This window comes from Phascolarctos cinereus, unplaced genomic scaffold, assembly GCF_003287225.1.
Source record: "Phascolarctos cinereus isolate Bilbo 61053 unplaced genomic scaffold, phaCin_HiC Scaffold_9;HRSCAF=440, whole genome shotgun sequence".
In the NCBI taxonomy this organism is placed as follows: Eukaryota; Metazoa; Chordata; class Mammalia; order Diprotodontia; family Phascolarctidae; genus Phascolarctos; species Phascolarctos cinereus.
Window position 1 is genome coordinate 264,144,684 of NW_027556402.1, and position 68,002 is coordinate 264,212,685.

A 68,002-nucleotide genomic window follows, 5' to 3' on the forward strand; every position below is an offset into this window, starting at 1 on the left:
AATACTCTTAAATGGGAAAAAAAGAAAATAGATCTATTTAGATATTTTATTTCTCTTCTGCTAATCGAGGCAATATATTTTTTGTAAATATTCTTCCATTTCACTTAAATTGTTGAATTTATTGGCATATAATTGGTCAAAATAATGCCTTATAGTTATTTTAATTTCATCTTCATCAGTGGTATATTCACCCTTTTCACTTTTCATACTAGTGATTTGGATGGCAGAGTAAAGCAGGGACTTGTCTGAGCTCTCCCCCAAACCCCTCCAAATACCTTTTAAAATGACTCTAAACAAATTCCAGAGCAGCAGAACCCACAAAAAGATGGAATGAAACAAATTTCCAGTCCGAGACAACTTGGGAGGTCAGTGGGAAAGGTCTGTTGCACCAGGATGATACAGGAGCACAGTCTAGTACATGCTGCGCCAGGGCAGACCCAGCCCCAGCAAACCCAGAGAAGGCCTTGGGAGTTACTGAATCAGCAGCAGTAGCCGAGAGATTCCTAAGCTCTCAGCCCAGAGATGGTAAGGGGATTGAACAACTGGTCAGCAGGAGATGACAGGGGTCTTTCTGCTAGCACTGAGGCAGGACTCTGTTGCTTGTTCATACTTGGTTCTGTGTCCTGGGTGGCGGTCCCAGGGGGAGGAGGAGCAGTAGCATAACAAAGCTTGCAGCCACAGTGGATGGGGGCCCTCCTCACAGTTCTAGGGCCGACAAGAATGCTCACAGACCAGAGCACAGGCCAGGAGAGGAGTAAGCATCTCCCCTTAGATCACGCCACCTTAGAAGAACGGAAAACTCACAAGTCCCTGGAAGAATCTCTGAAAACAGCAGCCCAAAAACCTGAAGCTTGGGACAGTGCACCTTCCACCCTGAAAGCAGAGCCCTACTTTAACAAAGACTTAAAAGTCAACTAATAGGCTGGGAAACAACAAAAAAACTCTGACTATTGAAAGTTACTGTGGTGACAAAAAAGCAAAACATACTCAGAAGAAGGCAAAAAAGTCAAAGCTCCTACGTCCAAAGTCTCTAAGAAAAATGTGAATTGGTTTCAGGTCATGGAAGAGCTCAAAATGGATTTTGAAAATCAAGTAAGAGAGGTAGAGAAAAAATTGGGAAGAGAAATGAGAATGATGCAAAAAAAAAAAAGAAAAATGACTCAACAGCTTGGTAAAGGAGACACACACACAAAAAAAATGAAGAAAATAGCACTTTAAAAAATAGACTAGGCCAAATGATGAAAAAAACAGATTTTTTTTTCCAGTGAGGCAATTGGAGTTAAGTGACTTGCCCAGAGCCACACAGCTAGGAAGTATTATGTGTCTGAGGCCAGATTTGAACACAGGTCCTCCTGACTCCAGAGCCAGTGCTCTATCCACTGTGCTATCTAGCTGCCCTCAAATGGTAAAAGAGGTCCAAAAAGCTAATGAGGAGAACAATGCCTTACAAAGCAGAATTGGCCAAATGGAAAAGGAGATTCAAAAGCTCTCTGAAGAAAATAATTCCTTAAAAATTAGAATGAAGCAAATGGAAGCTAATGACTTCATGAGAAATTTTTTTAAAAATGATAAAATATAACCAAAAGAATGAAAAAATAGAAGACATTATGAAATATCACAAAGGAAAAACAACTGACCTGGAAAATAGATTCAGGGAGGTAGTTTAAAAATTATTGGGCTACCTGAAAGCCATAATCAAAAAAAGAATGTGGACATAATTTTTCAAGAAATTATGAAGGAAAACTGCCCTGATATTCTAGAACCAGAGGGTAAAATAGAAATGGAAAGAATCCACCAAAAACCTCCTGAAAGACATCCCAAAAAGAAAATTCCTAGGAATATTATAGCCAAATTCCAGAGTTCCCAGGTCAAGGAGAAAAATATTGCAAGTAGCCAAAAAGAAACAATTCAAGTGTGGTGGAGCCACAGCCAGGATAACACAAGATTTAGCAGCTTCTATATTAAAGGATCAGAGGGCTTGGAATACTATATTCCAGAGGGCAAAGGAGCTAGAATTACAACCAAGAATCACCTGCCCAGCAAAACTGAGTATAATTGCTCAGGGCAAAAAATGGATATTCAATGAGATAGAGGACTTTCAAGTATTCTTGATGAAAAGACAGGAGCTGAATAGAAAATTTGACTTTCAAATACAAGACACAAGAGAAACATAAAAAGGTAAACAAGAAAGGGAAATCATAAGTGACTTAATAAATTTAAACTGTTTACATACCTACATGAGAAGATGATAATTGTAACTCTTAAGACCTTACTCATTAGTAGGGTAGTTAGAAGGAACATATATAGACAGAGGACACAAGTGTGAATTGAATATGAAGGGATGCTATCTAAAAAACAAAATTAAGGAGTGAGAAAGGAATGTACTGAGAAAAAGGGAGAGGTAGAATGGGATAAATTATCTCACATAAAGGAGGCAAGAAAAAAGCTTTTATAGTGGAGGGGAAGAGGGGGGAGGTAAAGGGGAGTGACTGAACCTTACCCTCATCGGAATTAGCTCAAAGAGGGAATAACATACACACCCAATTGGGTATATAGATCTGTCTTACCCTACAGGAAAGTAGGAGAGGAAGGGGATAAGAGAAAGTAGGGTGATAAAAGAAAGGGTAGATTTGGGGAGGGGGTAGTCAGAACCAAAATATTTTTGAGGAAGGACAGGGTGAAAGGAGAGAGAGAATAGAATAAATGAGGAGGGGGCAATAGGATGGCAGGAAATATAGTTAGCAATAGTAACTGAAAAAAAATTTTGAAGCCAGTTCTCTGATAAAGGCCTCATTTCTCAAACATATAGAGAACTGAGTCAAATTTATAAAAGTAAGAGCCATTTCCCAATCAATAAGTGATTAAAAGGTATTATCAGTTTTCAGATGAAGTAATCAAAGCTATCTACAGCCATATTAAAAAAAATACTCTAACTCATTTATTTATTTATTTATGTGGTGAGGCAATCATGGTTAAGTGACTTGCCCAAGGTCACACAGCTAGTATGTGTTAAATGTCTGAGGCTAAATTTGAACTCAGATCCTCCTCTCTCCAAGGCCAGAGCTCTATTCATTGTGCCACCTAGCTGCCCCTCTAACTCACTATTGATTGAAGAAATGCAAATTAAAACAATTTTGAGGTACTACCTCATACCTATTAGATTGGCTAATAGGACAGAAAAGATAAATGACAAATGTTGGAGGGAAAAATTAGACTTTAATGCACTGTTGGTAGAACTGGGAAGTGATTCAACCATTCTGTGGAGCAATTTGGGGTATAAAACCATGTATACCCTTTGATCTAGTAATACCACTACTAGATCTGTATCCCAAAAGAGATAAAAATCAAAAAGGAAAAGGACCTAAATGTACAAAAATATTTATAGCAGCTCTTTCCTGGGGGCAGAGAATTAGAAGTTGAGGGGATGCCCATCATTTGGGGAATGGCTGAACAAGTTGTGGTATGTGATTGTGATGGAATACTATTGTACTATAAGAAATGATGAGCAGGATGTTCTCAAAAACACCTGGAAAGACCTGCATGGGTTGATGAAAAGTGAAATGTACTACGTACAAAGTAACAGCAACGTTGTGAGATGATCAGCCATGAATGACTTAGCTGTTCTCAGCAATACAACGACCCAAGAAAACTCTGAAGGACTTATGATGAAAAATGCTATTCATCTCCAGAGAAAGAAATGATAGTATCTGAATACAGATTGAAGCATATTTTTTCTTTCTTTACTTTTCTTGAGTTTTTTTCTTGTCTATGTTTTCTTTCATGTTACTATTATGAATGTTTTGCATAACTACATATGCATAACCTGTATTGAATCACTTGCCTTCTCAGTGGGGGTTGGGGGTGGGGAGGGAGGAAGAGAGAGAATTTGGAACTCGAAATTTTAAAAATGAATGTTTAAAATTATTTTTATATGTAACTGGGGAAAAATAAAATACTAAATAAAAGCTTAAAATTAAAAAAAACACTAGTGATACGGTTTTCTTCTCTGTCTTTTTAAAACCAAATTAATGTTTTGCCTATTTTATTGTTTTTTTCGTAAAACCAACTCCCTCCATTTATTAATTCAATCTTTTTTACACTCAATTTTATTAATCTCACCTTTAATTTTTAGGATTTCCAATGTGGTGTTTAGTTGGGGATTTTAGTTTGTTCTTTTTCTAGTTTTTTTTTAATTGCATACTCAATTCATCGGTCTGTTCTTTCTCTGTTTTATTGATGTAAGCCTTTAAGAGGTATAACTTTTCCTGATTACTGTTCTTGCTGTATCCCATGGGTTTGATATGTTGTCTCATTATCATCATTCTCTTTAATGAAATTATTGATTGTTTCTATGATTTTTTTCTTTAACCCACTTATTCTTTAAGATTAGGTTGTTTAATGTGCAATTAGTTTTTAATCTATGTTTCCATGATCCTTCATTAAATATAATTTTTATTGCATTGTGATCTGAAAAGAATACTTTTAACATTTCTGCTTTTCTGCTTTAAACTATAAAATTATGTTCTAATATATGGTCAATCTCTTAAAGGTACCATGAACCGCTGAGAAAAAGTTGCATTCTTTTCTTTTCCCATTCCATTTTCTCCAGTTATCTATCATAACTAGCTTATCTAAAATTCTATTCATTTCCTTGACTTCTTTCTTATTTATTTTTTGGTTAGATTTATTTAGTTCTGAGAGGGGAAGATTATGGTACAACTATCTATCTGCACCTATAACTTTTGTTTTAAAATTTTAGATGCTATAGTATTTGGTGCATATAGGTTCAGTATTGACATTACTTCATTGTCTGTGGTACCGTTTATCAAAATGTAGTTACTCTGTTTAGCTCCTTTAATTAAATCTATTTTAGCCATGAAATCATAATTGCTACTCCTGCCTTTTTTTTGCATCTGCTGAAGCATAATAAATTTTACTCCAACCCTCCATTTTAACTGTTTGTATCTCTCATTCTTCAATGTGTTTCTTGTAAACAAGATGTTGCTGGATTCTGATTTTTAATCCATTCTGCTAACCATTGTGCTGTATCTGCTATTTCTGGTTTATCATCGCATTCATATTCAAAGTTATAATTACTATTTGTGAATTTCCCTCCATTTAATTTTAATAGGTGTTGTCCTTCTCAGCTTCTCTTTTTAATCTATCCCTATTACCTGACCCTCTCCTTTTACCCTCCTATTTCTTATTTTACCCACCCCTCTGAGTCCCTCCCTCATCTTCTCTCCCCCATCTTAATCTACATACCCTTCTAAAAATCCATCCCTAGGGGCAGCTAGGATGCACAGTGAATAGAGCACCAGCCCTGGATTCAGGAGGACCTGAGTTCAAATCTAGCTTCAGACACATAACATTTACTAGCTGTGTGACCCTGGGCAAGTCACTTAACCCCATTGCCTAACCAAAAAAAAAAAAAATTAAAATAAAATAAAAATCTCTCCCTTGTCCTCTTACTTCTTTATAAGTTTAAAAGACTTTTATGCCCTTTTAGACGTATATATTGTTCCCTCTTTAACCCAGATCTGATAAGAATAAGGTTCCACCACCACCAGCTCTTCACCTCAGCCTGCTTCCTCTTTATCGGTTCTTCCTTTCACATCCCATTTGTAGGAGATAATTGTGCCTTTTTACTTTTTCCTACCCATTTTGTTTTTTAGAATCACCCTATATATTCAACTCAGCACAAACCTTTCTTTCGAACTACCCTAGTAATGACTTGACTGTATACTGCTAAGAAATATCTTAATAATAACATTTTCTTAATAACAACATAGAAGTAAATAGTTTGACTTTAATAAGTTCCTTATAATTTATCTTTCATGTTTTCCTTGTATTTCTTTCTTTTGGATCTTACATATTGAATTTTCCATTGAGTTCTGGTCTTTTCCCCCCAAATACCTGAAAGCCTTTCAGTTCATTAAATATCCATTTTTCTTTCATTTAATATTATACTCAACTTGCTGGGCATGTTATTCTTGGTCACAACCCCAGCTCTTTCACTCTTCAAAATATAATGTTCCAAGATCTACAGGCTTTTAGTGTAGAAGCTGCTAGGTATTGTGAAATCCTGATTATATTTCTACAGTATTAAAATTTTTTTTTCTTGTTGCTTGCAACATTTTCTCCTTAACCTGGGAGTTTGAAATTGGCTACGACATTCCTGTAAGTTTTCCTTCTGGGATTTCTTTCAGGTGGTGAACAGTAGATTTTTTGTTCTATTTCTACTTTGCCCTTTTGTTCTAGAACTTCAGGGCAATTTTCCTTAATAATTTTTTGTAATATTATATATCAAGTTTCTTTTTTTTTGGTCATAACGTTCAGGTAGTTTAACTATTCTTATATTTTCTCTCCTAGATCTGTTCTCCATATCAGTTTTTTTTATGAGATATTTCAGATTCTATTCTATTTTTTCATTCTTTTGATTTTGTCTTATTATTTCTTGGTATCTCATAATGTCATCCAATTCCCTTTGCCCAATTCTAGTTTTCAAGGATTTATTTTCTTTCTTCAGAATTTAGACCTCTTTTTTTCCAGCTGGTTGACTTTCTTTTCATAATTTTCTTGGATTGTTTTTATTTTTTCCTAATTTTTCCTCTCACATTTGATTTTTGAAGTCCTTTTTTTTAAAGTTCTTCCAAGAACTCTTTTGGATCTTGTGACTGACTATTCGATGTTACTCATTGGGGTAAGAGTGGCTTTTTTTTTTAACCTCACTATCTTCCTCTAAATATGGATCCAGATCTCCTTTTATACCATAATAGCTATCTATGGTCAGGTTCTTTTTCCTTTGCTCACTCATTTTTACTTTTATTTTATTTTATTTTATTTTATTTTATTTTATTTTATTTTATTTTATTTTTAGCAGCGTATTATTGTAGTCAGGTTTTAATTCAAGTTGTGGGTAATAGTGCACCAGGTCTCAGGTCCTCCCAACTGCTATTTTCTGAATTCTGTCCGGGTGCTCAATCTCAGGCCCTCTTCTCCTTCCTAAAGCCACAGTTGGGGCCCTGGCCATGCTGTCCCAAAAATGGTCTTGCTCCCTGCCTTCCCACACTCGGCTGTGAGGTGAAAGTTACGAGGCTCTTAGTCTAACACCAAGTGGAGGTATGGGACTGTACCTCTCCAGCGGGCTAAGCAGGAATTCTAGTCTGGGTAGTTAGGCCTGGGTGAACATGGACACTCAGAGACAGGGACGCTTCCTGGGGATAGAGACTGCCATTGTTGCAGCCTGCCTTTCCTATCTTGCTCTGCTCTCAAGGAAGGAATGACAGACATTCTCTGTAGCCAGGATGGGTCATCTCTGACAGACAACTAGGGGCTGCCAGTGGCTTGGATAAAGCCCCTATGTGTGCTTCCCCATCAGGCAGGGGACCGTGCTGGCTCACCTCATAGTTCTAACAACCTGCACAATGCAAGGAGCCAGGCTCCAAGGAAGTCATGTGTGCAGATGGAATGTTTCCTCTCAACAAACCTGGGAGGCTTTGTGAAGGCAGCCTGATTATTTTCCTACTCTCTAAATGTTCTCTGTAATAGGGTTGCTGTGGCGGGCCTCCAGCACATCCAGACCTACGTAAGAGTATGCCCATGGTAGAATGGAGAAGGCTCCATCCATGCTAGGAAGGATGTGCCTGGAGCAGCAGGATGTGAAGGCCTGGTTGGCCTGACCCTCTGTGGGAGGAGTCGTACTGATGAGACTCTCCGTAAGTGAAGAAGAAGAGTACTCAGACAAGTCCCTTCCAGAAAGGGCACTCCCCCCAATACCTGTTCATAGATCAAGCACTGAGCTGCTGGAGGAGGGGGGCAGGAATTCCTCGGCCCTCCAAGATGGCAGAGGGGAACCTGAATGAGGGGGAAGGTGGCCACAGGCTTATTTATTCTATCTCCCACCGTAAAGATGAGGGGCCCCTGGTGAAACTGGAATCAGGCACATTTAGCTTAGTGTGCCTAAGAGAAGGTGCAACTTCACATGTTAGGGAGCAAACTGTTAGAACTGGGGAAACATCTTAGCAGGAGAGCAAACAAACAATTATGTGGGGTCTTGCAGGGTGTGGTTGCACTTAAGAGAGGGGCCACTAAAGAACCGCTCAGGCTGGCATCAGAAAGGACAACCAGTCCCTATCTCTCCCTGCCCCCCACCTCTACCCCACAGCATGTTCCTTGGGAGTCTGTTGGCCACAGAAACCTGGGCTGGGCAGGCGATGGTGGTGACTCGTGAGAGCCCCAACCCTACATCTCTGTCAGGAGGACAGGTAAGAGCCTTGAGGCCACAGCACAAGGGAGCATCCCCACTAACACCCATCCCTCTGGGGCTCACCACTGGCCTACTTCTCCCTCTTTGGACTGGGCCCACAAGAGCCATGCTAAAACAAGGGTAGAACCACAAGTCTTGGCAGGACTCTACATGACCTGATGAGAGAGAGATTTCATGGGGGTGTCTGAGCATCTCCCCACTTGTAGTCCCAGTTCAGTTCCCTTCCAAGAGAATGTATTTTCTGTATCTTATGGGATGCTGTGAGCCCTTTGCACGTTCTGCATTCTTTCTGTGGGGTGAAATAAAGGCTTTCCTCAATCTGTTATGCATTTGTTACCCTGAGTGCTTATACAGGAGGTTGGGATGCTGTTATCCATATTTGTGGAAACCTAGATGCAAGCATATTTGGAGAGTGCCCTGAGCAAACAAGCAGAATGATTCAAAGAATTAATGACTTTTGGGGGTCAGCCCCCCAAGACTTGGCCTAATCCATGTGAGTCCTCAGCTTGGGTAGGGGACTTGAGCCAGTGGAGATCATTAGAATATTGGTTATGCTGACAGCTCAAGTTTAGAGACTTTTTAAAGGACTTTCACATAGTATTTTTGTCACCATAATTCTTTTTTTTAATATAAATTTATTTACTTTTAGTTTTCAACATTTACTTCCACAAGTTTTTGAGTTCCAAATTTTCACCCCATCTCACCCTTTCCCCCACCCCAAGATGGCATGCATTCTGAATATCCCTTCCCCTAGTCTGTCCTCTCTTCTATCTCTTCCCCCCCCTTCTCTTATTCCCTTCCCCTTCTATTTTCCTGTAGGGCAGGATAGATTTCTGCACCCCATTTCCTGTATTTCTTAATTCCCAGTAGCATATGAAAACTTTTTTTAAACATATGTTTTTAAAACTTTAGGTTTCAAATTTTCTCTCTTCCTCCCTCCCCACCCACCCTCATTGAAAAGGCAAGCAACTCAATATAGGTTGTACATGTGCAGTTATGCAAAACACTTCCATAGTAGACATGTTGTGAAAAACTAACTCTATTTCCCTTAATCCTATCCTGCCCTCCCATTTATTCTATTCTTTCTTTTGACCCTGTCCCTCCTCAGAAGTATTTACTTCTGATTACCCCCTTTCCCAATCTGCCCTCCTCTCTATCATCCCCCTGCTCTCTTGTCCCCTTCTTCCCCTATTTTCCTCCAGGGTAAGACAGATTTCCATACCCAATTGAATGTGTATGTTATTCCCTCCTTAAGCCAAATCCCATGAGAATAAGATTCACTCATTCCCTCTCACCTTCCCCCGTTTCCCCTCCACTGTAAGAGACTTTTCTTTTCTGTTTTTTTTGTGAGATAATTTACCCCATTCTACCTCTCCCTTTCTTCTTCTCCGAGTATAATCCTCTCTCATCCCTTAATTTTATTCTCCAGATATGACCCCTTAATCTTCAACTCACCCTGTGCCCTCTATCTATCTATCTATATACATACATAATTTCCTCCAACTACCCTAATACTGACAAAGTCTCATGAGTTATAAATATCATCTTTCCATGCAGGAATGTAAACAGTTCAATCTTAATAAGTCTCTTATGATTTCTCTTTCCTGTTTACCTCTTCATGTTCCACTTGAGTCCTGTATTTGAAAGTCAAATTTTCTATTCAGCTCTGGTCTTTTCATCAAGAATGCTTGAAAGTCCTCTATTTCACTGAATGACCATTTTTTCCCCTGAAGGATTATACTCAGTTTTGCTGGGTAGGTGATTCTTGGTTGTAATCCTATCTCCTTTGCCCTCCAGAATATTATATTCCATGCCCTGCGGTCCTTTAATGTAGAAGCTGCTAAATCTTGTGTTATCCTGATTGTGTTTCCACAGTACTTGAATTGTTTCCTTCTGGCAGCTTGTAATATTTTCTCCTTGACCTGGGAACTCTGGAATTTGGCTATAATATTCCTAGGAGTTTTCCTTTGGGGATCTCTTTCAGGAGGAGATCTGTGGATTCTTTCAATTTCTATTTTGCCCTCTGGTTCTACTATATCAGGGCAGTTTTCCTTGATAATTTCTTGAAAGATGATGTCTAGGCTTTTTTTTGATCATGGCTTTCAGATAGTCCAATAATTTTTAAATTCTCTCTCCTGGATCTATTTTCCAGGTCAGTTGTTTTTCCAATGAGATATTTCACATTGTTTTCTAATTTTTCATTCTTTTGGATTTGTTCTACTGTGTCATGATTTCTCATAAAGTCACTATCTTCCAATTGCTCTATTCTAATTTTTAAGGAAGTATTTTCTTCAGTAAGCTTTTGGACTTCCTTTTCCATTTGGCCAATTTTTCTTTTTAGGGCATTTTTCTCCTCATTGGCTTTTTGGACCTCTTTTGCCATTTGGGTTAGGCTATTTTTTAAGGTGTTATTTTCTTCAGTATTTTTTTGGGTCTCCTTTAGCAAGCTGTTGACTTGTTTTTTGTGATTTTCTGCATCACTCTCAGTTTTTCCTCTACTTCCCTTACTTGCTTCTCAAAATCCCTTTTGAGCTCTTCCAAGGCCTGGGACTGATTCATATTTTTCTTGGAGGCTTTGGATGTAGGAGCTTTGACTTTGTTGTCTTCTTCTGGTTGTATATTTTGATCTTTTTCACCAAAGTAAGATAATATAGTCTGACTCTTTTTGTGCTGCTTGCTCATAATCCTGGCCAATTACTTGAGTTTTAAACTCTTTGTTAAGGTAAGAGTCTGCTTCCAATGTGGAGAATGTACTGTCCCAAGCTTCAGGGGTTTGGACATCTGTTTTCAGAGACACTTGTAGGGACCTGTAAATTTTCAGTTCTTCGAAGGTGGTATGATAAGGGGCAAGGTGTTTACTCCTTTCCTGGCCTGTGACTACAAGTACTCCTTTCTGTCCTGTAACTGTGAGGAGGGGCTCCTCTCCACAGCCACTCCAAGCTCCACCAAGCCAGCATTCCTCCTCACCCCAGCACTGCCACCCAGAACTGTGGCCCAGATCCAAACACGGGCAAAGCAAGAGATTCCTGCCTCAGCACTGGCAAAGAGATCCCTGCAATCCCTCTCTGATCAGCCACTGGATTCCCCCTCAGTCTGTGGGCCAGAAGCTGGGGAAGCAGCTGCCCCCCCCCCCCGGACTACGCTCTTGGGGAATGGAGCTGAGACCCCACCTTCCTCTCTGAGCACCAATAGAAACAGACTTTTCCCACTGACCTTCTAAGTTGTCTTTGGCATTGGTGGATTGAGGAGTCTGGAAACCTCCACAGCTGCCAAGATTCGGTCCTCTGAGGCCTGCTCCAGGTTCCCTGCCCTGCACTCCCAGCCCTGAGTGATACACCTTTCTGATCAATCATCCAGGTTGTCTTGGGCTGGAAATTTGTTTCACTCTGTCTTTTTGTGGGTTCTGCTGCTTCAGAATTTGTTTAGAGCCATTTTTTATGAGTATTTGGAGGGGTTTGGGGGAGAGCTCAAGCAAGTCACTGCTTTCACTCCTCTGTCTTGGCTCCACCCCTCTCACATCCTTTCTTGTCCTAAAATTCTGTCTTTTTCATTGCTTTTAGCCTTGAAGACTTGGGGTTTTTCATTGCCTTGGTCTTGGGAACAGATCTCCAACTTCATCTGCTCTAAGTCATGCTAATGTGTTTTCTCTCAGACATGGAAACAAATGGATATTTTTCAGGCTGGTTTAGTGTAGTAGTAGTAGCAGTGCTACTTCTATGACTAGCAGTAGTAGTAATATCTATGGTAGTCATGATAGTTAGCATTTATATAGCACACTAAGGTTTGCGAAGCATTTTACTCATATTACCTCATTTGATCCTCACCGCCGTCCCTGAGAGATAGATGCTATTATTACCATCATTTTACAGATGAGGAAGCTCAGGCAGAAATCGAGTGATTTTGTTCAACGTGACAAAGGTAGTGAATGTCAGAGGCAGGATTCAAAGTCAGGTTGCTGAGTCTCAGATCACCTCTATCCATTGAGCCATGATTCCTCTGGGCAGCATGTAAAATACAGTGTAAAAGGCAATGTAAAACTAGAAGATATCCACAAAACCCCATTTGCAATGAAATAAATGATATGGAGATGGGTTCTCCTCCATTCTCTTCCTGAATGAAGGACTCATGGGGGCTCCATATCTCATAGGCTCATAGAGCTGGGAGAAATATTAGAGACCATCTACACTCTCACTTTACAAATGAGGAAACAGAGTTGGAGAGAAGGGACTTGCTTAGGGTCACACAGCTAGGAAGGAAGGAAAGAAGAAAGGAAGATAGGAAGGAGGATATGAGCCTGGCTCATCTTGATCCCCAGTCCAGGCTTCTTGTCACTATATCATGGGGGTAGCAACCCTGTGAGATTGCCCCAGATTCAGTCAGTGCCAGACCTCATTCTTGGTTCTTCTATGGCTCTTTGCTTCTACTATTCTCTTTCATAGAACGCCCTCCATTCTCCAGATGCTGCCCACCCATCAAAGCCTGCCTTCAGTGCTACCTTCTCCATGAAGCTTTCTCTGCTTACTCCAGCGTACATTAAACCCTTACCAACTTCAAAAGCCCAGAGATATGCAGACTGAGTTTTCCTTTGCTCTTATGTACCACATCACTGTCCTCCCTTACCTCTCTCTCTCTCCCTCAAGGCAGACAAAGAGCAGGTGACTGTATACCTTCAGGCGGCCAAAGTCACAGGATGGGGATGGTGGCTTTATAAGGCACAGTGATGGCAGGATGCCTCTATTAGGAGGGCCACCATTCTCCTTGTCCAATCAATAAAAACACTGTTAAGTGTCTTCTATGTGCAAGGCCTGGCTGATAAATCATATTAAGTCCTTCCCTTCAAGGAGTTAAAAATCTAATGAAGAGGAGGATTCAGATAAATAGAATATGACACAAAGCAAAATATACTCAGGGCATCACAGGAGACATGAAACACATGGGCATTTTGGCAGGGGAGGGATTCCTTTCAGCAGGGTGTCTCAGGGGAAGGCTTTGCGGAATGGCTGGTTATTTCAGCTAGTCCTTAAAGGTAGGCAAGTGACAGGCAGTGGAAGCAGATCAAGGGATCCCAAGCCAGCTAGGCTGGTCACAGCTGGAACACACAACAGGCTACAGTAGCTATGGAGTCTTGAGAGGAGACTGGGAAAGACTCTGACCATGGTCCTGAACCCCAGAAAGGGAAGCTACACAGTTGTATTAAGATCTCTGCCTGTCTGTCTGTATCTCTCTCTTTCTCTCTCTCTCTGTCTTTCTGTCTCTGTCTCTGTCTCTCCCTCTCATCCCCTCTCTTTCTCCTTCAGCTCTTTTACTTCCTTTATCTTTCCCTGCTCTGATTCCAAGACTTTTCTCTCCTTCTGCAAGCATTTCCTGATTTATTAAGCCCATATTTTGACCTCACAACAAACAAATCCAGAAGACAAAGAAGTCACAATGAATGGAAAGGAGGATCCCAGATTTCTGGGGGTGGGTGGGAGACAAAAGAGTTAGTGGAGTGGGCTTCATTACACACCCATGGGTGATGAGAAAAGTGATTTTGTGGAGCACTTGGCATTCTCTCACCATGTTCATGGTAAGCAGAGGCAAGGGACCACCATGGTGCCAGTACTTGGAGATAGTTGCTGTCCGTGGGCCAACAGATTCTGCTAGAAAGTTAAAGAACGGTATTCTAAAGAATTTAACAAGTTCTCCAAATGAAATCCTTGCCTGTCCTGCTATTTGGTGACTCAAATACAAAAATGGACACAAGAGAAAGTAGTGGAAAACTTTGGGAAAATATGGTTTGGGATCTGAAAGGAAAGAGATCATATACTGCCACCCATAGTCAGAAGCCTCACACCTGTGTATTTTGATACTTAGCTGCTTCATGAAGAGATGAGAGGCACTGAACATGATGGGCATTATGTAAAAAAGTGCAAGAAAGAAACTTGACTAGCTTCCTCAGGAGATGGAATGCTGAGTGTGTGAGTCACTCCCGACTCAGGGACCTGGGGGGGCCTCTTGTCCGACCCTTCCTAGTGCAGCCTTCCCCTCTGTATCAGGCCAGACATGCATCCATTCAATCTGAGCCTGAAGAACTGCATGGAGGGAAGCCACTGCTTCCACAGAGAGCCATTTCTGTTGGGGGGCAAGTGCCTCCTTCCATCAAGCCTGGCACCCTTCATCCCTTGCTCCACCCTTTACCTTTAATCTCCTGCCTCCCAGCCCTTCAGCCCTAGGGAATCTTTTCTTTTCCAGGCCAAATATTCCCATTTCTTTCACCTGCTCATGATAGGCATGGACTGGGGGCCTTTCACTATCCTGATGGCCTCCTCTGGACACTCACTCCCTTCTCAATGTCTTTCCTAAATTGTGCTGCCCAGACTTAAGCACACATTGTCATGTGACCGGGACTGAGGACGGTGAGGTGGTCATCTTCTTCCACCTGGCATTACCTCTCTCCTTGTGTCATCTAGAGCGACATCTTGTGTTTGTGGAGCTAAGTGTTCAGAATTGGGAGAGAAGAGCATTGTGTAGTGGGGAGGGTACTGGGCTTGGAGTCAGGAACACCTGGATTTAAAGATGATCTCTGATGCTGTGTAGGGAAGCAGGGAAGGGATTATTGGGACTGTTTTCAAATAAGGAAAATAGAGCTCAGGAAAGGAGAGTGCCTAGTCTGAGGTCAACCAAGGAGGAAGGGGTCTTTCTTACTCCAAACCTAGAGGTCTTTCAATCTCCCAAGGCTGACTCATTAAGCTAACACAGGTCAGTGTTACCATGGGCCAGCTGGGATAAAGACTGTTTCTAATTTGTTTCCAAGTATAGAGAGAAGCACATGAGATGGAAGGAATAGGGAATCAGTAAGGTAGATGGACAGCATGGTGTGGCATGATGGAAACCAGGAACAGGAGTCAGGGCTTTGAATCAATTCGAGAGATATTTGTGCAATGCCTGCTCCATGCCAAACCCTGTCAGGCCCCTGGGGCTGCCTCAAAACTGAGGACTCTTTGAGAGGTTTTTGTTTCCTGAGTTACTATGGCCAAACAATCAATCCCTTGGGGCCTGACCCGCTGGTGGTGAGTGGCTCCAAGTTGGTCCTAGGACAGAAGGCACAGTCTGTTACCAGGAGTAACCACTCAAAGCTTTTTCAGTTTGACTGAAGAAAGCTGCTTGAGCTTGTGGTCAAGAGCTGGAGATCACCTGCCCACCACAGTGAGGGCCTCAGATAGCACCATCATGGAGAAGGCCCAGAAATGGAACTCATGAGATAGCGTGGTGACACAACATGGACTCAAAGGCAAGACAGGCGAAGCACAACACAAGAGTGGTAGATGAGAGATGGTGTGCTGAAAGAGAATCAGAGGAGGAGAAAGAGGAGGGAGAGGAGAAGGAAGAAAAGAAGGAGGGGGAGGGGGAGGAGGAGAAGAGTTACAGTTTGGGTGAGATGTGCGCAGGAAGCCAGTGTGTAATATGGCTGGAAAGGGGAGCTGGGGCAGGGTCGGGAAAGCCTTTAGGTTCCAGAGCTGTTGGGATTGAATTCTCCAGACAATAAGGAGCAGGTGGAGATTATGAGCGAGGCAGGAACATGTGGAGATGGCCAGCTGGGACAGCTGGGAGGAGGATGGGCAGAGGGAGGGAAAGTCTGGAGGCAGGGAGGCCAGTTAGGCGGCTGTGGCCTAGTCCAGGAGAGGATCCTAATAAGGTTACAAGGTACTTTGCAAAGTATGTGTCAGACTTAAGGCTGGGAGGGATCCTTGGCAATCTTCTACACTAATTCTCTCTGTTTTGATGTGAGGAAACAGAGGTGGAAGGGGGAAACAAATCTGCAGAGACCTCACCAGCACTTCCAGTGTGAAGCTGAACTGAGACTCCATCCCAAACCCACCACCTCACTGGATGTTCTAGCAGCCCCTCCAGGTGGAGCCCTGGATTGGTGACCCCAAACCTGTGTGGGCTCAAAGGCCCTCTGCCCCACAGATCACCAGCAATCGGCTTCCAAAGCTGCTGCCGTATCCCCTGGGGGCCAATTCTGGGCGCACCCTCAAGAACTATCCTCAATGCCTTTCCAGTTTGGGCCCTGCTGGCACGGCTTTTGAGGACCCAGGCTCAACACCCCAAGCAAGGCCACAGAAAAGGACATGAACACCAGGATCTCCAGGCCAACGAGCCAGAAGTCTATGTGTGGTAATGATGGGCCAAGGAAACGTCCCCCATCCTGGGGCGCTGATGTACCTGGGCAGCCCTGATGAGGACTGAGAGCCCAGAACTCCAGATTAGCTGGCCCCTCTGACCAGGGTCAGGATAACTGAGGAGATGCATGTCCTCACTTCCCATTGTCCCCCTCCCACTTGAAATTCTAATTTCCTCCAGCTCATCGAAGCTCGCCCCTCCCAAACCCTGCCTGTCGCTGGTGAGGTGGAGGGGGGGGGGCAGGAGCAGCCAGGAGAACAAAAGAAACAAAGCAGCCAGCTGGTGCTCCCAGCCCATCTTCCCTGGGCCTCTTGCACTGGCCCTGTCATTAAAAGCCCATCAGAGCCCTTCAGCTGGGCCCCAGACTTAATTCCCTCTCAGGGAGGGGGCAGGTTAAGCCCCTGGGCATGCCGGGATGGGGAGGGGGCGCTTTGCGTTCTCCACAATGACCCATTAATAAAGAAGGGAAGTTTCCATTATGACAATAAATCATGCATCCAATGGACTGTTTCTGATTTAAATTCTAATAGGATAGACCTACAGATTAAAATGCTGGATCCTGGGCCTCAGGAAGGCCAGCTCCTGGGCTTTAAGCTCTTTTAGGTCCTTCTTCCCTTTCACTTGGACCTCTAAATAAGGATATTATAACCGGGGCATTGTCATAAGCAGAGAGAAAGTATCAATGTTTTACAGATAGGGAAACTGAGGCTTGGCAAGGCTAGGTGCCTCAGTCAGGGGTGTGCCTACACCCTTGCTGCCCTTATATCCCCCAGGGCTCTCCACTTCCCCCACTACCACCCATCAAACCCCATCCAAACCCTTCCTGTCATAGAATTACAGAAGCACAGATCTGGGAAAGAATTAGAAGCCACTGCATCTGCCCCTAGTCAGAACAGTAAGCCCCTCTCCAAAACCCTGAGAAATGAGTATCCAGCCCCTGCTTGAAGACTTGGCACAAGCCTGGCATACAGCAAACACTTAACCAGTGTTTTCTCTACCTACAGGAAGGGGGGTCTCACTGCCTCTGGGAGCCTGCTTCCCGCTCAGCCTTTGGACAGGGCTAGTTGTTCTGAAATTTTGTCTCATCTTAAGCCTACATCAATTTCTCTGCCCCTTCCTCTTCTGGCTCTGCCTCTGGAGCCACACAGAACAAGGCACATCCCCCTTTCTCATGAAAGCCCTTGACAGCTAGAAGGTAACCCTCAGGTCGCCGTGCATTGTCTCTTCCCTGAGCTACCATCCCCCTCTCCCTTGTACTGATGCTCATTTGGCATGGACCCAATGCCCTTCCCATCCTGGCAGCCTGCCTCTCAACACTCCATTTTGAAAATGTCCTTCACATTGGTATCTTAACATCATTAAACATAAACAAATCAGCAAGTGCTTATGATAATAATATGAATGATGGCCCCCTCAGATGCCCATCCACTGGGGAATGGCTAAACAAGCTATGGTGTATGATTGTGTTGGAGTACTATTGTGTTATAAGAAATGATGAGCAGAATGATTTCATAAAAACCTGGGAAGACTTAGATGAGCTGATGTTGAGTGAAATGAACAGAGCCAGGAGAATGTGTACACAGTAACAGCAACATTGTAACAATGTAACTGTGAAAGACTCAGCTCTTCCCAGTGATATACTTATCCAAGACAATCCCAAGACCAATGAGGAAGTCAACTTCCACCTCCAGAGAAAGAACTGATATTGACTGAATACACACTGAAGCTGGCTATTTTCACTTTCTTTAAATCTTTTCCTTTTATTCAAGTCTTCTTGTACAAAATGACTAATATGGAAATGTTTTACATAATTGCACATGTATAATCCATATCTGATTGCTTACCATCTCAGGGAGGGGAAAGTGGAGGGAGGGACAAAACTTGGAACTCAACATTTTAAATAAAAATGTTTAAAAATTGGAAAAAAAAACAATGGGCACCTCAAAGCTCAGTCCATTGTACATACCACAGTGACATGCAGGGAGGACTACAGCAAAGCAGGGTATGCCAACCAGGGTGATGTATGGCTGAGCCTCCATGGACCTGAGACCATCACAGTAGCAGTGATACCAGAAGGACAACAGTGGAAACAACATGGAGCATAATGGAGCACATGGGCTCTGTCAGTTAGAAGGAGAATGCAGCCCTAATGGCCTTCTCCCCTATCCCTAGTGCCTTCCTTCAGAGATTTCCACCCACTTGTCTTGTCGGCTTGCATGGAGTCTTCCCCAGTAGGTGGAGCTCTTCAAGAGTGAAGACTGTCTTCCGCCTTTCGCCATATCCCCAGAACTAAGCACAGTGCCTGGCGCAGAGGAGACACTGAATCCGTGTCTATTAACTGACTGGCTCTCAGAACACATGATAAACAGGCCAAATTTTGGAACAAGCAGACCAAATAAGGATAAAGGCTGATAACCCCATGGGATTCCTACAAGTAACCAAAATAGTTTGCATGGGATGGGAATGTCTAGGAAGGAGCTAAGATTCTGGAGAAGAATCAAAAGCCCTCCATGGGTGACACCCCCCAGAACTCAAACAAACAGATGGCAGAGGTATGCAAGTATGTTTCTAGAAACAGTGGTCCATGATGGCAATTGAAGGCCTGATCATCACCAGAAATTAGAGAGTGTTTATCCTTAAGTGCCCCAGACTTACTGATCAACGTAGATTACACAAGAAAAGGCAGAAATGGTGCAACTTATTTCAAAAACTTAGCATGCACTGAATACCTAGCAAGATATAACCTAGTGGATACAATTGTGCACCAAAGTCTTGCTATCTTATATAAACTAACAGGCAGCAGCCAGGTAGCTCAGTGACTAAGAGTGTTAGACTTGGAGTCAGGAAGATCTGAGTTCAAATTCAGCCTGACATTTACTATCAGTGTGAGCTGGGAAAGTCATTTAACCTTTCTCAGCCTCAGTTTCCTTATCTGTAAGATGGAGATAACAAAGCACCTACCTCCTCAGGTTGTTGTGAGGGCCAAATATTGTTGTTGTTGTTTGTCCTTTCTTTTTGAAGAGGAGCATGACATCAGGGAGGTGCTGCCATGACATGCAAGTGAATTGGGTTACAGTGAGGGAGGGCTGTGCAAAGTCACCAGCCTAACCTTCTCCTGTGGAGCCGTCTGGGGCCAGTGGCCTGATACAGATCAGGACAACTGGAGATGACCCTGGATGCAGTGGGAGGGAGATCTTGGCCTTTTTAAGCTAAGATCTTCAACAGGTCTCAGTTGGAGGCAATGCCCATTGAGTGATTAAGGCTACTTAAGAAACGAGGCAAAGAATGGCCTCTATCACCTAGTCAAAAAAAAAAAAATCAGTCTGGGAGAAGAAGACCCGCCAAGTTTCTGGCCTAAACAGAAACAATTGCTATTTATTGAAATTCACTCCTATCAGTCAGGACCCAAACAATAACCCCATGGACTTGGGCTGGACCCTATTGTTGGCCAATCAATGAGAACCAGAGTGATTTGGATTTGAGTCATGGTCCATAAGAAAGAAATCTAACCTATAAACCCCAAGATAACTTGGGGTACATTCCTTTGGGCAGAGCACCCATGGGTAAGGGTATGATTCCCTATGTGGACAGAGGGCCAAATGATATAACATATATAAATACTAATTATTATCATTCTATCACTACTATTAGATGACTACTAGATTAATACAAGACTTCCAGATATCCTTGAGAATTCAAGTGAGTCTGAGAGTGAAAGTTTGTCCTGGCTTAGCCCTAGTCAGAAACACTTAAGAACATCGTTAAAGGCCATTGCGATCCTAAGCCTCAGAATGCCCAGCCTATTTGGAGTGAAATGCCTTCAGAATGGTCCCTCTCACTCCTGTCTGAACTGAGCCTAAGGAGGAAGACATAACACCCCAGTAAATGAGATCAATACCATCACAAAGACGAAAGGCAGGGACTTTTTTCACCTGTGCAATTGTCCAAAGGAGAATAAATATAAAAGAATAACGTCAAGATGGTGACTTGTCCCAGCACTGTTCCCACTGAAATTCCACTGAAAAAGCCGACTACCATTGTCCCGGCACATGGAGGGATGCAAAACCCTTTGGACATCTTGAATCTTTGGGTCCTGCCCCGATCCTGGACCAACAGACCAGATTGTGGGGCTCCATAAATAATGGGAGACTGCAAATGACAAGTCAGCTGTCTGGCTGTTTGGGCCTCAGATGGAAATGGTGAGATGAAGATGCTGGGGCTCCACGGATGTACTCGCAATGCACGCATCCGAGTGGGGGAGTAGGCTGGACGGGAAGCCTCCCTGCGGGTGTTCTCCAGGCTAGATCGATGGGGTCTCAGTTAACTGCCCTCCTTGAGCTGCTGAAGTCTTGGTGGCCACAGGTCTCTCTGTCTGCAGAGGCTGCTCTGGGAGCGCCTTCACAACTGGCCAACTGCAGTATACACAGGTTCTTGTTTGATCTGCTTTGGTGGAGGACAGAAACCCCCAGTCCTTACTAGAATGCTTACAACATAGTAGGTGCCTAATAAGGTGTTGACTTAGACTAGATTGAACTGATTTGGGGAAAGATTGGGAAAGTTTGGAGCACAGGGTATTCCAAGGAGAAGACAGGACCTGTGAGCATAGGTTGGTCCTTCTAGGGCCAAGGCCATGACCTAGGTGCAGGTGGCAGATGAGAGCACTGGGCCTGGAGTCAGGAAGATCAGGGTTCAAATCCTACCTCAGACGCTTACTAGCTGTGTGACCCTGGGCAAGTCACATAATCTCTACCTTTTTTTTCTCTACAGTAAAATGGGGATAATAACAGCTCCTATCTCCCAGGGTTGTTGTGAGGATCAGATGAGATAATGTTTGTAAAGCACTTAGCCCAGTGCCTGGCCCTTAATAGATGCTCTATAGACTTATTCCCTTCTCTTATTCCTGTCCCCACCTAGAGAGGAGGAAAGCAACGGGACTGAGGCACTTGGGGGAGGGGAGGCAGGAGAGTCTGGGTGAAGAGGACAGAGAAACAGAAATCAGTCAATAAACATTTGTCATTTGGTCGATTAGCTATGTCCGACTCCATGACCCCATTTGGAATTTTCATGGCAAACGAACTGGAGGGGCTTCTCATTTTCTTCTCCAGTAGAATAAAGCAAACAGAGGTTAAGTGACTTGCCCAGGGTCACACCTCTAATGTTTGTCTGAGGTGAGTTTTGAACTCAGGTCTTCCTGACTCCAGGCCCAGAATTCTATCCTCTGAGCCACCTAGCTGCCTCAAAACATTTAGTAAGTACCTATTATTTGCCAGACATGAGAGCAGTGCTGGAGCTACAAAGAAAGTTGAAAGATAGTCCTGCCCTCCAGGAATTCCCAACATAATGGTGGAGGAGGGGGAGAATGGAAAACAACATATGAAAAAAAGCTGAAAAACCAGAGAGAAGGAAGACATGTCGACATCCTGCATCTAGGAGGCGCCCTGCGCCCCTCCTTAAATGGTGAAGGTTCTGTCCACCTGCTACCCTTTCCAATCAGAGGTAGGAGAGTGTCCCCAGGGCAGAGGATACTGAGGAGTGTTTAGAGACAGTGAGGAAGTCCAGGAGCACAGCCAGGCGGGAAATGATGGTGGGAACACCTGAAGCCCAATTTGGCCTGGGATGGCCCTTCTTCCTCCACCAAGAAGGTCAAGTCCAAAGTATGAGAGCATCAGCTGCCCTGCCAAGCTCCCTCTCCCAGCAGAGCCTTGCCCTCTTCTGCTTTGCTGTTGGGTAGTCATGGCAAAGCCAAGGATACTTCCTCCATCCATCTGACAGCTCTGTTGGCTCCACCAGCTTACTGTCCCTGATTGCAGTAGATCTGAAAGGCTTCATTCTAACAACAGAAAGGTGGGTGGAGAGGGGAGGGGAGCACATAATCTTCAGGCAGGCCACCCTGGGCATTGAAGGAGAAGGGACCAATCTTCAGTCAGATTTCAAAATTTTCACTACAGATCTCAACACTTAATGAGGAGCAGTTGGAAAGTGAGAGATAAGTCTTTCTTTTAGAGAGGGGGCAGGGAGAGGGAGAAGAAGAGAGAAAGACGGCGAGTATTACTCAGGTCACGAGGTTTGGCTAATTCCTTTGGAATCCTGCTGGTCATGTTTACTGAGGGGGTCTTGAGGAATGAGAGCTGGGACCCTTCTTTATGTATTGAAGAATGAAAAAGGTGATTCAGTGGGTGTAGCAAACAATTCCAGCAAGTGTGCCGCTGTGTGATGATCTCCCCTAGGAGGACACCCCTTCTCACAGCCCTTGCATGCCTCCTTCTGCTGTCATATTCTTGAACATATTCTTCCATGAGCTCCATGGGGAGCTCACAGGGTTGTCCCAACACATTCTCTTGTCTGGATGGAGAAGATGGGTTTTTTTTCCTTCTCATCCTTTTTCTTTCCAGTGGTTTCAAGATACACTAGAGTGAAGAAGATCTACAGGAAGATGGTCTTGGGCCCAGACAGGAGAATGGGTGGGTTTCCCATGTCAACTACAGTCCAGGCTTCTGTCCATGAAACCAGGAGAGGGAGCCACTTAAACTGGCCAGGGCATCAGTACTGGTCCTTGGTGAATGCTTGGTGGCATGTGCTAGCCCACAATCCTCAACCATGCTCTAACAAATCTTAGCTATTCCTTTTAGGAAGAGGATTTCCAGCTACTGTACCCCAGGAGATGGTGTCAGGGAAAGCAGCAGAAGCTCAGTGCTTGGCATCAGAAAGCAGTCCAAGAGACCACACTCGGTGAGGACACCCAGCCAAGAGGCCACACAATGGTTGGTACCTTACAGAAAGCAGCCCAATACAGTATGCTATCAGAGGAGATTGGCAGTGTGAGTGGCCCTGACTGTGGACATGCTCTGGCTAGACAAATCCCTATGTGTATGTGTATCTTTTGCATGTTACCTGATGTATGCCCTCTAAATAGGATCCCATGTCATGTGTGTTTGTTCACCTTGGTCACATACTTTCTTTTTCTACATGCTTTTCCCCAGTGGTGGTGTGGTTGGGAGGTTGCACCCCCTTATGTGGACAGGGTGTGTGTGTGTCTGTGTCTGTGTGCGTGTGTGTGTGTGTGTGAGAGAGAGAGAGAGAGAGAGAGAGAGAGAGAGAGAGAGAGAGAGAGAGAGAGAGAGAAAGACAGACAGAGAGAGAGAGAGACAGAGAGAGAGAGAGAGAGAGAGAGAGAGAGAGAGAGAGAGAGAGAGAGAGAGAGAGAGAGAGAGAGAGAGAGAGAGAGAGAGAGGTTTTTTTTTTTAATTAAATGTCTCTACTTTTGAACTAACATACTCTCCGGCTGCTTGCTAAAAGGAAATGCACCAGCAGGGGCTTGGGAGCTATGGTTTTGAGTGGGTACTTCTCTACAGAGTGCCTCCAATCTGAGATCTCGGGGCACCCGTGTGAGGGGGCCCTAGGGACTACACTCCCCCCTTTATAAATGGATTCATCAAGGGATTGTTTTCACTAGTCACCTCTCTTTCTGCATTTTAAAATGACTGTTTGCAAAAATCCAATGAATACGATTTTTCCTGGCAACAATAGTCTCCTATTAGGGAAGGGGTCAAGGAAGGGAGACACTGAGAGCAGGACAACAACTTGGCCACTGGGAGGTGAATGGCGACCCCTGAGAGATCACATTTCGGAAAATCTGTTTTGAGTTAAGGCAGATTACAGAAGAAAGGGCTAGCAGCAGGGACCCCAGGTAGGCAATGAGGGAAAGCATCCCAAGCCTGAGCTGGGGAGGGAGCAAACTAAGCCGGTCGTCAGGGGGATGGCAAAGGAACGACAGAAAACCTCAAGAGCCGGTCACGAGTGACTAGGTTTTGTTAACCTGTGACGTTAGGAAGACACACCAGGAGAAAGGCAGCTCTCCAGACACACACCTGGATTTCCTATCGGGCTTCTTTTAGATAGAAAGGGACACAATCTTAGGAAATGCTTCTGCCTTGCCACTAACAAGGCACAGGAATACACTGGGATTCCAGAGAAACAAATTCTCAGGTCAGAAAAGTCCACTCTGACAAGATAGAGGCAGTAAATGGAACAGACAATTAAAGCAGAAAATAGATGATATGTCGTTTGGGCAATTAACCGGTGTTCAGACCTTCTGATCCAACAGGATGCCTGGCTGAGGGAGGTTTTCCCAGGTAAGCTTTGTTAGACTGTGCTTTTCCAGCAAACATCAGCGGTCCTGTGGTCTCTGTCACGGCTTCAAACCAAGATGCAGGGACTTCAGTTTGGAGTGAGTTTAAACTCCATTTCAAGATGTTATATGCAGAAAGTACATTGTGCATTACACTTCCTGGCACACAGTAAGCATTTATTATTTTCATTCATTCGTTCGTTCGTTCGTTCATTTGTTCATTCATTCACTCATGGGATTCTTTTCTGACTAGCCCACTCTAGCTTCTCCCTGGCAAACCAAACCAAACCACCAGAAGGAGGGGAGCTGACTAATTCTCCACTCCCCCCTCCCCCTTTACTCCTTGCCCTGGCACATTTCTTTACTCAACAGGCCCAGAGACCTGTGCTAGCAAAGGCATCTTCCTATCAAGCAAGCTGCGGTGGTGCCACCCCCAAAGCCGGGTGATAGATGAATCTGTGCGGAAGAGATCCCCAAGAAAGAGCAGACAGTGGCGAGACAAAGAGCAGCAGGGGGCTGGATCCCGGGGAATACCCGCATCAGGGCGCAGGAGGAAGAAGAGAAACAAAGACGAGAGAGGAGGAGCCTCCATGGAGAACCGGAGACCCGGGGCATTGTGATGTCGCGGAAGCCAAGGAAACGGAGCTTCCAGAACGACGCGGGTCAGAAGGTTTGGTCCGAACACCGGGCTTCCACCGATGGAGAGGATTCGCGGCTGATTTTAGCGGGCCATTTGGGGGTGCTGTTGCAAGGGAAGGCTCTCTGCGATGTGTGGCGGCTGAAAGGGTCCACATCCGCTACGTCTGCGCGGTTTTGAATAAGTGTAGCGATGAAACGCTTTTTGTTGTCGTTGTTAAAGAAGCTCAGTATAAAAGGAGAGGAAACCAGACAGAGACTAGAGAGGACCCCAGGTTCAAGCACAGGCTTGTTCAAGCTGGGAAGGGCCGGCAGGACTGGAAGGCAGATGGGAAGGAGCCTAGAGAGAGAACATTCTGGTGCTAGAGATTGGGATGGTCAAGGGCCCGAGAAGACAGGCGGTGAGGTCAGAGCATGGGTGGACACTTGAGCCTTAGAGAGGAGGAGGGAGCGCTCTCTCTGGGGAAAGGAGAGAAATAAGAAGGAAGACAGGAGAGAAAGCGCTTCTAGCTCCGGAGAATGAAAATGAAAAATAAAATGAACTAGAATTCAAGGTTTGAAAGCATTGCACGTGCGTTATCTCACTTGATGCTTACAACGACCCTAAGAGGGAGATGCTTTTTGAAATCCCTGTTTTACAGATGAAGGAGACTGAGGCAGAGAGAGGTTGGGAGATTTGCCCAGGGTCATCCACCAGAGGACCTGGGTTCAAATCTTGCTTCCCAAGCTTATTGCTTGTCAGGTTCCTGGTCTATAAAATGAGAGGGTTGGGCTGTACGGGCTCTGAGGCTCCTGCGAGCCCTTTCTGATCTGGACGGCCTGGGACTGTGCCAAAGAAGGCACGTGCCTGCCTCGACCAGCCTCTGCGGGGCTGTCGGTGAGCCTGCGTCTGCGATCCAACGGGACGTAATGGAGACTGAGAACACTGCCTAGGACGATTCCATTTTGTGGCCATGCCCTGGTGCTACACACGCGTACACACACACACACACACACTCACGTACACACACACTCACATACACACTCACACTTACACACACACACTCACACTCACACACAGACACCCGTCATAGAGAAATGTTCTAAGAGCTCTGTTCCCAAATGGCGCTCCCCCACTCTCACCCCCTCCTAGAACACAGAGCATCTTTCCCCCCAGTTCCGGGACGGCCGAGGAAGCCTCCATCCAGCGGGTCGTTCAGTCAACAAGCATTTATTATGTATCAGGCGCTGTGTTAAGCTCTGGGAATACAACTACGAAGACAAAGAAAGTCCCTGCCCGCAGGGAGCTTACGTTCTCATGGGAGAAGACAGTACATTAGCGAGGCGGCGGGAGAGAAGGTGCCCAGTGAGAGGGGCATGATGATGGAGCCCTGCGGGAAACGAAGAAAAGGCTGGCCCCGGGCGCCCTCCTTAAACCGAGGGAGTGGCCACTGGGGTGGAGGAAGTCCCTTCCTCCATCTCTGTCTCCGGCTCTGAGCAGTTTCCTAGACAGAAAAAGAGATATGGGAGCTTGGGGGGTGAGGAGGGAAGAGCCTGGGGTGGGGGGAGGGGCTGATTCCCCAGCTCCTTCCAGGGCCGTGTACTGCGGAGTGAGCATCTGGGCAAAGCGCAGATGTCCCGGATGGCCACTGCTGGGCTCCCGTCAGTCAGCAAGCGAGCTCTGAGGGCCTGAGGAGGGACCAGCTGGGCGGATGGACACTGGCCTTGCACAGAATCCTGATAAGGAGGAGGCCAGGAGGGCTGAGGCGAGGCAGCGGCGGGGCATGGCGGTGAGGGTGTGCTGCAGCAGAGAGATGAGGGGGCGGGGGCAGATAATGTGTTCTGGGGAAGTCTCCTTGTCCCCAACCAGCTGACTGACGGATGGCCCCGTCCCCTGGTGAATGAGCAGAAGACGGAGGAGGGAAGGGGCCCGTCTACATCCAGGGAAGAAAAAGACAAAGCACCTCCAAGTGCCCACCCTGAACAGGGCTGGGGAAAGCCGGTGGGAGTCAAGAAAGAGTAAAGCACGGGGAGGGGAGAGGGAGGCCGATCAGAGCAGAGCCCCAGTGGTGCCCGGAGGAAAGGGCAGAGACAAGAAAGGGGGCGCCTGCCTAGAGAGGGAGACGAGCTAAGGGAGGAAGACAGATAAAGGTGCGGCTGCTGGAAACAGCCAGGAGAGAGAGAGAGAGAGAGAGAGAGAGAGAGAGAGAGAGAGAGAGAGAGAGAGAGAGAGACAGAGACAGAGAGACAGAGACAGACAGAGAGACAGAGAGAGAAGAGAGAGACAGAGAGGGACAGAGAGAGAAGAGAGACAGAGAAAGGGAAGGAGGGAGAGAGAGAGACAGAGAGAGAGGAAGAGAGAGAGAGAGAGAGACAGAGGGAGAGACAGAGACAGAGAGAGAGAGACAGAGGGAGAGACAGAGACAGAGAGACAGAGACAGAGAGGGACAGAGAGAGAAGACAGAGAGAGAAAGGGAAGGAGGGAGAGACAGAGACAGAGAGAGGGAGAGAGAGACAGCGAGAACAGAGAGAGAGAGAGAGAGAGAGAGAGAGAGAGAGAGAGAGAGAGAGAGAGAGAGAGAGAGAGAGCGCGCGAGCTAGGACTGGCTGCCATACGGATGAGGGGCCTCTGCTTGGCTAGAACTAGAAACATGACTGGGGTGGGGTTGTGAGAGGCAAGCGCCCCCTCTGGCTAGTGCCTGAAGCTCCTGCCAGGGCTGCGTGCTCTGCCCATGTCTCTTAGACCAGCCAGCCCTCCTCCTTCAGGTACCGCAGTGGTAAACACACACTGTGTAAGGCAAGAGTTCCAGTGCTTCTCCGGCCCGTCTTACCGGCCTCCCTCTTGCCTCGGCACAGCCCTCTTTCCTCACTGTCTTTGCTGGGTTGAGCTGCAGCTGAATGACTTCAATGACTCCCACATTCCTCCTGCTCTGCTAGGTTGAACCTCTCCCTCCCCTATGAAACCTTCCCATTGACTAGAGGCTGGTTGTATGAGTAGAAATGCTGGACGGAGGCACTGGTGAGCAAGGCAGGCTCAGCTGTTAATCCCTTTGAGCCCCGCTTCCAGGCAGCTGGGAGGAATGAGTTTCCTTTAAGCACTTGCCCCGTAGCTCTGCTTTGGAGGGGGGGGGAGGGACGTGGCTACTTGCTCCAGACCTGTTCCATCGGTGAGGGGGTACTTTCCTGGGGATGGGGTTCCTTCTCTTTCTCTTAGGTTGCTCCTTCAAGCAATGAATAAATAAACGAGGAGGGGGGAAAGAAAAAGAATAACGTAAAAAAGAAATCCTAATATTCAGCCTGCGCTGGGCTCTCCGTCTCGCTGCTGCACCAAAATCAAACCACTCTTCCCTATTCTGCCTCTATTGTGCTCCCTGAAACAATCGTTCAGAACCTTTTCTTTCCTCAGGGATGGCGGTGTGCGCCACAGAAATGGGCATGTTTGGAGGAAGGCGATGTTGCCGATGAAGAGAACTGGTTCTGTTTTACAGGAGCAGGAGGAGGAATGGCCAAGGCCACTCGCCCAGTTCTCACGCAGCCTCTGCAGGATCTTGCTGGTGCAAGGTCCCCGATCTGGACACATCTGACTTCCGGTCATTTCTTGGCTTCACAAAGTCCCGACCCTCCAGCAGGTCCCTGTGACTTAGCTTGTAGCAGCTGCTCTTTGGCACCTCCCTCTGCCTTCAAAGGCTTCCCTCCCTCCCTTCTCACCACCACCCTTCCCAAAAGTCAGGGTCAAAGCGTACTTTGGGGTCTGGGTGGCTGGTCCAGCAACTTAGGTCCCTCCCCCCATGAAAGTAGGACCAATGGGGGATGCTCGGGCTTGGAGCGTACAGCCTACTTCCCAGACTCATCTCAAATGAAAATATTGGGAACACATTGGCTCTCTGTATTTATGGAGATGTAACATTCGTATTGTCTACTGAATGTGCTTTCCCATCCTTTACACTGCGCTCCAGTGAGAAGCTAAGGGGCTTTATCCTTCCTCCCTCTCAGAGCCAGACTTCTGGAAAGAGCCATCTACCCTTGCTGCCTCCTTTCTCAGCTCTGCCACTTGGCTAAAACTTACAAATGATCTCTGAAATACTGAATCTGAGGAGTTTTCCTTGTCTTCTTGTATCGATACAAGGATACTCTTGAGGTCTCTCTAAAGAACTTTGGAATCCATTGTGAGACGTGGAAGACATGGACACAGGACCGTCCAGCATGGCCCGCCCAAATCAAAGAAGGTGCTATGCTCTATGAGCAAAGCAGAAGTGCAGTAGCTCAAAAGAAATGTGAGACGCACAAATTTAGAAACATCTCCCTCCCTAATGTTCATGTGGACTATTTGTGCCCAGCCTGTGGTAGAGCCTTCCGAGCTCCTATTGATCTGATCAGCCATGGTCAGACATACTGTATGTACATTGACCCCAACATTGTGATATCATTGGGGTCCTCCTCAGGCACAACAGCCAATCAGCTTGGAACAGTGCTGGCTCGCCTCCTCCTAGATGTGCTTTCTCTCATTGGTTTCCCTGAGATTGCGCTCTTCTGGTTCCCCATCTGTCTAGCACTCACTCCTCAGTGTCCCTTGCCAAATCATTCCCAGGTGCTCATCTCCTCCTTTGTGATTTCATCTGCTCCCATCATTCAAGCATCCTTTCTACTTTGATGGCTCAAAATATATATCTTTCTATGAACTCTGCCCCACACGGACAAGTGCTGTGGCTATACACATGGCTCCTAGATATCCAGGTGGCACCTTGAATTGATTTTGTACAAAACAGAATTGATTCTCTTGGTCTGAGAACTCACTCTTCCTCCAATGACCCCCATTTCTGGATGATGGCGGGCGCCACTATCCATGAGAAAAAGTGAGGTTTTGAGCAATTGCTTCAGGGAACATCATGGAGGCTGAAATTAAGAACAATAAAATTATTTATATGATATCAAAAATCAACAAGCATTTATTAAATGCTTACTATGTGCTAGGTCAGGGCATCTAGGTGGCATAGTGGATAGATTGCCAGACCTTGAGTTAGGAAGACTCCTGAGTTCAAATCTGGCCTCTGACATTTACTATCTGTGACTCTGGGCAAGTCACTTAACTGTCTGCCTCAGTTCCTCATCTGTAAAATGAGCTAGAGAAGGAAATGGCAAAACGCTCTACTAACTGTCCCAAGAAAACCCCAATTGGGGTCACAAAGAGTTGGACGTAACTGAAAATGACTGAACAATATGCTAGGTACTATGTTTAGTATAGAGACAGAAAAAAAATAGTCCCAGCTCTCAAGAAGCAGGCATCCTAAGGGGGAAGATAACATAAACAAATCAGGACACACAAGGTCAATGAATAGATAGACAGCCAGATAAATGGAAAGCAACATTAAGAGGGAAACACATGAGTGTTGGGGGGAGTCGTGGGGTGAGGTGAGACTCTCCCAGCCCTCTTACAGAAGGTGTGGTACTGGAGATGAGTCTTAAAGGAAGCTGGAGATTCTTGGGGTCAGAGGTGAGAAAGGAGAGCAGTAAGTTGGTATGGCTGGACAATAGACTGTGGGGAACCTGTCAGTCAACAAGCTTGTGTTTGCTGTTTTTCAAGTGCTGTAAGTAGATTGGAAAGGTCAGAATGGGCCAAGATATGAAGAGCTTTAAATGCCAAACAAAGGACTTTATATTTGAATCTGGAGGCGATAGGGAGCTGCTCGAGTTCATTGAGTGGGAGTAGGGTGGTGAAGTGGTCAGACTAGCCTTTTAGGAAGATCAGCGGAATGGAGGATGAATAGGAGTGGAAAGAAACCTATTGCAATAGTCCATATGTGAGGTGATGAGGGTCTGCACCAATGAAGCAATCAATCAACTAACATTTATTAAGTCCCTACTATGTGCCAGGCACTGTGCTAAGCACTAGGGGGCACAAAAAGAAGCAAAAGAAAATCTTTGCCCTTGAAGAACTTACAGTCTGGTAGGGGAGACAACATACAAACAAATACACACAAAGCAGGTTCTACACAGGATAAATAGGAAATATTTAGCAGAGAGAAGGCACTTGAATGAGGAGGGGTTAGGTGGCTGCTGTGTCAGAGGAGAGAAGGGGCCCTGTTGGAGGGATGCTTCAGAGGTGAAGTGGACCAGAGGTGCTGGAGAGGTGAAATGGACCAGAGATTCTGCAGAGATAAAATGGACCAGAGGTGCTACAGAGGTGAAATGGACCAGAGGTACAGCAGAGGTGAAATTGACCAGGGATTCTGAAGAGATGAAACTGACTAGAGGTGCTGCAGAGGTGGAATCACAGGCCTTGGCACCAGCTTGGATCTGGGAGTGAGAGAACGAGGAGCCCGGGATGACTCCTAGGTTGGGAGCCTGGAGCACTGGGAGAATTGGGGGTATTGTAGACAGAAGGTTTGGGGTAAAGATGACAAATTTGAGATGTCTGTGGATGGAATTGAGGCAGAGAGAAGTTAGAGCTGGATTTGTCCGTTCAGGCCAGGTCTCATTTGCAGGGAGGGGGGGCCCTCCGAGGGGCAGATCGCAGATGGAGAGCGGGGAGAAGGCACCAGGACTCCCCAGCATCTCCAGGACTACCCGAATACAAGAAAGGGCAAACTTGGGAAACTGAGGAAGGGAAGGGGAGTGCCTTTCCTTTGTGGTCATTCCACGTGTGGGGGAGGAAGTTGCGGCTGGAACCCCAACGGTGAGAGCCGTCCTAAGTCAGAGGGGGAGGTCCTGGAAAGGGGGTGAGCTCCCCGTCCTTGGAAGTATTTCAGAGATGCGGGGACAGGGACTGGCCGGACCCTCCCTTGTGGTGGTCCTTCGAGGTCCCCTCACGCCCTCCCCGGGCCACCCATGCCCCAGGCGGACCGGGTTCGGTTGCGTGCGCAAGAGTGGCCGCCAGGAGGCATTCGCGAGGACGGCGAACTGCGCAGACGCGAATTTGTCCTAGAACATCCGGGCTCCGCAGGGGGCGGGGCGGAACGCAAAGGGTGTCGGAAGCGGAAGCTGCCCCGCCCCCCGCCGGCTGTTGCTGGGCACGGCCCTACTTACGCCTGCGCAGTGAGGCTGCGCGCCGTGCGCCGGGGTCGGGGGCGGGGGCGGGGCCGGCCGGGCGGTCAGTCAGCTGACGAGCCCGAGGCGGCGACAGTGGAGGAGGAAGGGGAGGAGGCGCCGGTGTTCGGGGTCCGGGTCCGGGTGGTGAGCGGGTGACGCGGCCATGGCGACCACTGTCAGCACCCAGCGGGGCCCGGTAAGGCGGAGGGGGACGCTCGGGGGTCCCCGGGGAGGGGGGGCCTTGGGACTTACACCTCTGATTACCCCACCCCGTTCCCCCCTCCTGGGCCTCGGGGGAAGGGGGGCCGGGCTCTGTAATCCCCTCCCCCCCATTGTGGGATCTTTGGGAGGGGGGCCGGGCTCTGGGGCCTCGTGGGGGAGGGGCCGGGCTCCGGGACCCTCCTTTCTCCCCCTACGTTGGGGTCCTCGGGGGCGAGGACCAGGCTCCCCTCCATTTTGGTTGGGGTCCTGGGGAAGGGGGCCGTCCCCAGTGTAAAGGCAGACGAGCGAGTTTGAGGGTGCAGCGAAGGGCGGGGCTGTTCCTCCCCAGGTCTCCCTCGCTCCTCCTCACTCTGTAGGGAGCTTTGCGCGCCCCCCCATGGGGCGGGCGGGGGCACAGTCGATGGTGTTTTGTGTTCCTTGGGGGGCTGGGCCCTGCGCCCTGGAGAAGAGGGGGTGATCTGCTGTCCCCCTGCCCTTGCCCTCTGGGCTGGGAGCGGAGCAGCCTTGGCTTGACTCACCTTCCAACAGGAGGGGGAGGGCAGGAAAGCCCGGCTCCCTAAGGGCTGCTCTGCAGACTTGGGGCGTCCTCCCCCGCTTCTGCCCCGTGAGAGTGCCACAGAAGCCAGCTCAGCCCCTTGGGCTGGGAGACGCTGCTTCCCTGCTGCCGAGAGCCGTTCCCCCTGCTGAGCTGGGCTGGGGTCAGGGGGCCGGCTGTGTGGGGAGACGGTGGAAGTGGCCCATCCTCACGGGCTCGTCCTTTTTGTCCGGCCCGCTCAGATGGCAGAGAAAAGGTCCTAGTCAGTGCCGCCCTGTGCCAGACCTGTTGGGCAGCTTCTGCTGTCAGACAGGCAGCTCCCAGGGCCAAGGGTGAACCCAACCCATCGGTGTGGTGAGGAGAGGAGCCTGTGACCCCCCTCCTGTCCCTTTGTCCTTTTTGGGAAGTGCTGGGGGTCCTCAGGCTGCAGGGGGGATGGCAGCCCCCACGTCTGCATGTCCTCCTTTTCCTCAGTCGGGGGGTTTTCATCTTCGGGAGGAGGAGGAGTGCTCTGTGTCTGCTGCAATGAAGGTGACATGATGCCGGCTTCTGAAAGGGCCCTTCTCCACGAGTTGGAGTCTAGGTCATGTGCAGACAGGTCGCAGCCTCCTCCCCCCATACCCTTACGTTAGTGAGCTGGCGGAGATCCTGGGCTTCTGCCGTTGTTCAGGCCTTTCAGTCGTGTTGGGCTCTTCATGACCCCATCTGGGGTTTTCTGGGTGGAGGTACTGGAGGCTCATTGTACAGATGAAGAAGCGGAGGTAGAGGGGTTAAGTGACTTACCCAGGGTCACACAGCTAGCCAGTGTCTCAGGCCAGATTTGAACTCAGGTCCCTCCAGATTCGACTGTGCCATCGTGGCTGTGGTCTAGCCCTAATCCTTCATCTGCTCCTTCTGTGAGGGGCTGAAGCCTGGGCCTTCCCAAGGCGCTGAAGGCCTGAGCGAGGAGCCAGGCCGGTTTCAGTGGGCACTGCCGAACGTCTCCCTGAGGAGAGGCTTCCCCAGGACCTCTCCTGCAGCCTAATGAAAGTGGGTCTGGAGGAGCCAGAATTTTCTCTTGCCCCTTTTGTGACTTGTGCCCAGCATTTCCTCAGGCGGTCTTCAGGGAGGAGCTGGGCTGTGGAGTCCCCAACCGGGAGAGCCCAGGGGCTTCCTGCCTCCAGCTGTGTGGGCCTCATTGGTGGCGACCCTTCCTCTGGAGCCGTCTGCTTCGGAGAACCACCTCCATGCTAGACTTTAGGGTCTGTTGTCCCTTGGGCTTTGTCAGCGATGATTGTGGACTCACTGCTTTCAGCCCATGGCAGCCCCTCCTTCTGGTCAGCCGCATTTACAACTGAGGCGTCATCCTGGACTCTTCTCTCTCTTGTCCCCACGTCCAAAACTGTCACCAAGGCCTCTTTTAGAGTCTCCTCTCCTTGGACCCAGACCCTCACCCCCTCATGTCTGGGAGATAGGGGGGTCCTGCCTGCCTCAGGCTCCCCCCTCCAGCCCATCCTCCACCCAGCCACCAAAGGGACTCTCCTGAAGCCCAGGACTGACCGTCTCTCTCTCACCTACCCTGTAACCTCCACCCACTCCCTATTACCCCCAGGATAAAAGCCCTTCCTAACCTGCCCTCCCGGATGACCCTGGCCACATTCACTCCCAGTGTTCCCCAGCATGTGACAACCACGTCAGTCCTTCCCCGGGAAAGGACTTTGATCTCATTGTGTCTTTGGCAAGAACACAGGCTCGTTGCTGAAGTGTTTCTTCCCTTTGGCCCAGTGAGGAAGTTAAAGACAGAAATACCCACGTGTTCACAGCAGCCTTTTTTGGGACAGCAAAAAAAACGTGGGAAGGAAGAAAGTGAGGCTGATCGATAGCAGCTTGCTCTCAAAGTCAGGAAGGCCTGAGTTCAAATCCAGCCACAGACACTTCCTGGATGGGTGAGCCCAGGCAACTCACTTCACCTCTGTTGGCCTTGTCGGTAAAATGGGGATGATAACAGCCCCTCCCTCCCAGGGTTGTTGTGAGGAGCACATGAGCTGATTTTGTAGCAAGCTTTGCCAACATCAGGAGCCACACAGATGCCGGTTGTTAATGGGAGAATGGCGGAGGCAGGAGTGTGGGGTTGTGGGATGATGGTGATGACTGACACTTATGTAGCGCCGACTGTGTGCCAGGGCCTGCACTAAGAGCTCACAAGATGGGTCTCGTTTGATTGTCACGACAATTCTGGGAGGGAGATGCTGCTGTTAGCCTTGTTTTACAGCAGAGGTGGAAGACGGGTGGGTGGTATCGAGGGCACGGAGGCCCTGCCTGGGCTGCTGGGAGGAACTTAGTGATGGAAGGAGGGATGTTCTGAGGCGAGAGGGCCTCAGGCCTCAGCAGCCGTGGCTAGGAGCAGGAGACTCAGGTCAGTTGTGGCAGTGGGGGCGTAGGGTGCCTAGGGGAGGGTGAGCCTGTGGCCATCCTGGCAAGAGACAGGTGGCAGGTGCCAGGAAAGAGGGGACTGCAGACGGGAGCCCGAGGCAGGGAATGAGAGGACTGAGGGGAGGGGGAAGGAGCAGGAGAACGAGCGCTGAGCTCAGGCCTTCAGCCCAAGGCTGCGGCCAGCCTGAGGCTTTGGAGGTGCTGCTGCCTCACCTGCCAGTAGTGGCCAAGCTTGGGTCTGGAATCCTGCGTTTTGTACCTAGCAGCCGGTACCCGGAGCACCTGTGTCGATTTGGCTGACCAGGCCAAGAGAAGAAGGATCCTTCTGGGCCCAGCCCTTGCACACTCGGCCCTGACGTCTGCCCGGACCCTCCCTCAGCCGCCCCGTACCTTTTAGGGTCCTCTGAACTGGAGTCGTCATTTTGTCTTGATCCCCCTAACAGGACATGGTGAGCTGGGCTTCCTGGTCCCCTTCACTTCTGTTGTCTCGTCCCAGGTCTTCCAGCTTGGGTCCCGCTGTGTTGGGCTTGGGTTCTAGGGTTCTCACCCCCTCACCATTTGTGCCTGCTTTAGTGACAAAGCCAGGTGGCTGTGCACCCGCGAGTCCTCAACACCCCAAGAGTGTAGCGGCACCTGCTAGCTCCTGGAGTGGAGCAGGAAGGACCTGGCTTCTCACCTGCCTCTGGGACTGATCAGAGAGGGTCCTGCAAGGAAAGCACAGGTGGCGTCTCTGTCCCTGGCTGCCCACACAGACACACATGCACACACAGATGCACACAGACACACGCACACGTGCACACACAGACACGCATTCGTACACACAGACACACTTACACACACAGACACACGCAGGACACACACGCATGTGCACACACACAGACGCACACAGACACAGATACACGCACGCACATGTGCACACACACAGATGCACACAGACACACACACACGTGCACACACAGACACGCATTTGTACACACAGACACGCATTCGTACACACAGACACACTCACACACACAGACACACGCAGGACACACACGCATGCACATGTGCACACACACAGACGCACACAGACACAGATACACACGCACGCACATGTGCACACACACAGACACAGATACACACACATGTGCACACAGACACACGCACAGACATGCATGCACACACAGACACACATGCACATGTGCATACACACAGACACACTTGCACACACAGACACGCACGTGTGCACACACAGACACACATGCACACAGAGACACACGCACACACAGATACACACATGTGCACACACACAGGCATGTGCATGGACACACGCATGCACACACACACACACACACATGCACAGTGAGAAGAAGGAAGGTCCGAGCTGCCGATCTTTGGGCTGTTTTGGTTTATCTGAGCATTCAGGACAACTTGGCTTCCAGCACCGGGCATCCCCTGTGGCATTCCAGCCTTCCCAGCTGGAGCTGCCGGTGTGCAGAGCCCCAGAGCTGCCCATGTGTTAGGCTTCCTGCAGCCCACCCCTCATCCCAGGACCCCTTGGTCCTCATGGGAATTCAGAGGAGAAGAAGTTTCTGAGGCTTTTTTGGGGTCAGCGGAGCACCGAGTGGCCATGATCTCATTGGTGTGTGGGTAGAGTTTCCAGCCTCCCTGGTGTGGCTCCCACCCTGTCCGTACTGGCCACCGCGCCATTACCTGGCTTCTTGGTGCCTTTGGGGCCGGCCATTTGCCTTCCCAAGACAGGCTTAGCTCAGACACCCTCTTCTGTGTCCAGTTGCCTCCATGAACTGCCACCTTGGGTTTAACCATTTGGGGCGTGTGGGTGTGGGGGGCTGTTACCTGCACGTTTATATAATATACACATCCATATGTCTGCCTCTTCCCCATGAGAAATGGAAGCTCCTGGTGAGGAGGAATTGGTTCTTTCTTCATACACGTACCCAGGGTCTGACACACAGTAGGTGTTTAATGAAGTTTAGTTGATTGAGATGCTCATGCCCAGCCACACAGCTAGGAAGCAAGGCAAGGTGGATGTCTTTGGCACCAGGAGACTGCCATTGAGGGATGAGCTGCACGGACCAGATGGTTTGGGCCTCTAGGCCCCTTCACTTTTAGGGTTCTTGGAGGTAAATTTGGAGTCTAGACTTAGCTTGGAGAGAGGAAAGGGTTATCATTGGGGTGGAGTGGGGGCTGCTCGGGAGGAGGTCCCAAAGAAAATGTTCAAGCTCTGTTGGCTCTGGTGTGACCTTCATTCCCAGGGTTAGTGAACGCTTCTGACTGGCTGAATGGACGAAGCCCAGAGCGCCTCAGCGTGCTGGTCAGGTCTCCGTTTCTGTAGCATGGGGTTGGTTTTTCCTCCTTTGTACTTTTTAAAAAGGCATCTTCCTGCTGACAGACATCTTAAATGCTGACGCCAAGAAGCCTTTCGTTTCCTAACACAGTGTAAGATGTTGGCAGCTCTAGAGGTGGTCATTCATTTGGAATCCTTTGCATAGTTAGGCCATGAGAACTGGCAGAAGCTGTGGCTGATTTTCTGAACTGAGGCTTTGCGCACAGTGAATCTGCACAGCCTTGAGTTGGGGGTGTCCTCTGGCCCTGGTTTTTGGAGTCATGAATATTGGTGCCGTGCTGCGGGGAAGAGCAGGTTTACATAAGCTCCCAGATCTAGTTAGGAGCGCTCGATGGTACCTGACCAAAATGGAGCCCGGGGTCCAGCCCCTAATTTAAGCTGGTCCTTGGGCCCGAGGCTGCTGACTTCTTCATGCTTCTGCTGATGTATGGACTTCGATCAGTCTTGGTGGGGGACGTTGTAAAGAAAATGAAATTTTTCTTTGTGACATTATTTCATTAAATATTTCCCAATTATATGTAAAATTTTTTTAACATTTGTTATAAAAAAATTCTGAGTTCTAAATTCTCTGTCCCTCGCTCCTGTCCCACCCTTCTCCTTGAGAAGGCAAGCAATTTGATATCGATTGTACACGTGAAGTCATGCAAAACACATTTCCATGTTAGCCATGTTCCAAAAGAAAACACCCAGCTACAGGGCCACTAGGTGGCGCCATAGTGCAGAGTGTCAGGCTTCTGAGTTCAAATGTAGCCTCCAACACTGACTAGTGTGACCCTGAGCAAGTCACTTGATCCTGCTTGCCTCAGTGTCCTCATCTGTAAGATGAGCCGGACCGCTCCAGTACCTCTGCCAAGAAAATTCCAAACGGGGTCATGAAGTTAGACGTGACTGAAGACAACTGGCCAGTGACAGACAGGAAAATGAAGTTTAAAAAGGGTGTTTTAATCGTACTCCAAGTTCATCGGTTTCCTTGGAGAGCCTTTTTCATCCTGAGTCCCTCGACATTGTCTCGGATCATCGTGTCACTAAGAAGGGCCAATCATTGACAGTTGCTCATTGGTACAGCGTTGCTGCTACAGTGTCCAACGTTCTCCTGGCTCTGCTCGCTTCACTCAGCGTTGGCTCCTTGGAGTCTTCCTGGGTTTTTCTGAAGTCTGCCCGCTCATCATTTCTTTCAGCACAGTTCATGCACCACGCCTCGTTCAGCCATTCTCCAGTGGAGGGGCGTCCCCTCAGCTTCCAGTTCTTGGCCACCACAAAGAGAGCTGCTGTCAATGTGACTGTGGAGAGGTGGAGAGGTCCTTCTCCTTCTTCTTTGATCTCTTTGTGAAATGAAAATTATCAAAAGGTCTGTTTGGACGGGTGCAGAGAGGCCGAGTACGACACAGGGCCGACCTGCTGAATTGTGTCAGGGCAGCCCGGCCGGGAGACTCTTGGGGTGTCACCGTCAAGCTGTGTGACCTTGATCCCTCTGGGCCTCAGTTGCCTCATTTGTAAGAGGGAAAAAAATTCCCAAGTCACCAGAGGCCTCAAGGTTGGATTTCTGAGGCCTGCTGCCATGTCAACATCAGTCAGATAACCAGGGTGTGCCTCCACTGTGGGTGACCAAACAAGTATGACCTGGGTCCTCCCTACCCACGAGCTCTTTTCAGCGCAGAAAGAACGTGCGCATTCATGAAGGGATGCGTGAACTGGGTAATATTCTCTGTTTCCTCAGTGTAGTCAGACAGATTCAGAGGTGGTTGGATGGCCAGACTCACAGGCTGGCCGTACATGGTTCGTTGTCATTGTGGTAGGAGGTCTCAAGTGGAGGAGGCCCCAGGGATCTGTACCTGCCATCTGCCATTTTTATCCAAGATGTATGTAGCAAATTTACCCATTGAGCAGCTGGCACAGAGCTGAGAGGCAACCAATGCTGTGGATGACAGAGTCGGGAGCCAGAAGGAGGGCCCCAAGAAGCTGGAGCCTTGGGCCAGACTTCATGAGATTAAATTCAGTAGAGATAAATAAATAGTCTGGCACGTGTGGACAAAACCCTCAACATCCCAAGTGTGATGTGGGAAAGACCGGAGTAGGGGGGTGGAGGAGAGAGAGAGAGAGACACACACACACACACACACACACATACACACACACACACACGCACACACACACACACCCCCCAAATGAGATAGAATTTGTAAAGTTCCTGGTACAGGACAGGTTCTGTATAAATGCTTACTCTCTTCCCCCTCCCTATTTGTTCACACCATGAGTTGGTGAGGTGGTGGGTTTGCAGCCAGCAATGGGACCGTGTCATCTGGGGCTGCTGCTGTAGGAGAGGCAGAGCTTGTGGGAGGGGGAGGTGAAGGTCTGTCCTTTGCCCTCCCCCAATATCCTCTGGGGTGTGGTGGCTAGTTGTGGGAGCTGGGCATTGCTGAATGAGCTGGGGAGGTGGCCACGATGAGGCCATTCGGCTGAGAGATGAGGAGACAGCAGGGGTGCAGGGGAGCTGCCTCCGTGTGTCCCGGGGCTGCCGTCTCCACGAGGCCGTGGGGGCTCTGTCCGGGGACAAAGTTGCCAGCCTTGGGATCTGTCCAGAGAGGTGGACACTCCGGCCCCGCCCCCACCCTGAGGCGCCCCGCTCAGCCGCGCCCTTCTCTTCCTCCAGGTTTACATTGGCGAGCTGCCCCAGGACTTCCTGCGCATCACCCCCACGCAGCAGCAGCAGCAGATCCAGTTGGACGCACAGGCTGCGCAGCAGTTACAGTACGGCGGAGCCTTGAACACCTTGGGTCGCCTCAGCATCACTGTGGTGCAGGTACTGGCTTCCTCTCTTCCCTTGGGGTCTGGCCAGGTGGTCAGGAGAAGGGCGGGCGCTGTGGGCCCTGGGCACACGTGGGAGCGTGGGAGAGGGCTTCGGGCTTTTCCCAGAGAAATTCACTGGAGGGCAGCTTTTCAGATGGCCAAAGTGAAAGGATTTCTTTGTGCATGGGAGTGATTTGCCTTTTTCATAGCTGAGAGTTTATCTTGAAAATCCTCCTTAGACAGTGGAGAGAAGACAAAGCCTTGACCCTGCTGAATGTTGCCTCTGGCTACCCAGAGGGTGGCGGCAGGTCACAGCCAAGGGTGGGCTGCCCTACGTCAGTGGATGCATGCTTCCATGTCCCAGGGCTCCTGTTCTCTGCGGCCTGGGCCAGCCATCCACAAAGGCTACAGGCGGGCAGCGCACTCCCGGCCGTCCATCGGGGATCCCGCATCCTTGTTGAGGACCTGTCCTGGTTTCTCAGTGTCTTTGCTGCTCTGTGGTCTCCTTGCAGGGGGTGGCTGTGCCAGGGGTCTTCGAGGTGTGCTGGGGGTGAATGCAGACCATTCTGTCCATCTGCACGTCCCAGTCTGGAGTGGAAGTTTTCCCGTGTGGCTTGTTAATGTGATGGTTTTATTTTTGTCTGGAGCGCGATCGAGAGGCTTGTCTGATGATGGTTTGGAGCTTGAAGCAGTTGGCACAACAACTGTGCAGATAGACGGATCTGGGGAGCCCCGCCCCGGGCACCCTCCCTCACAGGGCCCACATCCTCAGGCAGCCGGGGCTGCTTGGGTTTCATGGCCTGGGAGAGTCCTTGGGGCAGCCTGCATTCTGCGGGCTCTTAGCGTAGGCCGAAGGGCGTCTCCCAGAAGGAGGCCACTCGGCAGCGGGGCTCCAGAAAACCCTGTGGGCTCACCCACCCACTTCTCTGGCTCGGCCGCCCGCAGTCAAATGTCTAAATTGGTTTGGGTATTTTTTGTGAATTTAGGAATCAGACAGGAACATTTCAGTCCAGAAAAGACAGACAGAAGAGAGGGTTAGATAAGAAGGGACAGCACTTACCCTGTTGGACCACCCCCTTGTGCGCTGCGGGGTCAGCCCCGCGCTTTTCCAGTGTCACCACCTACTGCCCCTCTCTCTTCAGTCTGGCGGGTGAGTCCAGTCAGGCCTGTGAGGCCACCCTGGCTCTGCCTTGGACGCTTTCGGGCCGAGCTCCCTGATCTCCAGCCTCTTCCTTCGGGGGCCCTGGGCTCAGAGAGAAAGAGAGGAAGTGGCGCTGTCTTGCCCTGCTGCCCATGCTCTGGCCACCTTCCTCCTTCTGCCAGGCTGTGGGCTCTGCGGCCGCAGGAAGCCTCTCTTGCTCGGTGGTGGCCCGTCGGCGTCCATGGCGTCTGTCACAGGTTGCTGATCTAGCATCTGACCTCCCCTGCCCGCCTCGCCCTCGGTCTGTCTGATTGCTGTTTCTCTGGCCAGCGCAGCTTCCACTTGCAGTGCGGGGGGTTGCGGGGTCGGACTCCCAAGTACGGCTCTCCTGGCCTGAGCATCCCCCCAATCCAGCCCCCTTTCTGTCCTCCTGCACGATGGAGCCTCTTGTTCTCAGGTCCTAATCCTCTGCCCCGGTGCCCCGGGGCTTCAGCTGTTGCGGCTTGGGCTTCGCTGAGTGACCCAGGCCTTGCCAGCTTTAGCTTCCACATCTTGGCCGTTCCCCTCCGTGTGGGCACGTTGGTAGGAACTATGATGGTGACGCCCAAAGGCACCCCCTTTGCCTCTTTGTGTTTCACCTGTTTTTGCATCAAACGAGGCCTGTGGCAGGTGCTGCTGCTCTGTGCCGGGCCGTTTTCTGGCCTTTCTCTTTTCTTCTGACTTGTTCACAGGGGCTGGTGGTCTCACTACTGCCCTCCCTCCTGTTGAAGCCCATTTGGTGGGTGAGGAGAAGGCCCGAGATGTGGAGTGAGGAAGGGGGCCCTGTCTCCACTGCTGTGTCTCAGCCTGCCCTTCTCATTCCAGTAGCCAGGATTGTGACTGTCTAGAGGAAAAGTCGGAAGAGCCCCAGGCCAGTGAGGGTTCTATCCAGGTGGCCAGAGGCAAAGCATGTGAAGCCAGTGGCGGTGGCAGCTGCTCGGCTTCAAGGCCTTTGCCGGGACAGAAACCTGCCCTTCTTTCCCTGGCTTTGGGGGCATCATTCCAAGGGCCTTCCACCAAAGGGGGCGGCGTCCCGCGTCCACAGCCACTGAGCGTGTGCGCGTAGTACATGTGCGCCTCGCCTAGGGTAGCGGGCCTTCCCAGAGATTCCTTGTTCTCCTTTGTCTGGGCGACACCTTTGTCTGCTTCATCTCCTATGATCCTCTGCTCCTCATTCCCTGTCCGGAGATCTCTCTGAGGCCTGCCGAGGGCTGCGTCCCCTCCCTGTGCCTTACCCTTGACTCAGCCATGCTGCCGACGCTGAGGTTTCCGTCTCCAGCCCCTGTGCTTTTGCACTAGCTGTGCCTCATGGCCTCTGCACTTTCCTTCCTCACCTCCACTTCGGAACTTGCGGGCCTCCCGTCAGCACACCCACAGAAATGGTGAGGCTTGGGGGGCTCGTTTCTGTCCTGCTCCTTTACTGAAGCGAATTGTTGATTTTTAGCTGCATCTCTCCCTCATGATTTCTGTTGGTTTTATTTTTAATATGGCCTGTCACATTGAGAGTTTTCCTAATTTTCTAGGCAGCTAGGTCGTGCAGTGCATCAGGTCTGGCATCAGGAAGACCTGAGTTCAAATCCAGCCTCAGATACTTCCTAGCTGTGTGACCCTGGGCCAGTCCCATTTACTTGTGTGCCTCAGTTTCCTCATCTGTAAAATAGGCTGGAGAAGGAAATGGCCAACCACTCCAGCATCTCTGCTGAGAAAACCCCAAATGGGGCCGTGGAGAGTCAGACATGAGTGAACAACAGTAATTTATTTCTTTAGTTTCCTTTTAATGATTTATCTCTCCCTGCTTTAGGTGTCAGGACTGGATTTGTCTCATAGAAGGAATTTAAAAAGGTGCCATTTCTTACAGTTCTTGCAAAAAATAAATGTGAAATTGGAGCTGCTTCTTTAAATGTTGGGTAGAGTTTGCCTGCAGATCCATCTGGTTCTCAAAGTAGAGATGTATTTCTTTAAAAAAAAAAGCCTCGCCTCATTGGTCCGCTGCCTCACACGAATGAAGCTCGCTGGGCCTTCTTGCTTCCCATCAGTGCTTCTTTCCCTGGAGGCCAGGGCCCTCCCAGTGTGTTGAGTTTCCTTTTGCTTTTGGGGCCAGCCTCACAGACCAGGGCAGTCCTGAGCCCAGTGAGGCTGTCTCCTGGGAAGGCTCCCCAGAAAGGCGGCTTGTGTGAATGAAAATCACAGGGGAGTTGCCACTTCTAGGCTGGGAGACAAAAGGTCAGCTGCATCGGGGGACATTTAAGATCTGAAACACGTCCCCTTTGCCACATGTAGTTCTAAAGTGAGGAAGCTGAGGGGCCCCTGGGGGCCCAGGCCATGGCCATCCACACTGTTTGCCCCCGAGACGTGCCCTAACCCACCAGCGCTGGGCAGGGTTGCCAGCGGGCACTAGGCCTCCCTCGGGAGAGGCCGCTCTGAGCCCTGGCAGTGACTGCCGTCAGCAGATGGGCGTGCCTGGAGGGTGAGGCTGCCTCTCCTGATGGACGTCTGGTGTTATGGATTCCAAGAGTGCGGGGCCAGCACTGGTCAGAGCTCCATACGTTCTCGGTGGGACGGGGCCTGCTCGAATTGGGGGAGTGCAGCCACTGGCTGCCAGCGAGGCCTAGGCATCCTGAGGCTGCACCCACGACGTGGGCGTTGGGAGGACATTGAGGCACAGAAGGGGGTGAGTCTGTGGCCCAGGTGGGGGAGAAGGCGAGGGGTGGGCTTGCTTGTGTTGGATTGGCACAGGGAGATCTCTTGTATTTACTCCAAGGTTCCTGCCTTGTGCCCTCTCCTTTCTAGGAGGCCAGAGCTGGACAGGCCTCAGTGGCGAGTGTGAGGTCAGGCGCCATCCATTGCCAGGTGGTCCCAGAAGTGGGGTGTTTTATGTCTTTTAGTGGCCCCTGTCCATGGCTGAAATGACTAGCTGCCTTTACTCTTCTTCTCTTAATGTTCCGTTTGAGGGTAGCTGTGTATGCATGATAGGTACCAGCTAGGAGTTGGGGGAATCCCTGAGGCATCTCTGCCAGGGGGAATCTGGCTCTGCTTGAGGCCCCCTCTGAGGACGGGGAGCTCACCACCTGCCATAGCAGCCCAGGCCCCTTTGGGATGCTGTCCCATTAGGGAGATTTCCTCAAGCCCCATCTGGGCGGTGGCTCCCGGGTCAGCGGGAACCGGGAAGAAAGCTCTTAGATCTGGTGTGTGGCGACCTGATTTTCAGTTGCAAAGTGTAGGAAATGTTTTGGCAGCTGGCATGAGTCACAAAGAACCCCCATCGTGAGGCAGGCAGACGCTCCGGGCCCTCACACCCCTTTCCCTGACTTGGTTCTCTTGCAGGCGAAGTTGGCGAAGAACTACGGCGTGACCCGCATGGATCCGTACTGCCGCATCCGGCTGGGCTACGCCGTATACGAAACAGCCACTGCCCACAATGGTGCCAAGAACCCTCGGTGGAACAAAGTGATTCAGTGCACGGTGCCCCCGGGCGTGGACTCTTTCTACCTGGAGATCTTTGATGAGGTGAGATGCAGGAAGGGGACCTGGGCCTGCCCGGGCCTGGCAGCCACAGATTCGGCGCCCCTGCCCCCTGCCTCCATGGCCTGGCTTTCCCGCCTCCCTTCCCCAGAAAGCCTCAAGGCATGAGGATGGCAGCCTGGCCCGGGGCTGGGAGGGAGGGTCCCCGGGCCAGCTCTTCATAGGAGGAGCTGGAGTCAGGATTGGGGTGGAGGTGCTCGGACTCCCCGGCCAGGGCCCTTTGCATGTGGCCTCCTTCCTCCGCGTGGCTGGCCCTGGGAGCGGCCAAGGGTCAGAGGCAGGAGCTGGGCCAGGAGAGGGGAGGGGGAGAAGGAGCAGCCGGACCAGAGAAGGTGCCACATAAATGGTGGTTCCCCTGGAGGGGGTGACAGCAGAGCAGCCGGAGGGGGGTTTCTTGCCTTCCATTTTCTCCATCTTGACTGTCTGTGGGTACAGCATGTGTGGTGCGTGTCGTGTGAGAGTGTGTGCGTGTGCGTGTGTGTGTGTGTGTGTGTGTGTGTGTGTGTGTGTGGTGTGTATGTGGTATATACGTGTGTTGGTCCTCCTGGGTGCGTGTGCCCTCTCATGCCAGCGGATCATGTTGCTGTGCCCCTTGGGAGCAGGGACTGTATTTGCCTTTGTTCTGTGTCCCCAGCACTCTGGAAACGCGTAGGGTCTGACTCGCCGAGTCAGCAAACACGACAGAATGCCCCCACATCTGACGAGAGAAATGAAAGCAGCTCAGGCCCTGCTTCACCCCTGCAGGTGGATTAAAGCATGTGAACATGCACAGGCTAGCAGAGAACACCGGATGAAGTGTTCCTTTGGAACGTTTTAGATTTGACACATAGAAGGAATCATGGGTGAGACAGATTGACCGAAGCAAATTCTGGACCACAGAGAAAATACGATTTAGAAAAGAACAGTGCTAGATTAGGGTATTTAGAATGAACATTGGAAAAATTTGGAAAGCTTGGCCTAGGAAGTACGTGTGAGGTTCTGTCAAAAGCTCCCTGACACCCAGTCTACAGTGGATCAATGATTAAAGGCCATCAGCAACATTCAGCAGAGGAAACAGTTGTTTTGTTCTTGTTTTCAAATTATGCTTTATTTTTTTCAGTCAGGAAAAATCCTTCTCTCCCCCCCATACTTCCAGTTGAGAATGAAAGGAAGACAAAACCCTGCTTATACATGTGTAGTCAGATTTCCACCTTGACTGTGACCAAAAAGCCAGGTCTCATGCGACCCCTCAGTCCTGCCCCTCTCTCAGGAGGTGGGTAGCAGTTTTCATCACCAGTCCTTTGGAATTGGGGTTGTTATTTATATTCTATCACTTGTTTGGCAATGCCCCAATTTAGGGGCACCCCTCACATTCCCCTTCTTCACCACCTCAAAGAAAGCTACAGATGTTTTTGTGTGTCCTTAGAGTTTGTCCTCCCTCTTATTGCCCCTCTCCCTTTGCACTCCTGTCTCCCCTTGGGTGAAATGTGTTTTTGTGTGTATGTATGTGCATCTGTGTGTGCACGCATTCTTCCTTCTTTTGACCAGTTCAGGTGAGAGCGATGCTCATGTGAAGATGCCATCTCCGACCTTCTCCTCCTCCTCCTCGCCCTGATTATGTGAGATACATTTCCCTAAGCTTCTCTTCACCCCCTCACCCTCCCCACACACTGTGTATTCCCCTTCCCCCTCTTTTACTTAAGTACATCAAGACGTAACAGAATTGCTGTGGAGCCTTGCCTAACTAGACTTCCTCTGTGGCCCTTGATGGCAGTGGATTTAGAGTGGGAGCAGTCCATCCACGTTTGGTCCTCTTCCTTCGTGTTGACTTTTTTATGTTTCCCTTCACTCCTGTGTTTGAACTTGGAGTTTCTCCAAAGCTCGAGGCTTTTCAGCAGGAATGCTTGGGGTTCCTCTGTCTCCTTAAAGGCCCCATTTCCCCTGGATGATTATGTTCAGTTTTGTGGGCAGGTATCAAGTCTAAATCCTTTGTCTCCTAGAATAGCTCATTCCAGGCTCTCCACTCCTTTCTGATTGTGGCTGTTAAGTCACTTGCAGTACCCACTCTGGCTCCTTGGGACTCTCATTCTTTCTTTCTGGCGGCTTGTGGTGTTTTCTCTTTGACCTGAAAGCTCAGGGTTTGGGCTTTGATGCTTTCCTTTTGGGTGTTCTTTCGGGGGTACCTCGTGGATCCTGGTTCCAAGAGATCTGGGCAGTTTTCTTTTAGAATTTCTTGAAATCTGACGTCCGGTCTCTGGGCTTGGCTTTCAGCAAATCCAAGGATTCTGGCAGTTCTTTTCTCTGGTCTGTTTTCCAGGCTGTTTGTGTTTGCTGTGAGGTTCCTTTTAAGCGCTTGCTTCCTCTCATCCAGAATTCTTGTTGGATTTGTGACCGTTTCTGTTTGTTTTTTGTTGAGGCTTTGCCTGTAGATGTTCTGGAGTCATCGTCCTCTTCTACCATGTCTCTCTTCAGCATCTCTGTTACCATGGTAGCTTTTTATGGTGGGATTCTTCCAGTGCGTGTCCCGACTTTGGATTTGATGTAAGCTCTAGGCACACTTCTGTAGGGCAGGCCTGGGTTGGTTCTGTTGCTGCTCTCGTGGGGTTATCTAGGCTCAGGACCTGCAGACTTTCACGGCTTCCAGAGGCAATCTGATCTCTGCTCCCTGGTCCGAGCTTGGCAGGTTAGTGACTTGGCGGGTCTGAACAACAGCAGATGCTGCTGGACTGAGCCCCTGCCAGCTCATTCTGAGTGAGAGAAATGCAGACTCCCCTTTGGTCTGGGGTTCCTGCCCTGTTTCTTGCTTTTTCCTGAGTCTGAGCTACCCCCAAGCTGCTGCTTCTGAACCTGCTCTTCTCCTCTGTCCTTGCCTAGGGCCTATGATTGCCCCTTTCCTGGGAGTGCCACACCTGGGGTCCCATCTTTATTCTGCCCTAAAACTTGGGAGTGGGCAACAGACCCGCCAGTTGGCTCCTGTTCCCATCGAGAGGGTGTGGGGCCTCCTTTGGCCCTAGTGGACAGCCCCGGCCTGGGCTGGAAGGAAGGCTCCACGCAGTCACTCCTGGCCAGACCTTGTCTGTCTCCGGTCTGCTGACCTGAGCTGGACAAAGGACCCACTGTGACTTTGTCTTGGATTTTCTCATCAGGCTTTGGTCTGGTGCATTTCTAGGTCTGTTTGGAGAAGTAAGGTGGAATTCACTGGCTTCTACCTGGTCCTGTTGTCCTGGCTTCACTGGGAATAGAACTTTTTAAGGATTTTTAAAATGACATCTCAAATCTGATCAAAGAAGTGATGCCTCAGACCCCACTGGGGTGGCACCTTCCCCATCCCATGGCTGCTGACAGGCCCACGCGGTTAGGAGGTTTGGGGCGTTTTTGGAGGAAGCGTCCCTTCCTCCTCCCCAAAAATTCCACTGTAGAAAACACTCCCTGAAAGGATTATTAGAGACCCAGAGCCCCCTCTCTGTTCTGAGATCTTCGTAACACCAAGTTAGCTCTGAGGACTGCCAAAGCAGCCTCCATGTGCAGTGACAAGGAGCGTGTTGCCTATGGTAAAGTCACGTAAGAGTAGTAATGATGATTGCAGATGTCTGTACAGCCCTCTGAGGGTGATGACCTGCTCTCATTATCCTCATTTTACAGATAAGGAAACTGAGGCTGAGAAACTGTGAGTGGTACAGCTGGGCTCACACACAGCAAGGAAGGGCTCTTCTTCCTGACCAGCTTGTGGGGGCCCCAGGAGACGCACCGGCTCCTTTTTGGCCCTCATCTCCCACCTCTCTCCCTGCCGAATTCGTCCCAGGGAGGTGAGGGGGCCGTGATGGTTTGTTAGTTACACGTTCCTGGTGGTAGACCGTTGAGAAGATGGCCGAGGCCAGGAGCTGCTGATGGCTTTGCCCACTCGGAGCAGCCAGGGGTAGGGGTATTCTTTTTTTTTTTCAGATTTTTAAAAAATTAATTTATTTTGAATTATCAACAATCACTTCCATAAGCTTTTGAATTTTCAATTTTTCTCTCCCTCCCTCCTCACCTCCCTGCCCAAGACAGTGCACAATCTGATATAGGCTATACATATGCATTCCTATTAAACATATTTTCACATTAGTGATGTAAGTAAGAATTAGAGCCGATAAGAAGAACCACCAGAAAGAGGAAACAAAACACAACAGAAGAAAAAAATAGCTAGTAGTATGCTTTGATCTGCATTCAGACTCCATAGTTCTTTCTTTGGATGTGGATAGCATTTTTCATCATGAGGCCTTTGGAGATGTCTTAGATCCTTGTATTACTGAGAAGGGCTAAGTCTATCAACGTTGGTCATCGCACAACGTGGCTGTTACTGTGTACGACGTTCTCCTGGTTCTGCTCACTTCGCTCAGCAACAGACCATACAGATCTTTCCAGGTCTTTCTGAAGTCTGCCTGTTCATCATTTCTTACAGCACAATAGTATTGCATTACATTCATATACCACAACTTGTTCAGCCATTCCCCCATGGATGGGCATCTCCTCAATTTCCAATTCTTTGCCACCACAATAAGAGCTGCTATAAACATTTTTGCACATGTGGGTCCTTTTCTCATTTGTATGATCTCTCTGGGATATAGCCCTGGAAGTACTATTGCTGGGTCAAAGGGTTTTTAATGATTTAATTAATTTATTTTTAGTTTTCAACATTCACTTACACAAGATTTTGAGTTGCAGATTTTTTCCCATGTCGTCCCACCCCCCACCCCAAGATGGCATGCATTCTGAATACCCCTTCCACTAATCTGTCCTCCTTTCTATCTCCCCCCACCCCTTTTCTTATCCCATTCCCCTTCTGTTTTCCTATAGGGCAGTACCCCATTGCCTGAATATTTTATTTTCCAGTTGCATGTGAAAACAATTTCTAACGTCTGTTTTTAAAACTTTTATTAAAAGTTTATTATTTTTATTTTATTTTGTTTAAAACTGTATTCTAATCCACATGCATCCTGTGCGCCTGTGGCCAGTTTTCTGCTCAGAGCACTGTAGCAGGAGTGGGGGCAGGGTGGACGTCTGCTCTGGTCCTGACGAGAGGCCGCAGGCAGGGAAGAGCTCAGTAACCCGGCATGTTCTTCTCAGCGCGCCTTCTCCATGGATGACCGCATCGCATGGACGCACATCACGATTCCTGAGTCTCTCAAACAAGGGAAGGTGGAGGATGAATGGTACAGCTTAAGTGGAAGACAGGGCGATGACAAAGAAGGGATGATTAACTTGGTCATGTCCTACACGGTAAGGGGGAAGCTTGGCTTGGGGAGTGGGCCTGCGGCGGTAGGGCCACGCGTGGAGGAGGAGGGGCGGCCTCGGCTCTTCACGGCCAGGAGTGCCTGTCATTAACAAGGACTTCCCAGGAAGGAAACCCATGAGGGTTCGCAGGCCTTCTGCTGTGTGGGGTGCAGGGGGCGGGTGGCGGGAGGGGGCAGGATTAGGAGACGGGGCTTCGAGGCTGATCCAGCTGCCCAGTAACTGGTGTTTTTTGTTTTGTCTGCGCTGCCTGTCACTGAGACCTTTGTGCCCTGGAGTCGGAGGGTCTGGAAGGTTGAAGCAGCAGTGACCCAGCCGATCTGTTCTCAGCCACATTCTCACCCTGCCTTCCTAAGAGGCTGGCTTTGCACTTGTTGCTTGGAATAAATTCTCCTGGTGGCGCTGAAAGTCATGGCTGATTTATTAGGCCCTTTGGTCAGAAAGTACTTGGATTCTGTGTAGAAACTGGGCTGAGATGAGGCATCTGCTACATCTGGTCGCTCTGCAGCCCGGGGACGGTGACCTCTTCCTGTTGGCTGAAGAGCTGTTCTGGTTTTAGACTTTTTAAAAAACCTTTTCATTTTTTTCTGAATTACGAAAATTTTAACATTCTTTAAAAAAAAAGTTGGATTTCATATTCTCTCCCTCTTTTCTTCCCTCCCTTCGCCCCTCCTTGAGAAGGCAAGCAATTTGATATCAGTCATACATGTGCAGTCACGCCAAACATTTCCACATAAGCCATGTTGCAAAAGAAAACTCAGATCAAAACACCCAAGAATGATAAGTTAAAAAAAGGCCCCTTCAGTCTGCCCTCAGACACGGCAGGCTGTTCTGTGGACGCGGATGGCGTTTTCTGCCCTGAGACTTTTGGAGATGTCTCAGATCTTAGTGTGGCTGAGAGGAGCTGAACCCGTCCAAGTCAGCCATCCCGCAGGGTGGCTGTTACTGTGTGCAGTGTTTTCCCGGCTCTGCTCCCTTCACTCTGCATCAGCTCGTCTAAGTTTCTCCAGGTTTTTCACCCTGCTTGTTTTTTTTCCCAGCACAATAGTTTCCTTTACATTCATATGCCACAGCTTGTTCAGCCATTCCCCAGCTGGTGGTCATTCCCTTGGTTTCCAGTTCTTGGCCACCACAGAAAGAGCTGCTAGAAGTCTTGTTGTACAAACAGGTCCTTTTCTCCCCCTTTGATCTCTTTGGGATACAGGCCTCGTGATGGTATTGCTGAAAGGCGTGCACAGTTTTGTAGCCCTTTGGGCATAGTTCCACATTATTCTCCAGAACGGCTGGATTGTTTCACAGCTCCGCCAAGAGTGCATTAGTGTTCCAAGTTTCCCACATCCCCTGTAGCATTTGTCATTTTCCTTTTTTGTCATATTGACCAGTCTAGTACATGTGAGGCGGTACCTTAGACCCGTTTTAATCAATAGTGATTTATAGCATGTTTTCATGTAACTATACATAGCTTTGATTTCTTAGAAAACTGCCTGTTCATATCCTTTGGCCATTTAACAAGTGGGGAATGGCCCTTATTTTTATAAATTTGACTCAATTCCCCGTATGTGAGATAAACTAGATGTAAAACGTTTTTGCCCCAGTTTCCTGGCTGCATTGGTTTTGTTTGTGCAAAAACTTTTAAAATTTCATGTAATCAGATTGCATCCCATGATCCTCTCTGTGTCTCATTTGGTCCTAAATTCTTCCTCATCTGTCGCTCTAACAGGTGAATTATCCCATGCTCCCTAATTTGCTGTGGTGTTACCTTTTGTGGTCAAGCCGCATCCCCACATTGACCGCATCTCTACATAGGGTGGGAGGTGTCGGTGCATACCTAGTCTCTGCCGAAGCCTCCCCAGTTTTCCAGTTTTGTCCCAACACCTTGGACCTTTGGCTTTCAGACCCCTCAGCAACCATTTGGCCCCTCGAGGGTCTGAGCCACCCTCCTACCGCTCGAGGTCTCTGTGTGGGCCAACGGCCCATCTTCCACGGCTGCTTCTAGGAAGATCATCCTTCAGCTTTACCCTTCGCACCTTGCAGGACCCTCTGATTGGGGGGCCGGAGGAGAAGGCAGAGGAGGGTTCAGACGCCCAGCTCTCTCTCCCTTTGCCACCCTGGCTCCGCCTGGTTTTGACTGCACTGTCTCCACTGTACCCCCAGTGCAATGGTACCCCCAGGCCTCGCCCTCCCCCCCCTTCAGCTTCCTGGCATGCATCATCTTCCCCCACTGGATTGTAAGCTCCTTGCAGGCAGGGTCTGCCTTTCTCTTTCTTAGTTTTTTTTTTCTTTCTTTTTGGTGAGGCAGTTGGGGTTAAGTGACTTGCCCAGGGTCACACAGCTAGTAAGTGTTAAGTGTCTGAGACTGGATTTGAACTCAGGTCCTCCTGACTCCAAGGCCACCTAGCTGCCCCTCTCTGTCTTAGTTGTATCGCCAGCCTTTAGCACAGTGCCTGGCACACAGTGGGTGCTCACCCCTGTCTACCAGATCACATCTCCTCCTTTGACACTTTTGCTGTGCTCTCTTCTGGATCCTGGGGGGAGTGCCCAACATGATGATGTCCCAGGGAACAAGTCAGTCGGGGGTGGGGCAGGCTGTGTCCCGTGGCGCACGGTGGGTGGATTTCTCTGGGATAATTTCCTGGCACCATCGGGGAGAAGCAGCCAGCCTTTTGTAGGGCACCAGGAAGAGGCGGGGCCTTCTGGGCTCTTGTCTCATCGCACTTATGTGGAGGGGGTCTCACCTCTCCTTTTTCAGCTTCCTTTTTCACTGCCCACACGCACATATACACGTGCACGCCTGGACAGGCTCTTACACTGGCTCATTTCTACAAAGGCAAGGAGCTGAGCCTCTCATTGGGCGTGGACTTTTCTGTCACTGATGCTTAGTCCCAAAGAACCTCTTCCTTGCCAGGGCACAGTCACTCTTCCTGCCTCTCCCCGCGGTGGTGTCTAGTTGGAGCTGAGCAGGTGAAATGGAGTTTCTGGAGTTTTGTTGTTAGGAGCATAAGGATGCTGTGGAAGCCTTGTTCAGCCTCTCTTGCTGAGTGGGAAGCTCTGTTCTATTGAAGGGAAGCACCGGTTACTGGGCGGCTGGACTGGGGATGGATTTCAGTCTGGCCCCAAACCCTCTTCTCCACCCCCCGGCCCCCCGGTGCAGTGGCTTGCCCACGAGCCAACGCGTTTCACCCTCTGGAAGCTCTTGCTGATGGGGTGCCAGTGGCTGGAGGACATGTGGGCCATCCTCCTTCTGGCAAGCCCCCGAGAGAATACGGCACAGCGGGGAGAAGCGGCCTGCTGGGTATGAACAGGCTGCAGCCCATTGTGGAACAAGGAATCGCATCACCCAGCCTGGGGGGGCTCTTATGGTGAGGTCAGGGTCCAAGAACACTGGCCGGGTGCCAAGCCTGCCCCCCAGCTGCATCCCCTTGGTGCTTGGCCGTCATGCTGCGCTGATGGAGCAGGCGGTCTCGGCCCCGGGACCTGGGGGCTCTAGTGACTGAGGTCACAGGTGGTGGCAGGGCGCCCGTTGGGCTCCGAGCTGAGCTGCTAGTGGCAGCATTGCCTTTTCTCAATGGTGCCTGCCCGCTCACTGCTGTCAGCCGGTGGTTCTTCCTCTGCCCGGCCCCCACTGACCTTCTGTTGCCACCTCTTCATCCGCAGTCTCTCCCGACCGCCATGATGATGCAGCCTCAGCCTGTGGTCCTGATGCCCACGGTGTACCAGCAGGGGGTTGGCTATGTGCCCATTACAGGTATGCTGCTTGTCCCTTCCTCCTCCCTCTGCTTGGCTTTGCCTCATTCACAGTCCCTTTTCAGGATGGCAGAGACTTCACATGTGACCTGTCTAGGGCCGTAGGCTAGCCTTAGAACAGTGGGGGTGGGGATGGAGATGCCGAGGAGGAATTTACCAAGGAGGGGCCAGGGTCTTAGTCCAGCGGCAATGGGGAGACGGCCCCACGGAGGCCTTGTTGACCTCCTGTCTGCCCGGTGCTAGAGATGCCTCCTCCTTCTCAGGGGGTCCAGGATGGTGGCTGATGGGGAGCAAAGTCTTCTCTCCCCCCATCCTCCTTTCAAGTGAAAAATTAGGTGGGGGATGGGGGATCTTGACTCCGGAGCTGGAACATTCCCACTTATTAAGGCACTTGGGAAGCCCCTGGTCCATGGCAAGCCCCTTGCTAAGCCCTGAGGATGCAGAGAAAGGGCAGGGCCTGCCCTCTGGGAACTCCCAGTCTGAGGGGGAACAGACAGACAGACAAGCTCCAGACAGGTCCCTTGGAGCTCATGGCTGAGTGGCTTCCTGTCCACAAGGGCAGGAGGTTGGGGGGCCAGCGATTCCCCTGCAAGGGGCTTCTCTGGGACGCTGCCGGGTGCTGCCACTCCTGGGGAGGGAGTCTCCTCGCTAGAGCCCCCTCCGCACGCCGAGGCCAGACACAGTCCGTGGGGCGAGCTTGCGGTCAGCGGTGACTTCGTTCCCTCGTGGCCACACGGCTTTCTCTCTCAGGTCTTGTCCAGCCTGGTGGCAATTCTGTAATTTGTGCAGAGTGCTCAGCGGGCGGTCCTATGCCCACCTGGCTGGCCTGGTTGTTGACCCTCGCTGCCTTGTGTACCCACTGGTCCTTTGTCCTTTCATCGAGGGCCTGATGGGTGCCTGTCCCATAGGGCCCCCTGCCGAGCACTCAGGAGGGGGCCCTGTCTGGTTAGTGCATCTTGTCTCTGCCAGGGCTCTGACTGCCAGTCCTCTGGGGCTCCCGCCTCTCGCCCTGCGTCCTTCATCTGGCTTCTCCCGTAGGAGCTGGGTTGCTTGCTGCCCTTCCTCCATTCTCCCACGTGTCTTTTCCTCATTTCCAGTCTCAAGTCCAAACCCAGCAGATTCCTCCTCCTCCTCCTCCTCCTCCCCCCTTCCCCCCCCAGGATCTGGGAGCAGAGGATGACCTCATTGGAGTGCTGTCACATGAGCCCCGGGCCTCTGCGGCCCCCTGCTGCTGTATATCTGTGAATGTGAGGCAGTTCAGTTTGGGGCATGGTCAGGCGCTGGGTTCCAGTTCTGCTCAGAGGGATCATTAGCACAGATGCGTGGGTGCCAGTGTACCATGCTCCCTGAGGCTTCCTCCTCCACGGCAGCTGTGGAGCGTGGGGCACACTCCCGGGCAGGGTCCTTATCTCCTGAGAGATAGAGCTCAGTAGAACCGTAGCCTGCTCTTTTTTTTTCCATAGAGATGGCAGGTTTTTAGAGGTTACCTTCTAAAATGTTTGTTGTACTTAAAATAGGGGGAACTGGCGGCCAGGGTCCAGGGCTGCGTGCTGAGCGTCCGCTGTGGGCCCTGAGTGGTTTCTTTCCGGCTCAGGGCCGGTGGGTGTGGTGGGGCCCGTGGGACAAGCGGGAGCTCCTCAAGGGCTCACAGCAGGTGAGAGAGCTGTGAGTGTTGCAGGCGCCTTCACAGACCCCCGGAAGAGCCTGTCCTTGCGTGAGAGACGCCTCATCGGTCGCGCTCGTGGGGTAGTGCCCCTGACCAAATCCAGAGCTTGGAGGCCTGCCCTGAGCTCCCCTTTGGGGGCCACTGTGGAGACCAGCAGCCTTTTGTTGGCCTTTGATCGCTCCGGCTTTGGTTACCGGCCGGCTTCCTGCCCTCCCTCTTAGGGCACAGTTCCGATTGGGAGGTGTGGTTTTCAGCATTTCACCCGCTTGGGGCTAATCTTTAAGACCTCTGGCCCCTCTGAGTTAGTTGCGTGGCTCGGGGTCTGTGGCTGAAGCTGTCCAGCCCAGATGCGGCAACTTTGTGTTGAGTTTTCATGACGATTCCTCTCCTGGCCTCCTGTGGTCATTTCCCCTGCCCGGGGCTGGAGGGCTTTGTCCAGGCCAGGTCCACCAAGCTTGTGGGGAATGCGTCAAGTGCACACCGGGCCTTGCTCGCACCTTGTGGCATTAGGCTTGGGTGCCGCTGTATGCCAGATCCCAGGCACTGAAGTGACTCACTTGGGTGATATAGCGTGTCAACATTGACTGCGGAGGGCTGCTCCTGTAGAAACTCAGACACGCTTGCTGGTGGCAGGGTCTGCTGGGCTTTGGGCAGCCCTGCTGCCACCTACCCTCCATCAGTGTTCACAAGGCACCTTGGCTTCGGGGAAGGAGTGGGGAAGGCTTGGAGGAGGCTTTGGAGCCTAAAAAGTTAGGATTTTTCTGGACCCCCTTTGATAGGCAGGCAGATTGGCCTGCATCCAGACAGGTTCTCCCATAGGGCCTCTCTGCTTTCTTCTTATTCCGGGGTCCCTCTGAGGACCAGACTGGGCCCCCTTGCGCAGGGGAGGGAAGTGAGGCGTGTGGACTGTTTTAATGAAGTACGAAGGCTGGCAGACAGAGATGGCCGTTCCCACTCCGCCATCTTCCTGGTTGATTACATGGCTCTAGACAGTGGTCAAACAGCAGTAAATTAGTAGTTGATAAATGTTCATGCTCGTGTGTTAGCGGCCACTTACCCAGCAGCTTTCTGGGCAGAGTACTGGAAGAGGGTAGAGTTCAATATGAGACATCCCCAGAAGTCAAATGGGTCCAGTCGGGTGCCAGGCTATGTTACGAAGCTGCATTATGTTGTACTGATAAAGAACATAAAAGCCCCTTCAGTAATGGCCTCCCTTTGCCCTTGAGTTTAGCCAGGGTGGGTTGGGTTTTCCAATGTAAAAACCTGGCCCTATGTTATCAAGTCCTGGGCCCATCCCCCAGCCAGCTGCCAGACCAGGCTCTGCCCGCCCTGGGAATGCCCTCCATCAGGGTCAATGTCTGGAAGACGGGAAGCGATGCCCGCGCCCTGTGCCCTTTGCAGCCAGAGAAAGTTGGTGTCTTCGTGGGTCATTCAGTGGTGGGCAGGGCCCTTGCCCCCTCACACCGGCCTGGCCTTGGTCTTCCAATATGCGGTGTTCCTGGACATGAGTCACGGTGTCTAGCATGGCTCTGGTCACTTTAGAAATGTCCCCTGGGGGTATGTTTCAGTTACATTGGAACGAGAAAAAAAAAAGAAGCAGGCTTCAGAATGGTGAAGTAGGTGCTGTGGGTGTTAGGAGAGCAGGCCCACAGCTGGGCGTGGGCGTGGCCCCCTTCCTGGCCCGCCTGGCCACAGGGCCCCTCCCCGGCCCTTCAGCCCACACTGAGTGGTGTCTCTTCTTGTTCTTAGGAGTGCCTGCTGTTTGTGGCCCAGGGGTGGTGCCCTTGGCAGTGGCCCCTCCAGTGGTCAGTCCCCAGCAGCCGTGTAGTGAAGAGGACCTGAAAGCCATCCAGGACATGTTCCCCAACATGGACAGAGAAGTGATCCGCTCGGTGCTGGAAGCGCAGAGGGGGAACCGGGAGGCGGCCATCAACTCCCTGCTCCAGATCGGGGAGGAATCCTAGGGCCTCCCCCCCGGGCGTGGCCTGCTCGCCACCCCTCCCTTCACCCCGCCTGGCATCAGCGTAGAGTCCCCGAGTGATTGTCATCTCTCTTTTTCTTGGGCATTAACATGCCATTTTTTGGGTCACTCTGCAGATGCATGTGGGTTTTTCCAGTTCATAGCCGCGACGCCGTATGTGCTGTTTGTTGGGGTGGGAGAAGTGTCACGTGTATTTATTACCCTCCCCCTTCCCCTTCCTACCGCAGGGCCGGCACCCTCAACCTCTGGCTCAGGGCACTCTGTTACCACTTGCCCTGGGCCAGAGAGGGAAGGCCTGTCTGCTCCCCCCGCCTTGCCCCACTGCCTTCCCTGCGGGTGGCCTCGTGGGCCGTGGCGGTCAGTCCCGGCTTTGCCCAGGATACCACGTGTGACAAGGCATGCCATGTCCCCTTCCCCCTGGAAGCATGCACCACCTTTAGCTGGTTAAGAATCCCCTCCACTCTGATCATGCTTCTCTTCCTACAATGTTCCTGAAGTTCTGTCCCAAGGGGGACCTTCCTCCTCCTTGACAGGTGCGCTCCAGTCAGCCGCAGAGGCCCGAGGGCGCATTCTTGCCATCTGTCCTGTTGCTTTACTACTGACCGGGGCGAGTGCCAGAGCCCCTCTTCCCTTGGCGGTGCCCGGGCCCACCCACCCACCGTCAGGCAGCCGAGCCTTCTGTGGGAGGGGGCGCTAAGGGGCAGAGAGCCCCACTGATGGACCTAGACGTCGTGCACTTTACAGCGGCCATCCTCTGCAGCTGGGGGATGGCCGACCTTGGGCCCTGGAGGCTGAGCCCTTTGGGCCCCTGGGGGGTCTCAAGGAAGGCAGAGAGTCTGGGCGTTCCCTTCCCCCAGTCAGAAAATACCATGTCCCCATCGTGCTGGATGTTGACTATCAGACCTGTAGTGTACACACACGCACGTGCAAGTGTGTGCTGGTGGTTGTCCCGTCCGGGGCTTCAGTTCTCAGGTCAGGACCAAACTTCTCGCTTCTTTCTTTGGGACCGCACATTATCTTCAGAGCAGGGAAGGTGGTAATTTCCCCCCCACACTTTTTTTTTTCCATTCAGATTAGTGTTCAGTTTTCCTTTGTTGAGGGGCCCTGCCTACCCAGGGCCTAAGGCCACACGGGCTGTGATGGGGAGGCTGGCCTGGCCCCGAGTGACCACCTGAGTGCCCTTCCCAGGGAGCAGCCTCAGGAAGAGTGGACGACTGGCCTGTTTGGGCAGTGACCTCATCCACTTGTCTGAGATGTTGAGGGAAAAGAGAATGTGCCCTTGGACTGTCCTGGAGGAGCCCTCCGGGGGAGGGGGAGCTGTGCCTGTTCTTTGACCAGCTGCCTCCACACCATCCTCTGGGGTCCTGCCCCACTGTCTTTGCACCTGTGTGATGCTGCTGTTGGGGTGTGTCCACCTTACCTTGGGTCTGGAGATTTGTTCTTAGCAGCTTGGGAGGCAGAAACGATGCCAGAATGTGGGGGCGCTTCTCCATCAGGGAATGGGGCTGGCGTGGACTTGGGGAACATGTGATGGGCCCTTAGCCACCAAGGCACAGCCCTGTGACCCGCAAGGACAGACAGCATGTGGCCACAGGCAGGCAGCCCCTGGGGGTCCTGGGTCCCTTCCAGCCCTGGCCTGTGCTAGGGGCTTGGGTCAGGGGTGGCCTTGGTGGGGCCTGCGTCAGTGAACACGGGAGGCTCTGCTTCTGTTGTTGGGGTCCAGTGTCTGCATTTTTTCTCTCATTGTCACATATATGTTTTGGTCTTCTAATTTAATAAATGGTCATCTATATGTATATTAAAATGGAGAATCAGAGTCCTTTTGGGGAACTTGATCTGTTTTCTAAACAGTAAAGAAGTCACGGACATGGTGAAGGGAGCTGGGGAGAGGGGCCATCCTGAGGGGACAGTCATGGGCATCCGTGGGCTTGGACACGACTTGGCAGGGCTCCAGCAGCCTCACTCTGGCGAGGGGGAAAGACACCTAGTGTGCTCTCTGCACGAGTGATTGAGTCCAGCCAGCTGAGAGCAACTCTCTTTGCCCCCAAAATGATTTCCAAAGGACCCCAGCAGCTCCCAGACACGCCTCCCGCAGCCTGCCGGCCTGGCAGGACACCTGGCTTATGTTTTGTTCCACAGGCTCCAGGAATCTCTGGAGTCACTGTGATGAGGCATTGAAAAGGCCAGAAAAATTACCTTAAGAGACTTGCCTTCATTGTGGAAGTGGGTTAATTGAAACTTTTTTAACTCACATTTGACTAGATTGGTAAACTCAGGAGACACAATGACTCAGCTGGCCACAGAGCCCTTGCTGACCAAGAAAATTACGCAATTTTATTGGAAAAGCAAATCTCTTTTTTATACCTGGTTTTTAACATTGTCGTTTAGAGGAAATTGTCTTCTGTACCTATTCTGTAAGGTACTTAAAAAATGAAAACAATGAACCTCTTTTAAAGTGGAAAATTATAAGGAAGAAAATCAGGAACTCTGGATGGAAAAAGTCAGGATTTTTTGCTCTGCATGACTTTGGTCGGCAATTCTTTTCCCTTAGACCTTTGGATTTCCTGGTAAATTGAGTAAACATCCAAGAAGATTCTCCCAGTCTACCTGTGCCCCACCCCTGGGCTGTCCCTTGGCTCCTAGAGGGTAAAGGGACCCAGACAGAGGACAGAGAAGTGTTGGTGGTCATTCCATTCACGTTGAATTAAAAAGAATCAAAGTGAAGAATCATGGTCTGAAAAGTGGGGAAGTCAGCCTGCCCCGGGATTTCCACGTAAAGGTGCCAGGGAGGTAACTTAGCAAGTGTGTGCCAGGCCCCGGCACCCTGGGCAAGCAAGGTGAAGATTTGGAAGAAGCGGCTTTGGCTTGTGACCTTGAGCCAGTCACAGGGAAGTTGTGGGGTTGCTGAAGCCCATGATGGGTCCCAGAGCGTGGGGCGGAGTCTGCGGATCTGGAGGAAGCCACTCTAATGGATGGGCCTTTATGAAGGAATTGTGAAGTTGCCCTAGGCCCTCGGCAAACTGACAGGGAGGGAAGGAAGCCTTGATTAGGTGCCCAGTAATGGCGCCAAGTAGTGGGGACACAGGACAAAGGAGCGGCAGGCCTCACATCACAGCCGCAGACCACGGCACCCGTCATTGCCGGCTCTGTGGCGCCCTTGAGGAGCCCCTGGCTGGCCATCTGCCTCTCCCGAGCGGCTCTTGCTATTGTGGCCAGGCTGACTGGTCTTCTCTGTGCTTGGCAGAATGTGGCTGCCCTGGATGATGGGGGGGGGGAGGTGCTGGACTGGAAGCTGGCCAGTGGTCAGGGCTGGGGGCAGGCCTTCCCCGGGCCTGGGGTTTGAGGAAGGTGGGTCCCCTCTCCACAGTGACAGAGAGAAGAAAGTGGTGATGGCAAAGATACAATTACAAGCAAAGAGGACAATTCCTCCTCATAGAGCTTACATTCTTTTTTTTCATCAGTTTATTTAATTTTTGTTTTCAGCATTCATTTCCATAATCTTTTGAGTTCTAAATTTTCTCCCCCTCCCTCTCCTTCCCAGACAGCTGTGCATTCGGATATAGGCTCTACTTATACATTCGTATTAAACATATTTTCACATTAGTCATGATAATAAAGAAGATTTAGAACTAATGGGAGGAAATATGAGAAAGAAGAAACAAAACAAAACGACAAGAAAAGGAGAGGAAACCGTCTGCTTCCATCTGCATTCAGACTCCATGGTTCTTTCTGTGGATGTGGACAGCATTTTCCATCATGAGGCCTTTGGAGCTGTCTTAGATCCTCGCATTGCTGAGAAGGGCCAAGTCTATCCACGTCGTGGCTGTTACTGTGGACAACGTTCTCCTGGTTCTGCTCACTTCACTCAGCATCAGTCCATACGAATCTTTCCAGGTTTTTCTGAAGTCTGCCTGCTCACCATTTGTTGTAGCACAATGGTATTCCATTACATTCATATACCACAAGTTGTTCAGCCATTCCCCAGCTGTTGGACACCCCCTCAATTTTCAATTCTTTGCCACCACATAGAGAGCTGCCATAAATATTTTTGTGCATGTGGGTCCTTTTCCCATTTGTATGATCTCTTTGGGATACAGCCCTAGAAGTGCTATTGCTGGGTCAAAGGGTATGCACATTTTATAGCTCTTTGGGCATAGTTCCAAATTGCTCTCCAAAATGGTTGGATCAGTTCACAACTCCACCAACAATGCATTAGCGTTCCAATTTTCCCACGTCTTCTCCAATGTTTGTCATTTAAAGAGCTTACATTCTAAAAGGAAAATACTTCGAATGAAAGGGAGATGAAAAGGGGAAGGGGGTGTAGATGGTGCAAGGATGGGGGAGGGGTGCATTGTTGGGAAGTGGGGACAGGCAGAAGCACATCGAAGAGGGGAATGAACCATGGCCAGCCTGGGACTCCAGGCCCATCCCCCAAAATGGCGGCCCCAGAAGGGACTTGCTGGTGGCAGAGGGATGTTCCAGGCTGGGAAGGCTGCTGATACATGTTGGTACAGTCTGGAGAGTCAGAACGGGAAACCCCTAAAGCCCTGGTCGTGTTGCTGTAGCGGCCTCCTCTCCTAGGACCCAGCCCAGACTTCTCTGACTTTGACAGCCCTTCCTAGTCTGGCCCCAGCCGACCTTTCCAGGTGGACTAGACACTAGCGGGCCTGCTACTCCTCACCCAGGACCCACCATCTCCAATATCCCTGCGCCTCCCCTGTGCCCAGAGTGCGAGGATCTCCTCTCCTCCCCTCCGTCTCCAGATCAAAGCAGCTCAAGGAGCCGCTTCCCACCAGAGGCCTTTGCCATCCCTTCCCCAGCTACCTGTTTGTCTGCAGTATACAGTCAGCAGTCAATAATCAATAAACATCTGCTCAGGCCCTACTGAAGCCTGGCCAGACTGCACTCTGGCCCAGCATGTGACCTTCCAGCTCCGGCTCCCCTAATACGCTGTCTGTGTGCTGGCTAAGTACTCTGACAGTGGGGCCCCTATCTCTTACTTGTATCCCCAGCACTCAGCACAGGGTAAACGCCTTTCATTCCTCCTGTCACTCACTTATCTCTGGATCTGGGGGCAGAGTTCACATAGGGACAGTCTTGAGACCAGGTGCCATCTCGCTGTGGTTACTGGGCGCTCCTTGTTCTGTGGATGTGATGGAGTGGGCATGTGGAGTCAGCAGCAGACATGGTAGTGGCAGTGAGGGCTGGCATCTCCTTGGGCAGGTCTCTGTCTTTTCTTTAATTAATTAATTTTGAATTATCAACAATCTCTTCCAGAAGCTTTTGAGTTTTAAATTTTTCTCCCTCTGCCTCCCAAAGATGGCACTCAATCTGATATAGGCTCTACACGTACATGCCTATTAAACATATTTCCACATTAGTGATGTTGCAGATAAGAATGAGAACCAATAGGAGGAACCACCAGAAAGAGGAATCAAAACAAAACAGAAGGGAAAAAAAAGCAAATAATATGCTCTGATCTGCATTCAGACTCCATGGCTCTTTCTCTGGATGTGGACAGCATTTTCCATCACGAGGCCTCTGGAGATGGCTTAGATCCTCGCATTGCTGGAAAGGGTTACGTCTGTCGACGTCAGTCATCACACGTGGCTGTTACTGTGCACAGTGTTCTCCTGGTTCTGCTCACTTCCCTCAGCATCAGCAGGTCTCTGTCGAGAGATGATTATTATTAGTGATCATTCTAGTGCTTACACAAGACTGGGGCCTCGGTAGGTGCCTGCTTTCTCCCTGGGGAGGCTCAAGTGTGGCCCTAGGGAGGGTTGCCGGCATGAGCAGATGTGGGCCCCCGTCTTGTTGCCTGATTTCTGGACGCTGTGGATCAGCCCCAAGGGAAAGGGTCACCAGGGTGCCTGTGCTCTGGTCTCATCTCCACTCTTTCTCCTGGTCCTGGAGGCATGAAGCCGTGTCTGAGCTGCAGGGACCTGAAGACGCCCCACAGATCGTCAGAGCTGGGCACCGATGAAGCAGTGTTCCCTAGGCAGGGTTCAAGCAGAGCAGGACTCCAGTCCTAGGCCAGGGTCAAGCATAAGGGCTCTGGGTGGGCAGTGTCGGCTGTTGGCCTCAAACTATGCCAGGTGCCCTCTTGAGAGAGGACGGGAGCTCAGTGCTACCAGAGGGCTTCCAAAGCTATCAAGCCTCCTCGGATGCGGTGTAGACCCTCAAAGCCAAGGAATCAGGGATGAGATGGGGGGGGAGCTGTACCATCAGAATTCAAGGCTATGCTAAAACCTTCCTGAACCATCCTTCCTTCGTGGCCAACCCAGTGCTAGGCAACCTGGGAACTGGAGGAGGAGAAAAAAGGATGGAGAGGAGGAATGCAAGGGGAGGAAGAAGGAAGAGGGAAGGAGGGAGAAGGATGAGAAACAGGAGGGAGAAAAAAGGGAGGAAAAAGGAGGGGAGAGGAGAAGGTGAGGAGGAGAGAGGAGAAAGGAGAAGGAGGAAGAAGGAAGAGAGGATGGACGGAGGAGGAGGAAAAACAGAAGGAGGAAGAGGGGAAGGAGGGAAGAAAAGGAGGGAAGGAGAAGGAGTCGTGGGCAGGGGGAGGAAGGCAACACCACTGTTGTCCTCGGAACTAAACGCGTGAAAAGGGCTCCTCACTTGATACATTTGCTCAAATTGCAATAAACTCACCCAGGACTGAAAACGGCTTCTTTCCCCGTGTGTGTGGGCTTCCCGGGGGGCCCAGCAGAGCAGAAGCCAGGCGCCAGTGCCCCTGAGAATAGAGGTTGTCACGTCTGCGAGCTCTGGTCCAGTGCTCCAGCCCAAGGGAAAGGGGAGCTTTCTCCCTCTCCCTCCCTCCCCTGCCAGCCCTTGCATCACTCCCCCAGCCCCAGGGAGGTTTCGTGGTGCCAGAGATTCAGTGAGAACACCCCTCCCCCTTGTTCAGGGAACAAGGGAATATGAGGCCAGAGGAAAACAGAAAGTTCTCCAATCCTCCCTTTCTGAGGCGCCTCCTCCTGATAGCCCTCCCTGATTGCCTGGCTCATCTGTGCCTCTTAGCCCTTGATGCTGAAGCGCAAGCATTTGCTCAGCACGTATTAAGTTCCTGCTGTAGCCCAGGCATTCTGCTAGCCTCTGGTATACGAAGACAAAAAGGGAAGTGCGCTTACCCTCAAGCTGCTTACCTTTGCTTGGGGGAGACAACAGTAACAGGTGAAGGAGAACTAAATTGTACCCAAGGGAATATGCACAGCAGCCTCAGCCTCCTTGTCCTTCCTCGCCACGCATCACCCTCCTCGTGCGCTACTGTTCCACCAAACTGGCTTTCTTGCTAGCATTCCTCCCTTAGGATGCTCCATTGCCCACCTCTGCGCCTTTACCTGGGCTGTCCTGTGTCTGGAACACCCTCCTTGTGTGCTTCCCAGTCCCCTCCAGTGCTGTCCCACTCCCCGTGTCCCATCCGTGTCCCATCAGGCGGAGCTTATTACACCCCCTGCCCCGGCCCTCTGACGCGGTCGGTCGCCCTGGGACTGTGGCATCGCTGGGCGGCTGATTCCGCCCTCATGCCCCGGCCGGCCAATGGCTAGACCTTGCCACCTCGGCCCCCACAACGCATCTTGCATCTGTCTCCTCTCTGCTTAGACACCAGCCTAGCTGAACACTCCAGGGCATGCTCCTAAAGTGCAGGTAATAGAAGCTCTTGTTCAGACTGCGTGGGAGGCTCACAAGCCACTTAACAGATGTCCTCTCACACAACCCTGGGAGCGGGTGCTCTTATTACCCCTATTTTGCAGCTGAGAAAAAGGCAGGCAGAGGTTAGTGACTTGCCCAGGGTCACACAGCTAGGAAACGTCTGAGGTTAGATTTGAACTCGGGTTTTTCTGACTCTTGATCTAACCGTGTCCCTCCCCTATTCAAGTAACCCCCACCAGCTCCCTACTACAAAATCATAGTGGTCAGAGACCTTGCGCTGAAAAGGCCTTCGGGGGCACCTAGCCCACTCCCCTCGTTTTACAGATGAGCAAACAGTCCTGGGGAGGGCTTGCTGGTGACTCCCTCTTAGTGTCTCTCCTTCCTGAGTTCCAGCCCTGCACATTCCCAACTGGACACAGGTGGGCCTTTCAGACCCAGCATCTGAACTGATCTCTCCAGACCTCCCATTGCTGCCACCATCCTTCCAGTCCCTCTGAGGAGTCTTCTGCTCACTCCCCCTCCCACAGTTAGCCTATCGGTGACCGAGGCTAGTGGCTCTTCTCGTGACAACTCTCCATCTACTCCCAGCCACCACATGCTTCAGGCCTCAAGTCCTCATGCCTGAGCTATGGCAGTGGCCTCCTGGCTGGTCCCCCTTCCTGGAGTCTCTCTCCACCACAATCCATCTTCCCCTCAGGGGTGCTCCCTGAAGCTCAGGCCTGACAATGTCACCCTCCCACTTAATCAACTGTGGCTCCCTATTACCTCAGGATCCAATAAAAAAAATCCACTGGCATTGAAGCCTGATGGTGCACACACCTTGTTCTCCCCGTTTGGATATGACCCCGAAAGGCAGGGAGGGACTCTTCATTTTTCCTTTCAATCCTTGGCGCCGAGCAAGGCACCTGGCTTGTAAAAAGTAGAGGACCTTCATTGATACTTGGTGGTGATCAAGGAGGTGGCTTGTCCATGGTCACTTGGATAAGGCAGCCTTCAAATTTGCATCTTCTCACTCTGGACTCAGCTCTTTCTACTACGTCATCTCTAGAGACAAGGATCAATTCCTCGGTTTGGCATTTCAGGTCCTTTGCAGCCTGGCCTGCTCTTCCCTTCCTGCCTCATGGTACAGTATGCCCCTGAATACACTGTTCGGTCCGATCCCTCTTACTCTCTGGCCCCCGTAGATGGGACTCCATGTCCCAACTCTGCCTCTTTTGGTCCCCACACATGAGCTGCCCCACCTCTAATTGCCACCTCTTAGAATTCCTAGTTTGGGGATTCAAAAAAATTATCAAGGTAGAAATTGCCCAAAGAGAGAAAGGCATATTGCCAAAGACACATTGCAAACCAGTAATGAGCCAGAAGCAGACCTGAGCTCTCTCCACCCCCAGACCATGCTATAAGGAGCAGTGAGGGGGATGGAGGAGGAGAGAGTTCCCCTACAATTCTTACGGTCAGAATCCTGTCTTGGAAACATCAGCTGTGTAACTCTGGGACACAGCTTTCTGAACCTCAGTCTCCTCATCTGTGGAATGGGGGTATTCCATCTACCACCTGCCTCACAGAGTTGTGAGGGTGTAGTAAGATCACGTCTGCAAATATTGCCAACTTTAGAGCACCAGAGACATCAGCAATGTGGGGTTCACTGATCAGATGACATTCTGGAGAGACTGGTATGAAGTCTTACACCAGGAGGTGCCCAGGAGGGGCTGGGACCAGCGTCATTGTTGTTCTGCCTGCCTGGCCCCAGAGGGCAGAAGCGGAGCTCAGTTGGGCGTTACCCAGACTCTCTTCATGACAAGCCTTTCTGGCCTCTGGCTGCCTCGGGGGGTGCTGGGCTCTCTCTCCCTGGAGACCTTGAGGCAGAGGCTGGGGGACACCTGGACTGGTGTGCATAGGGGGCAGCCTTGGTGCAGGTCAAATATATCAATGCGTGGATGAGAACAGGCCTTTGGTATTTCTCTCTCTCCTTCATTCACTGGGTGACTTCGAAGCCCCCTTTTCTTTCCCCATCTGTCAAAGGAGGAGGTCGACTGAAGGATTCCCAGGGTCCCTGGTGGCTTTACGCACAACCCTAGGATACGAGGGTCCACCATCCTAGATGAGGATCTTGGATACATAGAGCTAGAGCCCTCGGAATTGAGGTGCTGTCCATGGTGCAGAGTGCTTCTGGCCTCCAGAGGGCAGCAAAACATCACTTTGATACCCAGGGACCTTGCAGGGGAGGGGAGGAGAGGATTGTCCCAGACTCAGGCTGACTGATAGCCTTGCCCAACTGAAGGGAGCCCAGCACTGTGAGACATGGCTCCTTCCACTGCAGTGGGTGCTGGGTGCTTCCTGTCACTCTATGTCAGCAAGCACCATGCATCCTGTGTGGGACTTTGGGTGAGTCACAGACTAGATAAGAACCCGTCCCTGCCCTTGCACACGCTGTCTAGACCACCAGAGTACACAGTATTACACGGTTTTTACAGTAAGAGGTATAGTCTCAAGGCTAGCAGC

The 68,002-nt window shown here is 50.3% G+C and overlaps 1 protein-coding gene across 4 annotated transcripts; it reads left to right on the forward strand.

Annotated features, from left to right (window-relative positions):
* The first annotated feature begins 32,256 nt into the window (after nucleotides 1-32,256).
* Nucleotides 32,257-59,651, forward strand: TOLLIP (toll interacting protein). 4 transcript variants are annotated; one of them, XM_020970728.2, is made up of 7 exons: nucleotides 32,288-32,397; nucleotides 35,634-35,819; nucleotides 40,368-40,517; nucleotides 45,009-45,191; nucleotides 50,292-50,444; nucleotides 54,111-54,201; nucleotides 57,616-59,651. In XM_020970728.2, the coding sequence occupies exons 2-7, from the start codon at nucleotides 35,817-35,819 to the stop codon at nucleotides 57,828-57,830; spliced, it is 795 nt and encodes a 264-aa protein (XP_020826387.1). In that variant the 5' UTR covers nucleotides 32,288-32,397; nucleotides 35,634-35,816; the 3' UTR covers nucleotides 57,831-59,651. The 4 variants fall into 4 exon arrangements, with proteins under 4 accessions (XP_020826386.1, XP_020826387.1, XP_020826388.1 ...); XM_020970729.2 differs by having other exon boundaries at nucleotides 32,290-32,397; nucleotides 35,637-35,819; XM_078148472.1 differs by lacking the exon at nucleotides 32,288-32,397 and adding an exon at nucleotides 32,627-34,883 and having other exon boundaries at nucleotides 35,637-35,819.
* Nucleotides 59,652-68,002: the final 8,351 nt, after the last annotated feature.

Excerpts from the sequence above, each read along its gene's own strand:
- TOLLIP (XM_020970727.2), top strand. The coding sequence starts at position 32,365 with ATGGCGACCACTGTCAGCACCCAGCGGGGCCCG. Across the intron at positions 32,398-40,367 it reads TCAGCACCCAGCGGGGCCCG|GTTTACATTGGCGAGCTGCC; the intron begins GTAAGGCGGAGG and ends CTCTTCCTCCAG. Across the intron at positions 40,518-45,008 it reads TCAGCATCACTGTGGTGCAG|GCGAAGTTGGCGAAGAACTA; the intron begins GTACTGGCTTCC and ends GTTCTCTTGCAG.